This window comes from the organism of the source record quoted next, unplaced genomic scaffold (genome assembly GCF_019419815.1).
Source record: "Pyrus x bretschneideri cultivar Hongxiangsu unplaced genomic scaffold, Pyrus_bretschneideri_v1 Contig62, whole genome shotgun sequence".
NCBI classification, from domain to species: domain Eukaryota; kingdom Viridiplantae; phylum Streptophyta; class Magnoliopsida; order Rosales; family Rosaceae; genus Pyrus; species Pyrus x bretschneideri.
Genome location: NW_025999801.1, coordinates 1 through 72,089, shown reverse-complemented (window position 1 = coordinate 72,089; position 72,089 = coordinate 1). Strand labels below are relative to the sequence as shown.

At 38.3% G+C, this 72,089-nt stretch overlaps 3 protein-coding genes across 28 annotated transcripts; 2 read left to right on the top strand and 1 right to left on the bottom strand.

The window, feature by feature from the left end:
* The first annotated feature begins 42,045 nt into the window (after window positions 1–42,045).
* Window positions 42,046–48,877, top strand: LOC125471862 (rust resistance kinase Lr10-like). Its single transcript, XM_048572741.1, has 6 exons — window positions 42,046–42,838; window positions 46,580–46,609; window positions 46,744–46,764; window positions 46,878–46,910; window positions 47,438–47,467; window positions 47,612–48,877. Exons 1-6 carry the CDS (start codon window positions 42,082–42,084, stop codon window positions 48,742–48,744), a joined length of 2,004 nt encoding a protein of 667 aa, XP_048428698.1. The 5' UTR covers window positions 42,046–42,081; the 3' UTR covers window positions 48,745–48,877.
* Window positions 48,878–49,292: 415 nt separating this feature from the next.
* LOC125471864 lies at window positions 49,293–66,151 on the top strand. 26 transcript variants are annotated; one of them, XM_048572756.1, is made up of 15 exons: window positions 49,293–49,754; window positions 49,841–49,909; window positions 56,413–56,499; window positions 57,273–57,352; window positions 58,305–58,400; window positions 58,527–58,583; window positions 59,201–59,281; window positions 59,774–59,841; window positions 60,111–60,266; window positions 61,624–61,684; window positions 61,838–62,021; window positions 62,327–62,416; window positions 63,559–63,693; window positions 64,124–64,210; window positions 64,298–66,151. In XM_048572756.1, exons 6-14 carry the CDS (start codon window positions 58,543–58,545, stop codon window positions 64,169–64,171), a joined length of 864 nt encoding a protein of 287 aa, XP_048428713.1. In that variant the 5' UTR covers window positions 49,293–49,754; window positions 49,841–49,909; window positions 56,413–56,499; window positions 57,273–57,352; window positions 58,305–58,400; window positions 58,527–58,542; the 3' UTR covers window positions 64,172–64,210; window positions 64,298–66,151. The 26 variants fall into 26 exon arrangements, with proteins under 26 accessions (XP_048428713.1, XP_048428709.1, XP_048428725.1 ...); XM_048572761.1 differs by having other exon boundaries at window positions 49,294–49,754; window positions 60,121–60,266; window positions 61,858–62,021; XM_048572752.1 differs by lacking the exon at window positions 59,774–59,841 and having other exon boundaries at window positions 49,293–49,750; window positions 59,201–59,360.
* Window positions 66,152–70,465: 4,314 nt separating this feature from the next.
* On the bottom strand, window positions 70,466–72,083 carry LOC125471863 (rust resistance kinase Lr10-like). Its single transcript, XM_048572748.1, has 2 exons — window positions 71,853–72,083; window positions 70,466–71,709 (listed from the first exon to the last, which is right to left on the bottom strand). Exons 1-2 carry the CDS (start codon window positions 72,022–72,024, stop codon window positions 70,583–70,585), a joined length of 1,299 nt encoding a protein of 432 aa, XP_048428705.1. The 5' UTR covers window positions 72,025–72,083; the 3' UTR covers window positions 70,466–70,582.
* Between the last annotated feature and the right edge of the window lie 6 nt (window positions 72,084–72,089).

Here is a 72,089-nt window from a genome sequence, read left to right as displayed (position 1 = left end):
AAAAATGACAAATTAAGGTGTAGTGCATAATAGTCAAGAAAGGTAAAAATGTGGTTTTTCGTTAAAAGTAAACAGTACCAGAAATGTTTTGTTAAAACTTCATTTTTCTAAATCACTATAACCTTTTTTTTTTTTTAGCTTCTAATGAATGTCTCGTCTCCCTTCAAGGTCATTTTTTCCTATTCAAACGCATCAATCAACATCCACATCCTCTTCAATAAATAGTTGATTTTTTCAAAGAAAAATACTCTTTCTCTCTCCTTATGTAAAGTCATATTTAACAAACATGACTGCATAAGAGGAAGAAAAATGACGTGTCAAACTCACAATCCTTTTGCAGATTGTTCAAATTTCATTCGTTCAACTTTTGTGCCCCTGCTCATTTTCCATGGAAATTTAATAAAAGAAGAATAATCTTTTGGACAATCGTTGCAATACAGAGAAAATTGTTTTCACATCCCTAGATTTTCGAGTTTAAATGAAATTCCAAGTTTTTTTTTTTACCATAACCAAATAGATAAATTGCAAAGGGAAGTGTTATTGCCACTCCAAAAATCTCATTCTACACTTCTCACAAGTGTATTTTTCTTTCCAGATATAGAAAGTTTGGAGTGTAAAATGATATTTTTGGAATGCCAATAACAATTCCCATTGCAAATTCTAAAGGGATTTTGGCATATTGATGAAAAAATGGATCAGAAAAGGTTATATATAAGGGATTAGAACGGCACCGCATGAGCATTACAAAGAGCACGTGAGAGGGATTTGCAAATGACTACTTAAAAGGAGTTAATATTATGTGCATTGGTGTGTATGCATCTAGAAACATGCATATACATTTTACTTAATGACTATAAGATTATAAAGGAAATTAGCTTAAGATTTTATCCCACTGCATATGAAGTTCGTAAGACTTTCCCTTGGGTCTAGTTAGATAAATTTTGTCATGACACTGTTCATCTTCTCTAGTTATCAACAATCGTACCGCATGTCTTAGTTCACCAATCAGTTACATTTATTAGTAACAACTTGTTTTCTGGTAATACCATGTTAAAAGGCCTAAGGAGAATCAACTTGTTCTGTTGTTCACTAACTCACATCAACAACAATATTCATCTTCATCTTCATTTCTCAACAAACTCACATCAATTGGAAGCCCTTCCACTTAGAAACTTAGACTTCTTTCTTTTTCATATACAGTTATGTAGAAATTTCATATCATATTTCAATTGGAAACTTGCACTCTCGTTACCCCTCAAGACTTGAATTGTAGATACAATACTATGACTTTTCTTCTAATCAAGTATTGTTTCAATGACTACCATTTTGAAAATGTGGCTTTCTTGCTTTTTTCTAAAGGAAAACAAACGAAAAGTTCAAAAAAACTTTAGTTTTAATAAAAAATGATAAATAAAGGTGTAGTGCATAATAGCCAGGAAAGGTAAAAATGTGGTCTTTCGTTAAAAATGAAAAGTATCAAGAATGTTTCGTTAAAACTTTATTTTTCTAAATCAATATAACTTTTTTTTTTTTTAGATTCTAATGAATGTCTCGTCTCCCTTCAAAGTCGTTTTTTCCTATTCAAATGACCCATCAATCAACATCTACATCCTCTTCAATAAATAGTTGATTTTTTCAAAGAAAAATACTCTTTCTCTCTCCTTATGTAAAGTCATATTTATTTTTGTGTTTTAACAAACATGACTGCATAAGAGGAATAAAAATGGCATGTCAAACTCACAATCCTTTTGCAAATCGTTGAAATTTCATTCGTTCAACTTTTGTGCCCCTGCTCATTTTCCATGGAAATTTAATAAAAGAAGAATAATCTTTTGGACAATCGTTGCAATACAGAGAAAATTGTTTTCACATCCCTAGATTTTCGAGTTTAAATGAAATTCCAAGTTTTTTTTTTTTTACCATAACCAAATAGATAAATTGCAAAGGGAAGTGTTATTGTCACTCCAAAAATCTCATTCTACACTTCTCACAAGTGTATTTTTCTTTCCAGATATAGAAAGTTTGGAGTGTAAAATGATATTTTTGGAATGCCAATAACAATTCCCATTGCAAATTCTAAAGGGATTTTGGCATATTGATGAAAAAATGGATCAGAAAAGGTTATATATAAGGGATTAGAACTGCACCGCATGAGCATTACAAAGAGCACGTGAGAGGGATTTGCAAATGACTACTTAAAATGAGTTAATATTATGTGCATTGGTGTGTATGCATCTAGAAACATGCATATACATTTTACTTAATGACTATAAGATTATAAAGGAAATTAGCTTAAGATTTTATCCCACTGCATATGAAGTTCGTAAGGCTTTCCCTTGGGTCTAGTTAGATAAATTTTGTCATGACACTGTTCATCTTCTCTAGTTATCAACAATCGTACCGCATGTCTTAGTTCACCAATCAGTTACATTTATTAGTAACAACTTGTTTTCTGGTAATACCATGTTAAAAGGCCTAAGGAGTATCAACTTGTTCTGTTGTTCACTAACTCACATCAACAACAATATTCATCTTCATCTTCATTTCTCAACAAACTCACATCAATTGGAAGCCCTCCCACTTAGAAACTTAGACTTCTTTCTTTTTCATATACAGTTATGTAGAAATTTCATATCATATTTCAATTGGAAACTTGCACTCTCGTTACCCCTCAAGACTTGAATTGTAAATACAATACTATGACTTTTCTTCTAATCAAGTATTGTTTCAATGACTACCATTTTGAAAATGTGGCTTTCTTGCTTTTTTCTAAAGGAAAACAAACGAAAAGTTCAAAAAAACTTTAGTTTTAATAAAAAATGATAAATAAAGCTGTAGTGCATAATAGCCAGGAAAGGTAAAAATGTGGTCTTTCGTTAAAAATGAAAAGTATCAAGAATGTTTCGTTAAAACTTTATTTTTCTAAATCAATATAACTTTTTTTTTTTTTAGATTCTAATGAATGTCTCGTCTCCCTTCAAAGTCGTTTTTTCCTATTCAAATGACCCATCAATCAACATCTACATCCTCTTCAATAAATAGTTGATTTTTTCAAAGAAAAATACTCTTTCTCTCTCCTTATGTAAAGTCATATTTATTTTTGTGTTTTAACAAACATGACTGCATAAGAGGAATAAAAATGGCATGTCAAACTCACAATCCTTTTGCAAATCGTTGAAATTTCATTCGTTCAACTTTTGTGCCCCTGCTCATTTTCCATGGAAATTTAATAAAAGAAGAATAATCTTTTGGACAATCGTTGCAATACAGAGAAAATTGTTTTCACATCCCTAGATTTTCGAGTTTAAATGAAATTCCAAGTTTTTTTTTTTACCATAACCAAATAGATAAATTGCAAAGGGAAGTGTTATTGTCACTCCAAAAATCTCATTCTACACTTCTCACAAGTGTATTTTTCTTTCCAGATATAGAAAGTTTGGAGTGTAAAATGATATTTTTGGAATGCCAATAACAATTCCCATTGCAAATTCTAAAGGGATTTTGGCATATTGATGAAAAAATGGATCAGAAAAGGTTATATATAAGGGATTAGAACTGCACCGCATGAGCATTACAAAGAGCACGTGAGAGGGATTTGCAAATGACTACTTAAAAGGAGTTAATATTATGTGCATTGGTGTGTATGCATCTAGAAATATGCATATACATTTTACTTAATGACTATAAGATTATAAAGGAAATTAGCTTAGGATTTTATCCCACTGCATATGAAGTTCGTAAGGCTTTCCCTTGGGTCTAGTTAGATAAATTTTGTCATGACACTGTTCATCTTCTCTAGTTATCAACAATCGTACCGCATGTCTTAGTTCACCAATCAGTTACATTTATTAGTAACAACTTGTTTTCTGGTAATACCATGTTAAAAGGCCTCAGGAGAAGCAACTTGTTCTGTTGTTCACTAACTCACATCAACAACAATATTCATCTTCATCTTCATTTCTCAACAAACTCACATCAATTGGAAGCCCTTCCACTTAGAAACTTAGACTTCTTTCTTTTTCATATATAGTTATGTAGAAATTTCATATCATATTTCAATTGGAAACTTGCACTCTCGTTACCCCTCAAGACTTGAAATTGTAAATACAATACTATGACTTTTCTTCTAATCAAGTATTGTTTCAACGACTACCATTTTGAAAATGTGGCTTTCTTGCTTTTTTCTAAAGGAAAACAAACGAAAAGTTCAAAAAAACTTTAGTTTTAATAAAAAATGATAAATAAAGTTGTAGTGCATAATAGCCAGGAAAGGTAAAAATGTGGTCTTTCGTTAAAAATGAAAAGTATCAAGAATGTTTCGTTAAAACTTTATTTTTCTAAATCATTATAACTTTCTTTTTTTTTAGCTTCTAATGAAAGTCTCGTCTCCCTTCAAAGTCGTTTTTTCCTATTCAAATGACCCATCAATCAACATCTACATCCTCTTCAATAAATAGTTGATTTTTTCAAAGAACAATACTCTTTCTCCCTCCTTACTTAAAGTCATATTTATTTTTGTGTTTTAACAAACATGACGGCATAAGAGGAATAAAAATGGCATGTCGAACTCACAATGCTTTTGCAAATCGTTGAAATTTCATTCGTTCAACTTTTGTGCCCCTGCTCATTTTCCATGGAAATTTAATAAAAGAAGAATAATCTTTTGGACAATCGTTGCAATACAGAGAAAATTGTTTTCACATCCCTAGATTTTCGAGTTTAAATGAAATTCCAAGTTTTTTTTTTTTACCATAACCAAATAGATAAATTGCAAAGGGAAGTGTTATTGCCACTCCAAAAATCTCATTCTACACTTCTCACAAGTGTATTTTTCTTTCCAGATATAGAAAGTTTGGAGTGTAAAATGAGATTTTTGGAGTGCCAATAACAATTCCCATTGCAAATTCTAAAGGGATTTTGGCATATTGATGAAAAAATGGATCAGAAAAGGTTATATATATGGAATTAGAACGGCACCGCATGAGCATTACAAAGAGCACGTGAGAGGGATTTGCAAATGACTACTTAAAAGGAGTTAATAGTATGTGCATTGGTGTGTATGCATCTAGAAATATGCATATACATTTTACTTAATGACTATAAGATTATAAAGGAAATTAGCTTAGGATTTTATCCCACTGCATATGAAGTTCGTAAGGCTTTCCCTTGGGTCTAGTTAGATAAATTTTGTCATGACACTGTTCATCTTCTCTAGTTATCAACAATCGTACCGCATGTCTTAGTTCACCAATCAGTTACATTTATTAGTAACAACTTGTTTTCTGGTAATAACATGTTAAAAGGCCTAAGGAGAAGCAACTTGTTCTGTTGTTCACTAACTCACATCAACAACAATATTCATCTTCATCTTCATTTCTCAACAAACTCACATCAATTGGAAGCCCTTCCACTTAGAAACTTAGACTTCTTTCTTTTTCATATATAGTTATGTAGAAATTTCATATCATATTTCAATTGGAAACTTGCGCTCTCGTTACCCCTCAAGACTTGAAATTGTAAATACAATACTATGACTTTTCTTCTAATCAAGTATTGTTTCAATGACTACCATTTTGAAAATGTGGCTTTCTTGCTTTTTTCTAAAGGAAAACAAATGAAAAGTTCAAAAAAACTTTAGTTTTAATAAAAAATGATAAATAAAGCTGTAGTGCATAATAGCCAGGAAAGGTAAAAATGTGGTCTTTCGTTAAAAATGAAAAGTATCAAGAATGTTTCGTTAAAACTTTATTTTTCTAAATCATTATAACTTTCTTTTTTTTTAGCTTCTAAAGAAAGTCTCGTCTCCCTTCAAAGTCGTTTTTTCCTGTTCAAATGACCCATCAATCAACATCTACATCCTCTTCAATAAATAGTTGATTTTTTCAAAGAAAAATACTCTCTCTCTCCTTATGTAAAGTCATATTTATTTTTGTGTTTTAACAAACATGATTGCTTAAGAGGAATAAAAATGGCATGTCAAACTCACAATCCTTTTGCAAATCGTTGAAATTTCATTCGTTCAACTTTTGTGCCCCTGCTCATTTTCCATGGAAATTTAATAAAAGAAGAATAATCTTTTGGACAATCGTTGCAATACAGAGAAAATTGTTTTCACATCCCTAGATTTTCGAGTTTAAATGAAATTCCAAGTTTTTTTTTTTACCATAACCAAATAGATAAATTGCAAAGGGAAGTGTTATTGCCACTCCAAAAATCTCATTCTACACTTCTCACAAGTGTATTTTTCTTTCCAGATATAGAAAGTTTGGAGTGTAAAATGAGATTTTTGGAGTGCCAATAACAATTCCCATTGCAAATTCTAAAGGGATTTTGGCATATTGATGAAAAAATGGATCAGAAAAGGTTATATATAAGGGATTAGAACGGCACCGCATGAGCATTACAAAGAGCACGTGAGAGGGATTTGCTAATGACTACTTAAAAGGAGTTAATAGTATGTGCATTGGTGTGTATGCATCTAGAAATATGCATATACATTTTACTTAATGACTATAAGATTATAAAGGAAATTAGCTTAGGATTTTATCCCACTGCATATGAAGTTTGTAAGGCTTTCCCTTGGGTCTAGTTCGATAAACTTTGTCATGACACTGTTCATCTTCTCTAGTTATCAACAATCGTACCGCATGTCTTAGTTCACCAATCAGTTACATTTATTAGTAACAAGTTATTTTCTGGTAATACCATGTTAAAAGGCCTAAGGAGAAGCAACTTGTTCTGTTGTTCACTAACTCACATCAACAACAATATTCATCTTCATCTTCATTTCTCAACAAACTCACATCAATTGGAAGCCCTTCCACTTAGAAACTTAGACTTCTTTCTTTTTCATATATAGTTATGTAGAAATTTCATATCATATTTCAATTGGAAACTTGCACTCTCGTTACCCCTCAAGACTTGAAATTGTAAATACAATACTATGACTTTTCTTCTAATCAAGTATTGTTTCAATGACTACCATTTTGAAAATGTGGCTTTCTTGCTTTTTTCTAAAGGAAAACTAACGAAAAGTTCAAAAAAACTTTAGTTTTAATAAAAAATGATAAATAAAGGTGTAGTGCATAATAGCCAGGAAAGGTAAAAATGTGGTTTTTCGTTAAAAATGAAAAGTATCAAGAATGTTTCGTTAAAACTTTATTTTTCTAAATCATTATAACTTTCCTTTTTTTTAGCTTCTAATGAATGTCTCGTCTCCCTTCAAAGTCGTTTTTTCCTATTCAAATGACCCATCAATCAACATCTACATCCTCTTCAATAAATAGTTGATTTTTTCAAAGAAAAATACTCTTTCTCTCTCCTTATGTAAAGTCATATTTATTTTTGTGTTTTAACAAACATGACTGCATAAGAGGAATAAAAATGGCATGTCAAACTCACAATCCTTTTGCAAATCGTTGAAATTTCATTCGTTCAACTTTTGTGCCCCTGCTCATTTTCCATGGAAATTTAATGAAAGAAGAATAATCTTTTGGACAATCGTTGCAATACAGAGAAAATTGTTTTCACATCCCTAGATTTTCGAGTTTAAATGAAATTCCAAGTTTTTTTTTTACCATAACCAAATAGATAAATTGCAAAGGGAAGTGTTATTGCCACTCCAAAAATCTCATTCTACACTTCTCACAAGTGTATTTTTCTTTCCAGATATAGAAAGTTTGGAGTGTAAAATGATATTTTTGGAATGCCAATAACAATTCCCATTGCAAATTGTAAAGGGATTTTGGCAGATTGATGAAAAAATGGATCAGAAAAGGTTATATATAAGGGATTAGAACGGCACCGCATGAGCATTACAAAGAGCACGTGAGAGGGATTTGCAAATGACTACTTAAAAGGAGTTAATATTATGTGCATTGGTGTGTATGCATCTAGAAATATGCATATACATTTTACTTAATGACTATAAGATTATAAAGGAAATTAGCTTAAGATTTTATCCCACTGCATATGAAGTTCGTAAGGCTTTCTCTTGGGTCTAGTTAGATAAATTTTGTCATTACACTGTTCATCTTCTCTAGTTATCAACAATCGTACCGCATGTCTTAGTTCACCAATCAGTTACATTTATTAGTAACAACTTATTTTCTGGTAATACCATGTTAAAAGGCCTAAGGAGAAGCAACTTGTTCTGTTGTTCACTGACTCACATCAACAACAATATTCATCTTCATCTTCATTTCTCAACAAACTCACATCAATTGGAAGCCCTTCCACTTAGAAACTTAGACTTCTTTCTTTTTCATATATAGTTATGTAGAAATTTCATATCATATTTCAATTGGAAACTTGCACTTTCGTTACCCCTCAAGACTTGAAATTGTAAATACAATACTATGACTTTTCTTCTAGTCAAGTATTGTTTCAATGACTACCATTTTGAAAATGTGGCTTTCTTGCTTTTTTCTAAAGGAAAACTAACGAAAAGTTCAAAAAACTTTAGTTTTAATAAAAAATTATAAATAAAGGTGTAGTGCATAATAGCCAGGAAAGGTAAAAATGTGGTTTTTCGTTAAAAATGAAAAGTATCAAGAATGTTTTGTTAAAACTTTATTTTTCTAAATCATTATAACTTTCTTTTTTTTTAGCTTCTAATGAATGTCTCGTCTCCCTTCAAAGTCGTTTTTTCCTATTCAAATGACCCATCAATCAACATCTACATCCTCTTCAATAAATAGTTGATTTTTTCAAAGAAAAATACTCTTTCTCTCTCTTTATGTAAAGTCATATTTATTTTTGTGTTTTAACGAACATGACTGCATAAGAGGAATAAAAATGGCATGTCAAACTCACAATCCTTTTGCAAATCGTTGAAATTTCATTCGTTCAACTTTTGTTCCCCATGCTCATTTTCGATGGAAATTTAATAAATGAAGAATAATCCTTCGGACAATCGTTGCAATGCACACATAATTCCAAAATTTTGGATAAAAATTGGTATGAGAGCTTTCATTCTTGGACTGTTGAGTACCCAACATCCACGTCCACTTCAATGATTCAATCTCTCAGTATTGAATTTTGTTTTGCTTTGTTCAAGATTCATTGTTTCATCTAATTAAAATCCCATAAAAATTTGGCCGAATGTGAAAAGATTCAACGAATGTGAAAAGATTCAATCTCTCAGTATTACGAATTCTTATCCATCTCCCTTGGAACTGTTGAGGACTTTTGACAGCAATAAGGAATTTAGAAGAGAGCATTCTTTGGAATACAGTTCCATATTCTCTTGGCCCAACTTGTCCTGTAATTGATTTGTAATCCTCTTAATATTCGCGTACGAGTACATGCTTGGTTTGAGTACTTTGTAATCATCCAAAAATCTTTCAATTCTTAATCGATTCTCTTTTTCCTTTCTATCAGCACTATACACCCAATATGGTGCAATCTTGAGTAGTGAAAGATGGAAAGAAACATTTGTGAAATTAATGTCCATTCACACCTTCGACAAGTCCTACCTTGCTAATCGTGTTAATTTTATGAATTTTTGTTTTTCAAAAATTATTTATATTTACGGTTTGGTTTGGTTATGAGCGGTTCTGTCAAGATGAAAACCGGGACCTGAACGAGTCTGATTCTTGAACCAAAGTTGATTTTTTTTATTTTGTCAGCATGGTTTTCTGCACAACTGTAGATGGTGGAGGCACAAATCCGAGTAACCTGTAAAGCAGCAAACAATCATGAGCGAGCCTCGGATCCCCCGGGGGGGTGTTTGCCTGCCAAAAGCTCTTGGATGTTCAGGTTAGTAAGCAAGTATAAGACTCAAGTAGTGGCCAAGAGAATCAGAGTGCGATGATTACGTTACCAGAGACGAACCTAGAAGGGGTGTATTTATACCAGTCAGAAGAGAGACATTTTTAGAATAGAGTCATTTTGCTAAGACTTGAGAATCCAAGAATATATCTAGAAGTAGATATTGCATTATCTTTAGAAGTGTGATTACTTGCAGCGCACTCTAATTCCTGGATTGTAGGAACTCTTAAGACATATATAGGATGTCTGACAACTTTCCTACGGATCAGATCCCTGTGTCTTGCAGAACAAACATGGTTATTCTCAGCGAAGTTACTTGGACTTTGCCCACTGCTCCGGAACAAGATGATGGTGGCACCATTTCTCCGTTAATCTAGTTTCGATTGGAGTTGTTTAGTTCATGGTTAGACTTCTGAGGTAACTCTATTTCGATCAGCTTTACTCTGGCCCTGGAAAATCATGGTCTCACAATTGCCCCTAACTACATATTTAAAAGGAACTTGTTCCCCTTGAGGATGGATTGTCACATCCCGGCTCGGGGTGAATCACTTCCCGGGCCCGCTCCACCACCGTAGCACGATATTGTCCACTTTGGGCTTACCATTCCCTCACGGTTTTGTTTTTGGGAACTCACGAGCAACTTCCCAGTGGGTCACCCATCATGGGATTGCTCTAGCCCCCTTCTCGCTTAACTTCAAAGTTCCTACGGAACTCGAAGCCAGTGAGCTCCCAAAAGGCCTCGTGCTAAGTAGGAATGGGAATATACATATAAGGATCACTCCCCTAGGCGATGTGGGATGTCACAATCCACCCCCCCTTAGGGGCCCGACGTCCTCGTCGGCACACACGCGACCAGGGTTAGGCTCTGATACCAAATTATCACATCCCTCGTGCTAAGTAGGAATGGGAATATACATATAAGGATCACTCCCCTAGGCGATGTGGGATGTCACAATCCACCCCCCTTAGGGGCCCGGCGTCCTCGTCGGCACACACGCGACCAGGGTTAGGCTCTGATACCAAATTGTCATATCCCTGCCCAGGGGGAGAGACCACTTCCCAGGCCCGCTCCACCACCGTAGCACGATATTGTCCGCTTTGGGCTTACCATTCCCTCACGGTTTTGTTTTTGGGAACTCACGAGCAACTTCCCAGTGGGTCACCCATCATGGGATTGCTCTAGCCCCCTTCTCGCTTAACTTCGGAGTTCCTACAGAACTCGAAGCCAGTGAGCTCCCAAAAGGCCTCGTGCTAGGTAGAGATGAGAATATACATTTAAGGATCACTCCCCTAGGCGATGTGGGATGTCACATGGATAGTTATCCAAAGACCATGATTTCCGTTGTATGCTAGAATATGTACCGTTTAGTCTTCAATCTTCATTAGGTGATTCGTTTTTGTAGAGTAGACGAGACATTCCAGATTCAGACGTGCTGTCTCAAGTATCGTCATAAAGGTCATAATGATGAAGTTTGCCTTTGTTGCATTCATGATAAATGAGAAATTTTTGTCAATTTTAACCATTGGATTTAATAATCCTAAGAAAGGTCGGTGTGCATTCAACAGATGGATGACCCCGCAACGTTTCACCTATAAAACCTCATACTTTTCCTTTCATTTTACAAAAATTCCCAAATCATTCATGGAAAAAGACTCCAGCATTTTCACCAAAACATTCAAAATACTTTAAATCCCTTCAGTCTTCTCTAATGCATGCGTCTTCAAGCAGAACTTCTAAATTTATGAAAATAGCCTTGCATTTACGGACTGAAAAAAGTTGTGTTTTTATGTCTAAATCTCGTTCTACTTACGTCCACACGTTCTTACTAATGAGTATTACAAGAATTACTAATAGGATAATTTTATACATGTCATGACAAGGTAAACAATAGAAGTCAACATTTCCCCTTCTATGGATATTTTGGTCATTTCACACATTTGAGAATAAAAATAGCAAACTTACCCGGACGGGTCTTAACATTTGTGACTTTCTGTTTTAATCAAAAGTTATATATATATATATACACACACATGTAGAGATGTATAAACAAAAAAAAAAAAAATATATATATATATATATATACACACACATGTAGAGATGCACAATGTTTTTTAGGCGATGCAACCAAAAACAAATGAGGCAAAAGTGAATAGAAAAAATGAGAGGAACGTAATCAAGTTTTGGTGCTTAAAATTGCATTCCACTTTTAACTACCAACCTCGTTAAACTCAATCCCTAGAAATCATTCACAATAGATGCACAGTGTTATCGTTCACGTTTTCTCTTCTAAATGTTTCTTTTGGCTCAACAAACTAATTGATACACTAAATCAAAAAAGATATCCTAATACTACATTTCTACAATCAATAGTCGGTTATATGACAGAGAAAATTGGAGGAATGGTTCCTTAACATTAATCCAATTAGAGTAATGGTCATTCAACTAAAAATGCATGATCATTGATCCCTTAACTCATCAAAACATGCAGGTATGGTCATTTTTGTCAACTTCATTAGAATTCCATCAGAATGACTCAAGTTAGAAAGACTATTGCTACAATTGGGTTAATGTTGATGGTCCATTGCTTCAACTGGGTTAAAGTGGATGGATCATTTCTCTAATTGGGTTAAAGTTGAAGGGGCATTGCTACATTTTTTTTCATCTAGTTTTCTATATTTTCCCCTTGATTCAACCACACATATGTGGCACATGCCTCATTTTGACAGAAGTTTTAACAGAGTTGACGAAAAGGATCATAGCTACATTTTTTGATGAGTTTAGGGACCAATGCTCATGGATTTTTAGATGAGGGACCACTACTATAATTTACTCTGTACGTAATGCAAGAAGAGAACAATTTGGCATTAGTAGCATGAGAAAGTAATTAACACCAAAATCATCATATTCAATCTTGGCTATTGTTAACCTTTAAGAGGACAACATCTGTGGATGCAAATTTCCACCATCTTTTTTTTTTTTACGAAAATGCACCTGTAAAATAATAACACCAAAGGTTACGGGTCCGCGATGAATAGGGGGAGTTTTGGCCGAAGAATCTCCGATGCCAAAGTTAGAATTTTGAAAAGAATGTGTTTAGGAGTTTGTGGGTAGCTAATGACTTCCTTTTTAATGGGATAATATGGCTATTTATAGGGAGTGACCGGCCATATATGGTGGTAATTGAAGAATAATTACAAGATATTATGTAAAATAATATCATGCAATTAACATGTCAATTATTCCTAAATTAAATAGGAAGTTTTGGGAGTTACATTTTGAATAAAATCAATGAGGGATAGATGAGCAGTGATGAGATGTATTTGAATATGAGATGTATTTGAATAAATACCATATTAATCACCTTTGACTCTTCCTTGATTGAGCCGTTATTGTCTGTTGCAGGCGCGTGGGAATCCATGTGTGCCTCGAGGGTAATTTTGTCCTTCTTGTCCAAAAATTCACATGTCATCTGCACGATTTTTTGGATTATTTTAAGTTCCACAAATGCCCCTACACCTGCTAGGTTGCTCGCAGGAAATGGCAGTATGTGTAGAGATCTCTAACTTTGATGCAGCTTCCCACTGGGACTTAGAATTAGATTCTTCTAGGAAAGGGAAATAAATCACCTCCAAAGCCTATTTTAGCCTACCTTAAGTAGGGGATTAAATCAACTTTGGAGGGTACATTTTTATCCCTACAAGAAAGAGAGAAAACTAGAGGATATTTGTTCCCCCTCCCCTAGTATTCTTTTTCGCTTGCCCGTGCAAAGAACCATCTTCCATTGATTTCTTTGTCTTCTCCGCGCCGCACCAAGGTAAGAAAAACTTAATTTTCTTTGTCTTTTTCTTGAGTGCTGTTGCTGCGGGGCAACCGTTGGGGTGGTGCGGCACGTCAATTGGTAAGGGCCATGGCTTGGGCTACCACATCTTTGGAAGGAGGAAATTGCTTAAGTTTGATTTCTCAACTACCATAAATGGATCAATCGAGGATGGTGCTGCCAAGATCGAAGCTGGTGAAGATGAAGTGGCTGTTAAAGGAAAACTACTGAGTGCGAAGTGGCTGATGAAGGTAGGACGGCTGCTAGAGAGCCTAAGGTCATCCAAGTTGTTAAATGAGTAGTCTGCTTTGTTTATCTTGTGTCAGTTTTTGGCGACCTTCGTATAAGTTTATCGATTTGCTAGAAATTTAATAAACTGCTTTAGCTTTACTCCATCTTTATTTTTCTTGAAACTTTGTTTGCTTGAAGCATCTTGCAATACTTTTAGACATGGAATCATCGATTGGACACGTTGCTTCAAAAAATGTTGACAATCCCACAAAGTCACTATAGCCATGAGTTTTAGTTTCTTGGGGCATCGAACTGTTAAGTTCGTCATTGGCTACTGCACTTTGAAAGTGATTCAATAAAGACAAAAGTATTTTATCTCTTAAGGTGCATTATAAATACTAGCCTAATCTAACTTTGGAGATGTCTTCAACCTAAGACCTAAGAGATCATTTGGATGTGCTTTTAATATGTCTGAAAGCGCTTTTGGCTGACAATCCCTTGGAGTCACTATGGCAGTGAGTTTTGGTTTCTTGGGGTGTGGAGTTGTTGAGTTCGTTGTCGGCTATTGCCCCTTGACCATATGCTGCTTAGCTGGTATTCGAGTATTCGATCTTTTGAGCTGTGTGGCTTGCATCACAACATGATAAAGATATGTGGACTATGAAAATCATTAACTAATCATATCAAAATGAGTAGTTGTGTGGAAATTCATAGGTAGTTTGCCTCTTTCGTTGAAGAGTAAAGCCAGATGGGTGTTGGGGAATTGGTTTACTTTCTCGCACTGGAGAGCTTATTCGGGGAATTGGTTTACCCTCCCGTATTGGAGAGCAATTAGCTTACGCTTTCGCACTATAGAGCTTACCTAGATGGGTGTTGGGGGATTAGTTTACCCTCTTTCATTAGAAAGCATACCCAGATGGGTGTTAGGGAAATTGGTTTACCCAGTCGCATATGAGAGCAATTAGTTTACCCTATCGAACTAAAGAACTTACCTAGATGGGTGTCAGGGGATTGGTTTACCCTCTCACATAGGAGAGCTTACCTAGATAGGTGTTGACACGCCCAACCCTGATATCCTCCAAATACCAGGGTAGGCATATACTGGCCAACACCCGAAGTTGAAGAAGCCATAACAACATGCATGAGAAATAATAAATATAAATAAAAGTTATAAATTAAAATATAATTAATATGCAAACTCAATAGCATAATATGTAATAGGTTTTCCGAAAACCCTAGCATGCCATAAAACCTTTCAATAAACATGTATCATATATAGTGTGCTAAATTTGCCCGAAGGCTTATAGAACTCCTCTAGCCGAAGCCATCTACACATGCCCAGCCGAAGCTAATATAAATATCTTCCACCCGTAGGCACCTACACACACCCGGCCGAAGCTAATATAAGTATCATCGCCCGTAGGCAGAACAATGACCACTAGATACAGACAAAACATTGAATATAATATTTCCAACATAAGTACATATATCTCAAAAAATATTTTCATAACATTTCGTCATCCATCATATATTCTCAGTAAAGCACGATAATCATAAAGTGTAAATCTAATTTACTCATAAAACATAACCATTAAATCATGTTTTTCATGTGTGCATTTCTACTATTAAAACATTTATTTTAAAGGGGTCCACTCACAGATACTCCGTCGTCGAAGAACCGTACGAAAAAGGAAGAACGGAATCGCTGTTAATAATCGTACCTAAGCACATAAAGGGTGCAATTAATAAAACTCTACTCAAAGGACTAAATTTCAGAAAACGGACATTACCAAGGCGTCGAAATTAGCCTAGGAGGGGTCCCGATCGAAACCCGAAAAAGTCAACAAAAGTCAACGTTGATGGGTCAAAGTAAACGGTTAACGGTCAGCATTGACCGAAAGTCAACGGTCAACGGGTCTGAATCAGCTGGTCGGGTCAACCGTGTCAGGTCATGGGCCAAGTCAACTGGCCAGTTAATAGACCGTTAGGTTATCGGGCCTAGGGTTTGGTTTGGGGTAGGGCCGAGGGTCAGTGGGTTGGTTCTGTGGCCCAAAGGCCTGGGGTCCAATAGGGTGTTGGGTTGGGGTTTCAATGGGTTTGGGTTCAGATGCAACGGCCCGAAGGCCCAATAGTACACAGCCCCAATGGCTTAGTTCGAAAGGGTTGAGTTTAAAGTTTAGCAGGCCAAAGGCCCGATGTTGGTAACGGCCCGAAGGGCCTGGGTTTAGTGGGTTATGGGGTCCATGTTTGGGTCTACAAATGGGTTGTGCTTGAAGGCCCGGCCCAAAGCTCTGGGCTAAATGGCTTGGGCTCCAGGTCTGGGTTGAATAACTCGTTTCTCGTTGAGAACTAAGGCCGGAGCCTCCCAAGTTCCGGTCGGTGGTGATTTGATGATTTAACATATGAACTAAGTACCAAAATGAACTAGAGATGAGAATGAGTGATTTATTGCCTTCGCTTTATCGTGGAATGACGAAAGATGGCCGGACTTTGAGCTCGAACACCATTGCTCACCAGAGGAGTTTTGGATGGACTATGGGTGTCTCGTGTTTCACAGAGATGAGGGAGGAAGAGGGTTGACACCGATGGTGATGGTGACACCGTCATCGCTGTTCATTTTTCAACTTGGGTGTGTGGGTGGTTGAGTGTAATCGGGGAGAGAGAGAGAGGGTTCTGTGAGAGTGAGAGAGATCCGAGAGTAAGAGTTGATAAAGAGAGAGAGAGAGAGAGAGAGAGAGAGAAGGTTACAGGGAGAGAAGAGAGAAAAGAAAAGAGAGACCGGGGGACAAAAGCTTCAGGGTGGGCCCTACATGGCTCACCAATCAATCCCAAAAAGCAATTTTCAAAATAAAATATCCCAATTTTTGTGAAATTATATAAATGCCATCCTGATTCAAAATCCGTAAAAATAATAGGGACGGGTTGTTGCAGGTGTCGGGGATTGGTTTACTGAGTGCAATTAGATTACCCTATCACACTAGAGAGTTTACCCAGATGGGTGTCGGGGGATTGGTTTACCCTCTCCACTGGAAAGCTTGAAAGTCATTGTTATGAAACTGGACTGCTAGACCACTGAAACAATCCTCAGCCTGTGAAGTCTTGTCCAACAATCTACATGAGACTTCGAACAGCTTATGGAACCCGCGTAAGGGTATAAGTAAGAAACGCAGTGAGCTGCTCCCAGACCTTCTCCAAGTATTATTCCATCCTTAGATGTTTCATCGTGTGTTCATTTGAGGCTTGGTTGGTGGTCAGCTTAGAATTTGAATGGATTGGAAGCCTATTTATAGCTAAGTCTTTCGCTAGCAAGGGCTACTAGTAGAGCCTTGTGTTCTACTTCGTCGTTGAATGCTTTGAAGTATGAAGTATCGTGGGCTTGGTTAGCATAGTTAGGAGCCGCATGGCAAGATCGGCACGGCTAGAAGCCGTGGTGTAAGACTGGCATAGTTATGAGCCATGGTGACAAATCAAGGGTGGCCGAGTGTCGTGAAGCAGGTAAGCACAACTGTAAGCGTGAAGCCGGGGTGAACTTGTGTGCATCAGGAGGAATTGGACCATTAGGTCTGTGGTCTTCAGCTACTGGTGATGTGATGCTTCAGTATTGAATCGTGTAGAGTGATGAAAATAAGATATGTCCCTGGTTCTTTGTGGTTGAACTAGTGTGTCCTTCTGGTATCCATTTGCCCCCCGGGCTGCGATTAGGCTGAGTTACTGCATATGTTAAAGCATAAATAATCTTTGTATCCGCCAGTGTATGTGGGATGGTTCTGTCTGCTCGATCTTATCAATAAAAGGTGACCCATTTATGTTAGTCAAGTATCATTGGAACGCTTCGTCAGTAGCTTTGTTAAGTTGGAAATCGCACAATCGTTCAGTCAAGAGTCTTTCAACTTCTTTCTAAATTTACCTCTGTCGGGGTAGCAGAGCTTCTGGTTGCTCCTAGTCGTGACCTGTTAGTCTAGGCTGCTCATCGCTATGCTCAACTCGTTTATGTCGTGGTTACGGTGCATGTGGTATGTTCATGGCAAGGAGCCGATTACTTGCAGGCTGCCGATTGAACTTAAGCTGGATTGAGTGACTATTTCTATCCGTCCTCTGTGCTGCTTACTCCTATGTGAGGTGGAATATGCTCTTTGTGGGCCTAGTCGCGAATGAACACTTCGTCTGGAAGGTTGTCCATGTTGATTATCAGAATGTGGTCTCAACTGTGAGCGTATGCTCGTCCAGGGGCCTAACTGGGAGTGCATGCTTATTCGCATGCTATGGCGAGAGTATACATTTTCTCGAGGGCCCAGACAGGAGTGTACACTACTAGAACTTTCGGTTCGTGGCTGGTCGAGAGGCTGCTTGTTGGGATGCTGCTGGAAAGGATCTTCGTTTGCACATGTCTTGCTTCGGGACACCTCGTCTGGGGCACGCTGAATCTTTGTGCACTGCAAGAGCTGATTCACTAAGGTTGTCTAATGCGCGAGGGCGCTTGTCAACTTTATGACTTGTTGAGACAAGTGTTGTTCGCCATTTGAGATGGAAAAGCTTAGACGATATGCGTCTCCTTGAGTAGTGGAAGTGCAATGGACTCCAAGTGCGAGATTTGAGTTGAGATATGTCAAATCTGTAGAAAATCAGGGTGAAAATACCTCTGGTTCAATCATCGATCCAGAAATCTGAAGCTGGGATGATTGAACTGGCCTTGGATCGATTGGGATCACTAGGTGGACCATGCAAGCTGGTTGAGCCACGGAAATGGGGCCAAGTCATGTGCGGGGTGTGTGGGTGTGGTGTGATTTGGCCTGTTTGGCATTAGGCAGAGGGTGCATTGGGCCCTCTAGTGTTGGGCTGCTCCATTTGCCGTTACCACAGCTGTTTGGGCCGTGCTTTGGAACTCAACTGCTATGGCAACGTCTTGGGCCTACTGTATCTAGGCTGCCTTATGGCACAGGTCTGGGCTCGTTACTATAAAGTGGCAGCTTGTAAGATCCTACATCGCCCAGGGGAATGGATCATGTAAGCCTTATATGTATATTCCTATCTCTACCTAGCACGAGGCCTTTTGGGAGCTCACTGGCTTCGGGTTCCATGAGAACTCTGAAGTTAAGCGAGTTCGCGCGAGAGCAATCCCAGGATGAGTGACTCATTGGGAAGTTCTCGTGTGAGTTCCCAAAAAGAAAATTGTGTGGGTGTGGTCGGGGCCCAAAGCGGACAATATCGTGCTACAGTGGAGTCGAGCCAGGAATGTGGTGGGGGCTTGGGCCGAGATATGACAATTTGGTGTCAGAGCCTAACCCTGGCCGTGGTGTACCGACGAGGACGTCGAGCCCCTAAGGGGGGTGGATTGTAAGATCCCACATCGCCTAGGGGAGTGGATCTTGTAAGCCTTATATTTATATTTCCATCTCTACCTAGCACGAGGCCTTTTGGGAGCTCACTGGCTTCGGGTTCTATGGGAACTCTGAATTTAAGTGAGTTCATGCGAGAGCAATCCCAAGATAGGTGACCCATCGGGAAGTTCTTGTGTGAGTTCCCAGAAACAAAACCTTGAGGGCATGGTCGGGGCCCAAAACTAACAATATCGTGCTACGGTGGAGTTGAGCCCGGGATGTGGTGGGGGCCCAGGCCGGGATGTGACATAGCTAATGTTGCTTCGTGGCATTGCTGTCATGGAGTTGTCTCATTCCCTACTGCAACAGGGGTTACCTTGGTTATCGTGGTGGTATTCCGTGGTGGTAAAGTTACTCTTTTGCCGCCGCGTTAAGCTTCGTGGATCATCGTGGTAGGGCTACATCGTAATTTCCATCATTTGATCTGGATCTTTGAACGTAAGAAGTTTCGTTCGTCGTGGTTTCCAAATTTCTCACCATTGTATTTTTCTCTTATGTCTATTCAAAGAATTAAAAAATTCTAGGAGTAAGAACGTATGAAAAATTTACTTATGAATGTGAAACGTGAAACTTTGAATGCGAGAGTCTTCTTTGAGCATGTGAATCAAACTCTCAATGAAAGCACCAATTTGTGGATGCAAATTTCAACCATCTTCTTCTTTGACGAAAATGCACCTGCAAAATAATAACACCTAAGACTAAGGCCAAAAGCCTCATGCACCCACGATGAATAGGGGGATTTAACTAAAGAATCTCCAATGCCAAAGTTAGAATTATGAAAGAATGTGTTTAGGAGTTTGTGGGTAGTAAATGACTTCCTTTTTAGTGGGATAATAAGACTATTTATAGGGAGTGGCCGACCCATAGGGTGAGGAGTGACCGGCCCATAGTGTGAGGAGTGGCTAGCCATATATGGTGGTAATTGAAGAATAATTACAAGATATTTTGTGAAATAATATCTTGCAATTAACATGACAATTATCCCTAAATTAAATAGGAAGTTTTGAGAGTTACCTTTAGAATAAAATCAATAAGGGATTGATGAGGAGTGATGAGAAGGATTTGAATAAATACCATATTGATCACCTTTGACTCTTCCATGATTGAGCCACTATTGTCCGTTGCATGTGTGTGGGAATCCCAATGTGCCTCGAGGATAATTTTGTCCTTCTTCTCCAAAAATCCGTGTGTCACCTCCACAATTTTTGGGATTGTTTTTTGCTCCACGACATCTATAACAAGGAACTAACACCAAAATCCATAAAAAAAAAAAATGTTACAGATCCAACCAATACACAACTCAATTGGAAGAAGAAAAAAAAACAAACAAACAAACATATGGCCATCAGAAAATAAAAATAACTAGCAAAATTCACAATTGACCTAAAGAGTATACCCGCAAAGCTAAAATAATTCAAGAAAGGAAAGAGTAGGCTTTGGCCTAGAACAAAGCAAAAAGATGATGCACGAGTTGAAAATCCCGTCGAAGATTAAAGAGTTAACAGAGTGAACGATGCAAACCCTTATTACGTTTAATCATGAAATTTGGCGTTCTAATCGTAACGTTTGGTGGTCGCAAGATTTCCCCGCAATGCATTGACGAAATTAAAATAAGATCTTCATCACCAATTTCCACTTTTTTCCTGTGCAATTTTCCTTTGCTATCGCTACAAGTTGCCTAACAAGAGAAAATTGCTTTCCGAATTCTAGATTTTCGAGTTTAAATGAAACTCTAAGTTTTTTTTTACCCTAACCAAATAGATAAATTGCAAATTCTAAAGAGATTTTGGCATAGTGATGAAAAAATGGATCACAAAAAGTTATATATATATATATATATATATATATAAGAGATTAGATATGCACTAATAAGCATTACAACGAGCATGCAAGAGAGATTTGCGTTTCTGCAAATGGGTATTTGAAAGGAGTTAATATTAAGTAAATTGGTGTGTCAGCATCTAGAAATATGCATACATATTTTACTTAATGACTATAAGATAGGTAAGGAAATTCGCTTAAGATTTTATCCCACTGCATATGAAGTTCCTAAGTCTTTCCTTTGGGTCTACTTTGGATAAATTTTGTCATGACACTGTTCATCTTCTCTAGTTATCAAAAATGGTACCGTGCACGTCTAAGTCCACCAGTCAGATACATTTATTAGTAACAACTTGTTTTCCGTGATATCATGTTAGAGGGCCAAAGGAGAAGCAACTTGTTCTATTGTTCACTAACTCATATCAACATCAATATTCATCTTCCTCTTCATTTCTCCACAAACTCACATCAATTGGAAGCCCTACCACTTAGAAACTTAGACTTTTTTCTTTGTCACTGTTGACCCTAAAAATTACAAAGCCTACATGGCGTGCAAGCCTAGTAACTAATAAGCTAACTACGTCATTCGGTTGAATGCGGGGTGTGCCAACTCGTCGGTCGAGCTCGGCCGAGGAGTAAAATTTGTCGATGTTGCGTTGAGCGCGTTGCTGACTTCTTTATTTTGCGACTGCGGCTGAGGAATGAACAAATCTCGGCCTTTGGATTCTCGAGCCTAAAGACAAGGCTACTAGTTATGCGAAGTTCACAAATTGTTGGCGCCCGATTCGGTCACAGTGATTATATTCATAAGAGTATAAGCACGTCGAATCGACATCAGACCGTACGGACACAAGTATTCAAATGTGATGTATGTCTTGATGGTGAAAGTGGTTCGGCCGTCAAAATGCCGAACTCTAAAACTCACTTGTGAGTATCCAATCATAAAATCACTCGGCGTCCAGTACGCCGAATTCGTAACTCGTAACACCTTACTTCGCCGAGAAGGCTAATAAGATGACCTCTGCCAATAAGGATTCGAAAACCCTTCTCGATCGAGACTGGGATAGGTAACCAGTCAGCTTTGACGCATTGTTGTTTATCCAAACTGAAGGTGCTCATCGGTCGGCTGATTCTACGGCAACAGTGCTGTTTATCCAAACTGAAGATGTTAGCCAATTGCCTCCACAATGCTGTTTATCCAAACTGAAGATGTCTCGGCGGGAAAAAGAAAATAAAAAGTCTCAAGATGTTTGAGAGGTTTTACGCAGGGCATTTGTGTGTTGAATTGAAGGTCCTCAATTGTTGCATGATGTCTTGTATTTATAGCACCAACTCCTTCTTGAGATCGAATTAAAATCATATATGCATTGGGATTTCTTGTTCCGTTCCAACTTTGCTCCGAACAAACCTACCCCCATTAAGACTTTGAACTCACCCCTTTTTGAGGCTTTATTCATTGTTGGTCGAGAATCCTAATTGCACTAGGACTTTCTCGACCCTTTTGCTTATCTGAACTACTTCTTCTTGTGATAGGACTCAACCATCCCTGCTGAATGGCCTGGGATCATTGGACAGCCCATAGTATTCTTGAAATGGCTTTGGGTCGAGCACAAACCTACACTCAACCCAACAATATTATTTTGGGCCCAAACATTGCCCCTTCGCTTCTGAAGTCGTCGACTGCTAACCTTCGGTCTAATCTCGACCTCGAAGAAGCGAAAACATCTTTTGCTTTTAGACTTAACTGTTCTCGATAACCATCACCATGCACATTTATGGAATATGATTGCACGATCTTTGTTATTCTCAACGTCCTGCCACATGTTGATTCTCCGATAAACCTAACAACTCTCAATCATGGCCCTCGAAAACGTGCGCCCGTCGAAACGTCTCTTCCTTATCAATGCATTAAATCCGCCGCCGCAAGCAATCGTGCGTCCCAAATCCCCGAAAACCTCGATCTTATCCTTGGAGATTCCCGAGATATCCAAAATGATTGGCCATTTCCCGGTCGATTTTTCCCTCAAATTCAAAAATCTAGCGCCTCTAAATACCAAACATTTGATCTTTTTTCTGAAATGCCTATAAATACCTGAATTTCCTTCATTTGCATTCACGTTTCCAGAAACCTTCGAAGACTCTCTCAGCCATTTTGCTTCCTAAATCCCAGAAAACAAATTCTTACCCCAGAAATCCTCCCAAGCATTCTTCCAAACCCTTCCAGGCACTCTAAAATGACTTCCAGCACCTTCGTTTCCAAGCTCAGCGACGAATGCAGCAAATGCAAGAGCTTCATCGATCGGAGCGCCATCAAAACTCTGCGTTTCGAGGGTGACCTGAGCATTACCCACCAAATCTTGGGGCCACTCCATAAGGATGTAGTTCCTTCGTCTATCACCACCCTCTTCAAAGTTCACTGCTTAACACCCTTGCTGCAAGGGTTTGACTGGTCAAAATGGGACCTATCGAGGCCCCAAGGACTTGCCCACGACCAATGCCAACTGGGTGGCTTGGGTCGTTCGAATGGAAAACTTCTTCGGCCAAGAGTGGAAGACTTTTGGTATCTATGATGCCATCAAGCTTTCGCCCATGGAGCTAACCATGGATAAAGAACTCCTCATGGCAACGCTGAGTCTCTAGTGCTCGGCCACCAACACTATGGTCCTTCCTTTTGGCCCTCTCAGCCCTACCATTCTTGACGGCTTGGCCATTCTTGGGACTCCTCTATCTGGCATCCCGATAGATGCCGTTCTCTTTGGGCACCTGTCGAATCTCGACCTTAAGGCGCTTTTAGAAGATCGAACCGTCGAAACACTGAGTTGAGATGGTCGAAAGCCTTCGAAAGAAGAGGTTCAGAAGCTACACAAGAACTTCTTCAACTACAACACCCACATCCTCCACTTCGCTGGCCAAGGCAAGGAAAGTCTTAGGAAGGGAGAACATGAAGCCTTCTTACTCTATTGGTACAACAAATTCATTTGTTGTACCCGGTCGAACAATTGTTTGGTCGAGAACATGCCGGTGGCCGAGGCCCTGACTAGTGGTCACACCCTGGCGCTTAGCTCGGTCGTTCTCGCCAATCTTCTCCACTGCTTGGCCGAGGCGACTATTGGAAAAGTTGACCCAAACCAGAATGGTCCCCTCTAGGTCTTCCAACTCTAGTTGCAAGTCTATTTTACCACACTTCGGCCAGATATCTCTACCTTTCACCTTATTACCTCTTTCGGCCACCGACCCCTCACCAAGTCGAAGAAATCTTTAAGTACCTCTTCGGCCTAGAAGTCTTCTCCGACGACGTATTTTTAGTGTGTCATCATCGAGAGCACCCTTGCTCTATCAGGCTTCCATCATCAGCCTGGGATGAAAGTAAAGATGCTGCCCTCCGCCAGAATTGAGGGTCGATCGTGCTAGCACGCAACCTTCCCCTGGGTTGTGATCCTCGCCGAACGAGTTGGGAAGTCTACAACTTGGATACCTTCAAGGTTCTCCAGTCTCTCTACTCAATTCTCGTTCCCTCCTCAGCCGAGAACGTCTTTCTGGCTCATCAAAGAGGGAATCAGAGACTCCGAGAAATAGTTTCAGGATCGGTGCAAAACATTTCGTCTCCGACTAACTTTCCCCGAATCTCTCGGCACAGACACTTTCGGTGACTGGTGGGTAGAATACACTGGAGCTTTCTTTAGGGTTGCGGTTGAAAATATCACTGACAAAATTTTCGATGATCAACCAAGGAGAATCTCTGCCTCCTAATCCAAAGAGCCGACCCAAGGTAGACAGCTACCTTTTTTTCTATTTCTCTTTTCAATTGTCACTACCTCTTTCTAATGCGATCTTATTTTCTCAGATGGTCGGTCGTTGAAGAAAGCGGACGTGATCGCCGCGGTTGCGGCCAAGATGAAATCTGCTCTCTCTAAGAGGAGTAAAACCGCCGTGCAACCTTCATAAGGCAAATGGCTTCGCCCGGAAGCTGAAGTGGTCCGCGAAGCTCCCTGACGCTCAAAAGGCATCAAGAGCTTGGCGAAAAAAGGCGAATAGGAGATCCACTTGATTTCCAATCATACTACTAGGATAAACGCAACAAGCAACTCTCCCCCTGCCCTGGTCGTCTCGGCCACAACAAAAGAACGACCAACGGCATCTTGCCAAGCAACCCGATTTGTCCCTAGGGTCGTGGCTGATCTAGGGACAACTCCGCTGGTCAAGGGGCCTGTAGTCCTGGGGCCAACGGCTGCACCTGTCCTGGAGAAGATAACCTCACCCGTCGAGACGAATTCTCCGAAGAAACAGGCGACGGTAATCTTGGAAGAGGTATAACTATGTCGCTAACGATCCTTCTTCATTTTACCAAGTTTGCAATCCTAACGGCTTTTATTTTAGGATGATGAAAGAGACAAGGGTGACAAAATCCCGCTATCGAGTCGCCCTTGACCAACCAGACATATTTCCGCCAATCTTCCTCCTGTGGTCGAGATGGCTACTCAACCAAATCCTCCAATGGCCGATCGTGGGAAGAGGCCCCTGGTCGAGCTTGAGGCGACGGCAGAAACGCCACTTCACCCCCAATATGAAAACCTCAACATTCCTCCACAAGAAGTTACCTCGGCTTTTGTACGGCTCACTCCCCTTTCTTTATTAATTTTACTATGACGCATCTGAACCCAGGAAAATATTAAATGTCAGATGCCCGAACGTTCATTTCATCGACAATTTTATGCGCCGAAGGATGTTGTCTATATTTCCTGGCCACCTCAGTGGCCATCAAATGTAGATAACCTCCATCGGTCGCCTGAATTGAGAAACGGTTTTAGGCACTGGGCTCGGCCATTAAGTTCTCTAGGTTCAAGCAATGAACCAGATTGACATGGTCGAAGTCTCCTCTCGGCAAGTCTATAAACACATTCCCTCTGTTATGCATTCTTTGTAATTTTCCTTTTGCTTACAAATTTTTCTTTTTTGTGCAGCCTTCGTGGGAGGTCGAGCTCGATGCTCTTCTTCAGAGCACCACGGGCGCGGCTGGTTCCTCTGCTGCCCTTGCCGAACCAATGGAAGCCGTGGCCAAGGTCCAAGCTTTTGTTAGGCTATAGGAACTTCTATCCCTCTCTGCCTCTCAGGTCCTCCAATGCAAGGGTCTTGACTTCGTTGGGAAGTGCCTGAACGACCTTGCAAATGGCAGTTTCCTGAGCACGGAGAATATCGTTTATCTATCTGACCTTCTGGAGCGGACTCGGCAACACTTCACCATTTTCGAACAAGCTTTACGGGCCGAGGACGACCTGAAGACGACCAAGCTTACGCATGAAGCCAGTTGGTCAGAAGTGGAGGCCATAAAAACGAAGAAGGCGCAGCTGACTGAGTTTGATCGCCAAATTTCTGAGCTTCAGCGTCAAATCGCTGAGCTTCAACAACAAAGGTCAGTTGCTGCTTCAGAGCTTGAGAGGGACTTTGAGGCGAATAAGGCTCGGCTTATGACCTTCGCTGCTGGCGTCAAGCACATCCAGCAACTGCAACTCAATAAGAAGACGAGGCACGCTGAATTAATTTTGAGCGAAGTAAGGTGGCTGGAGTTGAAGGCTGTTCTCGAGACTTTCCTCCCTTCGACCCCTTAGAATTTTTAGGAGCCTTTTAAATGTATCTGTTCATCTTTTTTATGAATTTAATACAATGATATTCATTCTTGCATTTCCCACGTGACCTTCTTTAAAAATTTCCCATTGATTGGCAATTTGTGAATTAAACCGGTCCGGTCTCTAAGATGATATGCCCCATTGCCGAACCTGGGGTCTTTAATCCATACAGGCAACACAGTTTGCCAAACCAATTCTCCTTCGCCGAATGTTTTTTATTTGACACGTTGATTATAAGCTCGCTCGACAATTTTCTTCTGTGCTACTAATAAATTACACACGTCAATCTGAATTTCTTCTAAGTCTTCTAACTCTTGTTGCATGGCTTGACTGTATTCGGCACTAAACAAACTACTCTGCTCGATCACTCGTAATGAGTTTATACTTAGTTCGACTGGTAACATAGGATCGTGTCCGTAAGTTAACGCGTAAGGAGTTTTTCTGGTGGCCGACCGGGATGAAGTTTGGTAGGCCCATAATGCTTCATTTAACTTTAAATGCCACATCCCATGCCTCTCTCTTACCGTTTTTTCAAGAATGCCGATTAATACCTTATTGCTTGCTTCGGTTTGCCCGTTCGCTTTTGGGTAATACGACGTAGACTACTCAAGTCGGATATTCAAACTCGCCGTGTATTCCCTAAACCTATCGACTGTGAAGATTGTGCCATTGTCGGTTATGATCGTTTCTGGCATGCCGAATCTGGTCACAATATTTTCCTCTACAAAACTGCACACTTCTTTGGCTGTTAATTCAGCGTATGATTTTACCTCGACCCACTTAGTGAAGTAGTCAGTTGCCACTATTATCCATGCGTGTTTTGCCGCTCCAGAAGACGGTGTGATTTTGTCGATTACGTCCATTGCCCATCCCCTGAACGACCATGATTTAGTAACTAAGTGGAGTAATTTGGTCGGGGCTCTCTGCACTGGTCCATGAATCTGGCACGGTATGCATTCCCGTGCGTATTCGATGCAATCCTTTAATATACTTGGCCAAAAGTAGCCGTGTCGTCGGAGCAACCAGCGTATTTTGCGTCCTGATTGGTGAGCTCCATAAATTCCTTCATGTACTTCGGCCATTGCTTGGACAGCCTCATGTGGGTCGAGGCATAGTAATAGTAACCCATCCTCACCCTTTCGGTATAATTCATTCTGGTATGACACGTAATTCGTGGCGTGGACCTTCGTTTTCCAGTCGTGTTTCCTGTTGGGGTTATCGAGATATCGTAGAATCGTCTTTCTCCAATCGTCTGGTAGTGTCTCGACGGCACATACTTCTAAGGGGTCTCCCCGCTTTAGTAACGATGGTAACGACATCACCCTCGTACGTATCACGTGATTGCGCTGGAGAGTTTACTGATTGACTAAGGCTGGGTACGATCGCAGGACTATGGGTGTTACCCGGCCTAGCTTGCCCCCCGTGAGTTGTGCTTCAGAGGTGATTTGGGCGAGTTCGTTGGTGTCAGTGTTCCGAATACGCGAAATGTGCTTAAATGTAATTCATTCAAACGACTCGGCCAAATAAGTGATGACCATGTGATAGGGCGCCAGAGTACAACTCATGCAACAGAAAACGTCGTTGAATTGGTTAATCACCAGTTCAGAATCATCAAGGACGAGGACATGGGTTGCTCTTAAATCGTGCAAAACGTGAAGGCCGATGATAAGGGCTTCATACTCGGCTTGATTGTTCGTACAACCGAAATCTAACTTGAGAGAAAAATACCAGCGGTAGTGGTCGGGGGATTGAATGGCAATACCAACACCAGCCGAGGTCAAAATGCTGGAACCATCAAAATGCATCGTCCAGTGGTTGTCGGGTGTTGTTATTAAGTCGATGTCAACGTCGCTGCCCGCAAAGCCATAAGGAGACGGGTGTTGGGCCAAAAAATCGGCTAGGGCTTGGCCTTTGACGGCCTTTTAGGGTACGTACTGCAAACTGAACTCTGATAAAGCCATTATCCATTTCCCAATTCGACCTTTGACGATAAGCAGAGTGAGCATGTAAAGAATAACATCTGTTTGGGCAATGACCTGCGTAACTGATGGGAGCATGTAGTGCCGAAGTTTTGATGCGGCAAAAAACAGAGCTAAGCAAAGTTTCTCGACGGGTGAATAATTGAGCTCCGGCGAATTCAGATTGCGGTTGAGATAAAAGATAGCTTGTTCATGCCCACCATCGTTATCTTACGCGAGAAGACAACCGATGGATTCAGCGGCTGCTGAAATGTATAATTTGAAAGGCTTACCGCTACAAGGTGGAATTAGTACTGGTGGTGTGGTAAGGGAAACCTTGATTTGCATAAAAGCCGTTTGGTGTTCTTCGTGCCACTCAAACTTGTCAGAGTCCTTAAGTTTAAGGAGCGTAGAGCATGCTTTCATTTTGCCTGCCGAATTAGTGATGAAACGGCGAAGAAAATTTATTTTCCCGAGCAATGATTGGAGTTGCTTCTTGGTCGTCGGGGGCAAAGCGCTAATGATTGTGTGAGCTGTATTTTCGTCAACCTTAATGCCACTATGGTGCACCAAAAAACCCAAAAAATTACCAGTCGATACACCGAAGGCACATTTGGCCGGGTTCATTTTGAGATTATGTTGTCGCATGCGAAGGAATGTTTGCCGAATATCATCCAGGTGTGTTCGGCGACTTTTCGATTTCACCACCACATCATCGATATAAACTTCTACGACCATACCGATCAAGTCATGGAATATTGTATTCATGGCTCGCTGGTATGTGGCGCTGGCGTTCTTGAGGCCGAATGGCATGACAACCCATTCGTAGGTACCAAGTGCCCTCGGGCAACGGAAGACCGTCTTGTGGATGTCAGCCTCAGCGATAAAGATCTGGTTGTAAACGGCATGGCTGTCCATGAAGGACAACATTTCATGATTGGCTGCGGCATCAATTAGTAAATCCGAGATTAGCATTGTGTATTTATCCTTGGGAGTGGCCAGATTTAAGTTACGAAAATCGATGCAAATGCGGAGGGCTCCATTTTTCTTTAACACTGGGACGATATTGGCCAACCATTTGACGTACCGAGCGGTCCAAATAAACCCAGCTTTCAAAAGCTAAACTAATTCGTCCTTTATGCCGAGTTGTACTTCGATCGAGAACCGACGTGGGGGTTGTCGGAAAGGCTTACATCCCTATTTGATGCGTAACTCATGTTTGACGAGGTTTCGGTTAAGGCCTGGTATCTCATGATAATTTCACACGAAACAATCTTTAAATTCATGAAGCAATTTACAAAGCTCGACTTTCATAGAAGGTGGTAATAACACACTGATAAACAATGGTCAAGGCTCATCGGTTATGCCAACATTGATTTCTTCCAATGGGTCCTTAACCTGGGGCCGATTGTCTTCGAGTTCGGCCGGTGTAGCTTGAACTTTGTCGAATGATAGAACGGGGCCGTTATCTGTTTCGGCCAAAAATTCGATTAAGTTTATGCCTGAATGTGGTTGCTTGGCAATAGCGTACCAATGGGCCAGCAGACGTTCCATGGTCGACGAAACCGCGGCCTGACGCCTTTCTTATTTGGCAGCGTCAGTCATCGGCATTGGCAATTAGATCTGCCAAGCCGAGTCTCGTCGAATCCTATTGTACAGTCTCGGCGCCTACCTCGATAGTTTTCTGAATCGAAATTCTGGTCGACCGTCCATCCTCGTTAAAGCCTTGGAGGGTGATATAGCTAACATGATCGTCATAATAGCGAGCTTGACTTCTAACGGTCTCAAATGGCTGATTATCGGCTGGGTGCACTACGACCGATTTGCTGTCCTAAAAGATGAGAACTTGGTATAGTGCTGAAGGAATGCAACTTGTTTGATGGATCCAATCGCAGCCGAGCAATGCATTATAGTCAATCTTTAAGTCAATTATAAAGAATGTCATTATGTGGTTACGACTGGCAACGCTGACTTCTAACGGGAGCACTCCTTTGGTTTGAGACTTGTCGCCGATGAAGCTGCTCATCAATATCCCTGACGGGATAAGCTCGTCATTGGAACGGTGTAATGCCTTCATGATGGAAATCGGCATGATGTTGACTGTGGCTCCACAGTCGACAAACACTTTGGAATGGGATATCCTTTAATATGAGCCATGATGATGCTGACTAAGTAAGCACACAAATTAAAACCCTCTTGTGACAATTGTAGTAAAGATGCAAGTAGGGATCGTTCTAGACCGGGGATTAGGAGGGATTACTAAATCACTTGGACACTGACTCAACAACGTAAAACAAACGTTAAAAACACTAAACTAGACTCAAAGAATGCAAAACTAGACAATAAACACTAAAACAAATCAAAAGACTCAAAGAATACAAAACACTTATAAACACAAACTAAGACACTTTCTAACTAAATTAGACACTAAGGTAAAGGGGGATTGTGGTTTTGACGAAATTAAATTAAATGCACAAATTGTAATTTAAAGGCAGAATTTAAATATGAATGTGATGAAATATGGAATGAATGCTAGCTAGAAGGTTCTTCTCCACACATGTCACACTTGCATACACTTTGATTTTCAGTTGGTCTTTCGATGAATTATGGAACTCGACACTCCAAGTTAATTAGGTCCGCTTAAATTAACCTTCAAATTTCCCTAGAATCATTGAATTGGATGAATATGCATCGCAAACAAATTATTCCTAACAAGTTCTCTATATGAACAGCATGATAAAGATACAAGTTAGAATCATTACGTTCTTTGGAAATTATAAGCATCGACAAGGCATTTGTAACTATGAAAAGCATGATACTCTTGCCAGGAATTCAATTAACGCGATTGTTTATAAGCAACCTCCACTACTTGTGAATATAAGTTCGTAACTATTAGGTGAAACTCACTTATATTCTAGCGTCAAATTTATGCATGAACATTAAGCGTGCACTCTCAATAAACATACACAAACAAGTTATCAATCAAACAGTTAAATGAATTGAATCCAACATTCATGAAATTCCAACCAACAGTAATCAATTCATATTGCAAGCATAAACATGGTTTCGAATCACCCCCTAGCTAACTAGGGGGATTTAGCCTCTCATGTTCGCAAAAAGAGAAATACAATTGAATTTAAACATAAAGCACAAAGGATTGATTACACCTAAAACGCCCAACGAATCCACTTGAATTTCTGCGCGTCGAAGCTCCTCTTTCCTCTTCTCCTTGCTGCAGCAGTGAGGTTTTTGGGAATTTCTGGATGTTGTTTTGGGTTGGGGATGGATTTAGGGAGGTTTGGTGGTGCGGCAAGGTTATGGGAAGGTGGAGGAAGGTTTGTAATGGAGGGAGAATGGATGGTGGTGATGCGGCAGGCTGGAAAAAGTGTGGAATGGCTGCGGCTGTTAGGCTTTTTGTGATGGGATGCACGGCTGGTTGCTGTGTGTGATTGGGTTTTTAATGGGAAGAAAAATGGCTGTGTGAAGATGGATGAATGATGCGGCTGTTGATAAAAATGGGATGGATGTCTTGCGGCTGTTTTGGAATGTTAGGTTTAGAGTAATGGAATGGTGGCTGAATAAAAAATAAAAATGCATGAATGGGAATTGCGGCTAGAGAATAATGGAATCTGGTTTAGGTTATTAGGGTGAATGATAAATGTGGGGGGGGGGGGGGGGGGGGGGCCACGGCTTGTAGGGAATTTGGGTGCATTTTCATGGAATGCACGGCAAAGGTCAGAAAACTAAAATGGGATGGTCCTACGGATTAAAACTGTTTTGGTTTATTAGGGTTATATGGTAGGTGTGGACGGATTGATAATTAAAATGGGAAAAGTGATGAATAAAATATGGAATGAATGGGATATTGCGGATGGAATGGAATTAGGGTGATAATTAAATGGGGGCCACGGCTGAAATGGAATGGATTAAGGGAGAATGGTCCAAAATTGCGGCTGAATGAATTATGGGATATATGAAGAATAATGTGCGGCTAGGGGAGTAAAAATGTGTAGGGTTTTAGAAAATAAACCCTAGCTTATTAAAATTAAATTAAAGTTAATTCAAAGGCTGCTAGAATTAGGGAATTAAATCAGAAATTAAAGGGGGAAAGATTAAAGGGTGCGGCTAGGGCCTTGGTTTTGTGTCCTAAAGCGCCTACAAGGACTTCAAAGTGGCTAGAAAATGCGGACGTTTAAGATTAGGAAAGGTTACCAAAACGGGAAACTTAGGGTCAACTTTCCTAAAATAGGAAGCCTTGTTTGAGTAGGATTCTTCGTTTTGGTAAGAATTCATCGTTGGCGTAGGAATTCGTCGTTTCTTCAAGTCTTCAACTCATTCATTCCTCTTTCGCTCCAAAAGACTCCAATTTGCATCTTCTTGCACACTTTGGCCTTATAATCTGAAAATACACAAAAGTGGCCTTAAACACTGAAATAGATAAGTAAACACAACATAAATGCACGAGAACAAGCTAATTAAGTCGCATGAATATGCGCCTATCACATGACGTATAACGGCTTCAGATGTTGGAGATTAACAAAGGGGGAGCGGGGAAATAATTCGGCCAAGGCTGCCTGAAGATTGTCGTCTTTACTGACTTCCCCATCTTCGTCAGTAGCGACGAAATCCACTTATGTTGCTTCTTTGGCAACCACGTCCCTATCCAAAAAATTTGACTGATGGGTGTTTGGTTGAAACTCAGCTAGTATGACATGGACCATATTGATCTCCATATGCTCAATGACTGAGGGACCCATCGGGTCTTGGTCGTGGTCTTCCAAAGTAGTAGATGTAGTATCAGTCGTTGGAATGTCTTCAATTGGACTATTTAGCGCTTCGGCATGAACCTGCTTCTTAGGCGTATAGACTGAATCTATTCTATTCTGGTTATCTTCCTAGAGCACATTCACTGCCGAAGATTGATTTCGTTCTTGTAGTACTTTACAAGCTCGTTCTTCGTAGGCGGTGTGGGCGTTCCTTATGTCCAGGTATGCGTCTAAATGTGCCACATAATTTTCCTCATCTGCCGTAAGGCCGAAAAAAGATACGGCCGAGAAAACTTCGAAATGATATCGTAAATGCTAAAGGTCTTCGAGTGAAAAGGGTAATTCGACGGCGTCTATATCTGTGTATGGGTCGACCTCAAAGCCAAGGACATGAACCTTACGTATATACTGGAACCTAGCTTTTATTGCTGGATCGAAAGTTTTTTGGATAATTTGCTCGACATCAGGGCAAGTTAGTGATAGGTCGAGGGCTTCCTGACATGCCTTGGGTAGTCCGTATAAGTCATTGGCGGAATATTTCTTATGAAATTCCCGCATGTACTCCAAGGATTCACCGAGGAATGGAGGGTGCAGATTACGTTGTACTTTGACTAACGGTTCCTGCTGTGGTAGCGGGAAAAGTTTCCTTTCGGTTTCTTGTCTAAAATGCTCGAGACGAGCTCTCATTTCCCCAGGCCGAAGAAGGAGCTTGATGCATTTCTCGGACTCTTCAATGGTGGTCTTAAAGTCGCGAGCAACTACCTTTTTTCCCTCAAGTAATTCGGTCATGATAGTCGGGGTAGGGTGATCATCACCACTTCCTACTGCCTCTTTTGGTTACCACCGGGTAGTCGAATTGTCCTGCGCTTCTTGTCATCGAGCCATGCAATCTATCCGCTAGCGACGACGTTTTTGAGACTTAGATAACGCCATATATAGGCCAGTTGGAGAATTGTAACTGTACCAACATTGGTCTCGTGGCCTAGGCGGTTTGAAGTTTTTTCGATCGACTTACGAACCCAAACTCCTTGAGTTGCGCGAGTAAAAATCCTCATTATAGAATGGTGCGTCAAAGTCAAGACGCCGTCTGACTGGGGTTGGGTCTTTTACTTGTACCTATGGATCGAGTCTCTCAAACACTTGGCGTCGTAGGCCGGCGCTGAGTTCCTTTGGCGGTTTTGTAGCGGTCGTGGATGGTGGGCTGGAAGTTGGTGTCGGAGATGCCCTTTTTTTAGGTTCAACTCGTGTTTTACAGTGGTCGCATAAAACCATTGATTCATGAGTTTCTTCGGAACTAAAACCTGACATGGGTTCATCGATGGCCGGCCCTGAAGGCTCTGTGGGTGGTGCATTTGAAAATAAATCAATCTTCAGTCTTAGTTGACCTCTGCTTACGGACATGTTGCACAGGGATGAATTCAGCCTTTCCTTTTCCTTTGTTTTTAGGGAGATGAGCATCCACCATACCAATTGTTGTTGAGGGGAAGGGATTGATGTCGACTGCCATCTGTTTTTCTGGGAATTTTAGCTTACCCTTCTCGATCCAATTTTGAATCGCGTCACAGAACACAACGCAATTATTGGTAGCATGCTTGTTTGAATTATGGTACTTGCAATATGTTTTGCCCCTCAATTCTTCGACCTTAGGGATACTATGTCCTGGCCGAAGTTTAATGATCTTTGCTACAAATAACTAGTCGAAAATTGCATCGGTTTTGGTGATATCGAAAGTGTAAACTTTCGATGTTTTACTCATCTCCTCAGCGGTCGAGCGGGTCTTGGCATCTTTGGGACTTACCTGAGCTAATGCCTTGCAAACGTATGGTTTATCTATCATTATTTCAGCCGCGTCCACACTGGCATACTGGGGGTTCTCACTTTTGGCCAATGCGTAGCTGACCGTGGGATTCTTGTATAGTGGTCCCTGGGATGAGGACTTCGATATTTTTTCCTCTCGGAGCAAATAATCATACTGCTCAACTTGTTGAGCAAGTTCTTACATATCTCGAATATTTGCCCACAGGAATTTCTTTTTGTATTCCACGTCCAGGCTGTTTAGGGCAATTCTGACGAATTCAACTTCAGGAAGAGGTACTCGACACCAATTCCTGGCCGACTTGAATCTTGTTAAGTATTCCATCGGTGATTCGTCTGAAACTTAAGCCATCCTAACCAACGATGAAACGGACATTTCCATCCCTGGTCGATAGAATTGTTCATGGAATTTCTCGACCAATTTTTCCCAACTCTGGACGAAGTTTGGTGGGAGATTAATGTACAAGCAAAAGCTGACCCTGTCAGTGAAAAGTTGAATAGCCGTAGTTTATGGAAGTCACTATTGACGTCCCCAGATTGCGTTGTGAACCGAGCGAAATGTTCTAAAGAGGATAAGGATGATTCCCCAGCGAACAGACTGAAATCTGGGATCTTGAAGCCTCTAGGGTATTCGAACCTTTCTACATAAGCCGGGTACGGGTGGATGAATTTTGGGAACTTCGGCCACTTTTTTAGGGCCGAGTTGATCATTCTTTGGATCTCGGTCATATTGACGGATACTGTTTCTACTCCCTAGTCAGGTCCGTCAGATCTACTGCTTGATCCGCCTCTTTTCTCTAAGTCAATTGGTTGTAGCCGAGCGGATCCTTTCTCGGCTTGTAATGGAACATTCGTAAAAGAAGGCTGCCGAGGTTGGCCGACGTGGCTATCTTCGAAGGCTTTACTAACCAACAGTTCAAGCATCTTAGTCTGTGTATCATTGTTGCTTCGTATTTCGTCTAATAAATCATTCATTTTCTGGCCAATCGACTGCTCGACCTGTCGATATTGTTCATAAAGTCGTCTTCGAAGAAACGACCTAGTTGGCGGATCAGAACCCTCTCCACCATCTTTGTCGCAATCTTCCACTATTCCTTCAACAAAAATGCCTGCCGTTTGGTTGGGAATTTCTGGGTTGCGAGGCTGTCCGCCGAGACAAATTTCCTTATCTCGGCGTGTCGCACTTATAGCCTCGAGTGACGCAATAATGATCGAATTTTGTGCCTGACACAAATCTTGCCCAGGGCCTTGCACTGGTAAGTCAGTTGTTTACTTTCCCATGATTGTTTCTTCTTTACGGACCATGTCTCAATGGTCATGAGCTCCGAAAGTCCAGCACAAGGTTCAACCGGGCGTGCTAAAATGTTGACCCTAAAAATTACAAAGCCTACGTGGCGCGCAGGCCAAGTAACTAATAAGCTAACTACATCATTCGGTTGAATGCAGGGCATGCCAACTCTTCGGTCGAGCTCGGCCGAGGAGTAAAATTTGTTGATGTTGCGTTGAGCGCGTTGCTGACTTCTTTATCTTGCGACTGCGGCCGAGGAAAGAACAAATCTCGGCCTTTGGATTCTCAAGCCGGAAGACAAGGTTGCTAGTTCTGCGAAGTTCACAAATCGTCGGCGCCCGGTTCAGTCACAGTGATTATATTCGTAAGAGTATAAGCACGTCGAATCGACACCAAACTGTACGAACACAAGTATTCAAAGGTGATGTATGTCTTGATGGTGAAAGTGGGTCGGCCGTCAGAATGCCGAATTCTGAAACTCACTTGTGAATATCCAATCATAAAATCACTCGGCGTCCAGTACGCCAAATGTCGTAACTCGTAACACCTTACTTCGCCGAGAAGGCTAATAAGATGACCTCTGCCAATAAGGATTCGAAAACCCTTCTCGACCGAGACTTGGATAGGTAACCAGTCGGCCTCGACGTAGTGCTGTTTATCCAAACTGAAAGTGCTCCTTGGTCGGCTGATTCTATGGCAACAGTGCTGTTTATCCAAACTGAAGATGTGTCGACGGGAAAAAGAAAATAAAAAGTCTCAAGATGTTTGAGAGGTTTTGCGCAGGGCAGTTATGTGTTGAATTGAAGGTCTTTAATTGTTGCATGATGTCTTGTATTTATAGCACCAACTCCTTCTTGAGATTGAATTAAAATCATATCTGGATTGTGATTTCTTGTTCCGTTCCAACTTTGCTCCGAACAACCCTACCCCCATTAGGACTTTGAACTCACCCCTTTTTTAGGCTTTATTCATTGTTGGTCGAGAATCCTAATTGCACTAGGACTTCCTCGACCCGTTTGCTTATCTGAACTACTCCTTCTTATGATAGGACTCGACCATCCCTGCTGAATGGCCCGGGATCACCAGACAGCCCATAGTATTCTTGAAACGGCTTTGGGCCGAGCACAAACTTACACTCGGCCCAACAATATTATTTTGGGCCCAAACAGTCACATAAAGTTATGTAGAAATTTCATATCATATTCCAATTGGAAATTTGCACTCTCGTTACCCTTCAAGACTTGAAATTGTAAATACAATACTATGACTTTTCTTGTAATCAAGTATTGTGCAATGACTACCACTTTGAAAATGAGGCTTTCTTGCTTTTCTCTAAATCACTGTAAATTTTTTTTTTTCTAGCTTCTAATGAATGTCTCGTCTCCCTTCAAGGTCCTTTTTTCGTATTCACACGATGCATCAATCAACATCCACATCCTCTTCAATAAATAGTTGATTTTTTCAAAGATAAATACTCTTTCTCTCTCCTTATGTAAAGTCATATTTATTTTTGTCTTTTAATAAACATGATTGCATAAGAGGAAGAAAAATGATGTGTCAAACTCATAATCCCTTTTCAGATCGTTGAAATTTCATTCGTTCAACTTTTGTGCCCTATGCTCATGTTCCATGGAAATTTAATAAAAGAAGAATAATCCTTTAGACAATCGTTGCAACACACACATAATTCCAAAATTTTGGATAGAAACTGATATGAGAGTTTTCATTCTTGGACTATTGAGTACCCAGCAATGCATCCACGTCCACTTCAATGATTGAATCTCTTAGTATTACGTTTTACTTTGCTTTGTTCAAGATTCATTGTTTCATCTAATTAAAATTCCAAGAATATTTGGCTGAGTGTGAAAAGATTCAATCTCTCAATATTATGAAAAGTTTAGGTTTTTAGTATTTTTGAGTTTTAAATTTTAAATTTTTGAATTTTTTTAATGTTCACATGTGTGCCGTATCATGGGTTAACGGAGATTCTCATAGAAAATTTAATAGATGTATAAAAGTGCCCCACAATTCACAGAAAATCTAACGGATGTATAAAAGTGTTTCACAATTCTCACCTTAGGTATGACACTGAATGAGAAAAACTTGATGTATGAAATGTTGAAAAGTAAGAAATTTCAGAGTGGTAAACTTAGTCCTGTTTTTGGTTTAGCTTAACTTTTAACAAAAAGTGGGTATGAATTTTAAGCGTTTGGTAACCACTTCAAATCAGTTTTTTTTTTTAAATTATAGGTAAAAAAAAGATGAAAACCCATAGCTAGAAAAAGCAACTTCATAAAAATAGTTTATTTCAAAGAAATTCGGGTAAACAGTAACCAATAAATGAACTTTTCAATTTTCCAATCCTGCCTTCCTTTCTCTTTGTCATCAGGCTCACCACTCTCTAGCATAAACCAATCTCAGATGAGAATTTATCAAATATAGCCAAAAATTAACTCTTAATTCTAAAAATGTCACTTTTTATAAAAACTTTCAAATATATACAAAATTTTACTTAAATAGACAAAAATACCCTCAAATTTAATAATTAAATAAATTAAAGACTTTTTAGCTACCGTCGCCTTAAGCTCCGATCCAACTTCACCTTCGCTTCTACACTCCACCACCACAACCCTATCCCCTTCGACCCCTCATCACCGACATTGAGCACCATTGCGGTTACTGCAAGTGGGAGTAGCAGAATTTCAATCATGCCTTCAACACCTTTTTTCTTACTAATATCATTTTTAGTTTTAAATATAAAATAGTTTTTAAAGTTAATTCACATGTCGTTATATGATTGTATTTGTGAGACCCACGTGGCGCTACATCATCACACTAACAGAGCAATTGACAAATTTTTCATGAAAAAACTAAAATGATCACGATGGACAAATTCAAAGAAAGACTAAAATGATTCATGATAGACAAATTCAAGAACACTACTATTGATTATCATTAATTGTTAAGGACTAGATTAAAGAGTTATGTCAATATCACGAATCATTTTGGCTAAAAAGTCTTTAATTTATTTTATTGTTAAATTTAAGGGTATTTGTGTTTATTTAGATGAAATTTTGAATATATTTGAAATATTTTATAAAAAGTGGCATTTTTGAAATTAAGAGTTAATTTTTGGCTATATGTGATAAATACTCGTCTCAGACCAGATCTGAAAGAAGGTCTGTTTCCTCCAGCAGATTTCGAAGGAGAGTGGGATCGTTTTCATCGACAATTAATTTTGCGTGGTGATTGATGTTGGAAGAAATTTGCCACAACTATTCATTAAAGGGTTTGCTATTGTCGGAACCTTGGATGAAATGGCAGAGTATGTGATGGTTTTTCCGTTAGATTTCGCAGTAGCCGCCATGGCTGAGCTTGCAACAGGTTATCACGCCTCAATAGTATTTGAAAAATCAAAGCAAAATTAGTAATTTAGTGTTGATTTTACACTGTAAACAAAAACCCAGAAGAGAATTGATAAAAAATAAAAAACCCAAAAAGAGGAAGAGAGAAAATATTACATCTTTGAAGTGGGTTTTTAGTTTTTGGAATTGTGAGGTTCTTGAAATGATATAATCAGCCATTTTTTATATTATTGTATTCTGGGGTGGGTTAGGAGAGGGTTTGATTTTGGACTGGGATTAAATGGGTTGGTGGCTGCATCTGTTCGAGTGGTGAGGTGGGGGTGGCTCTCGTGTTTTGGATTGATGGAATGAATAATGGCAGTGGCTTGGGTAAGAGAGAGAGAGAGAGAGAGAGAGAGAGAGAGAGGTAGGTGAGTGGGTGAAAAATGGCGGTTTCGGAAGCTTGAGAGTGGGTTGTCGGGATGAGATGTAGTAGTGGCTGGGTTCAAGTTGGTTGGAGAAGATGGAGGTGGGTGGGTTCTTCGGTTTAATGGCACATCTAGTATTATACCTCAAGTTATTTTACATGGAAAAGGATCCTCTAAAGATATGGAGGATCTCGTGATCGTGATCGTTCATCGTATATTGTGCGATCAATTTTTGTTGGGTACTATTTATATTTAATTTTAAATTTTGAAATGATTTCTGACCGCACGATGTACAATGAACGAATACGATCACGGGATTCCCCGGATTCCCAGGAAATCCTTTTCCATTTTGCATAGTCATAACTGTTTTACATAAAAATTCACCAACACTATAACACTGTTTTTTTTTTTATTATTAAAAACACTTTTTTAAAAATAAAAAAAAAATTACTAAATACTCTACAGTTTTATTTCACAGCTGCTTATTCTCACAGTATAACAAAAGTGATATTTTTTCAAAACACATCAATACCAAACTAATCCTTAAAATTATCCTTATTTAATATTACTAATTTTTTTTTTTGGTCAATTAATTTAAACGTAGGTAAATTAGTATAATATTTTATATCAGTAGGTCAATTAATTTATATGCATGTATTTACATGATTCAAACAATATTTTTTTGATTAAAAAAATAATTATTGTATGAAGGAATTTATTTCATACGAAATATGGCTATTAAATTTTTGAATATGGGTAAATTAATTTATATATGTTACTAATATTTATGATACAAGAAAGGTTAAAATGCCATATGGGTTTAATTGTTTATCATAACTAGGGTGAGTAATAGCATCTTGGCAAAATTGTAAATATGTTGTCATAGTTGGTTATATATTTGTTTACATGGCAGTCTATTTTAAATTTGGGCTTTTTTTAAAAAAAAAAAATTTATGAGCAAATGGATACTAAGGGGTAAATGGTGTCTCATAATGAGTTAGTAATAATGTGGTTCAAATTTCTTGAATCTAAAAACTCTTACTTAAGCTAGTAATAATATGGTTCAAATTTGTTGAATCTAAAAACCCTTACTTACAAGTAAAAAGGAATACCGCTAGACTGTAGTATTGAATGTGAATTTGAATGATTAATATTAGGTGCTTTTCTTTAGACTATCTCCAATGGTTGGGCTAAAAGTCAAATTTTTTAGCCCGAAAAATTTAGCTTTTAGCCCAAAAACAGTTTTTCTACTCCAACCATTCTACCCTAAAATTTTAGCCCGGGATTATTAAAGAATGAATTTAGGTTATTTTTTTTGTTAAATTAATGTTTTTTAAAAGATAAATATGTAGACTATCGTAAATTAATTTTATGAACATTTTAGGGTTTAGGGTTTAGTAATAATGTGGTTCAAATTTGTTGAATCTAAAAACTCTTACTTACAAGTAAAAAGGAATATCGCTAGACTGTACTATTGAATGTGAATTTGAATGATTAATATTAGGTGCTTTTCTTTATAAAATAAGAATTTCAAGGAAACACTTATTTTTTATTTTTTCCAATTAAAGTGTCTCCATTATTGAAAGAGACATACCAGAGAGAGAGAGAGAGAGAGAGCGCGCATTATTATTACACAAGTCTGTCTTTGCCGTTGACTGACTGTGTCAAACACCATGCCCGACTTTTCTCTAGGACACCATTGACCGACTTTTCCCTAGGATATTTGACGGGCTTACTGCAACTTTACGCAAGGTGCTTTAAGCCCTCCTATATTATATAACTACTTGGCGTTTAAGCTATTGTACCCTCTCTTCCCCTCTCTCTCTCTCTCTCTCTGCAATGGAAATTAGTGGAACCAGGTCCTTCACCTTAAGTTTAGCCTTTCTTCTTCTTTGCTTATGCAGTGAAACTTGTAACGCTAAGGACAACACTAGTGCCAAGTCCTGCACTTCATCCTGCGGCCATATCCACAACATAAGCCATCCTTTTCGACTGAACGATGATCCAAAGTACTGTGGCAACATATCGTATACTCTGTACTGTGATAGCAACATTACAGTACTAGACCTACCTTCCGGAAAATACCATGTCCAGGCAATCGACTACAATAACAAAACAATTCGACTCCGAGATTTTAGCCTTCAGAGCAACAACTGCTCTTCCATGTCTCAAAATATTCTGGTCACCTATGACATCTTTTCTCTATATTGGCAAAACCCTTTTGATTATATATATTACTTGAAGTGTTCGAATCCATCGAATTCTTCTCGATACGTGGACACTGCTCCATGCTTGAATAATACAAGTTCTTCTTCTTCGAGTCAACCAAAAACGTACAGCTATGTCACCTGGGGCGAATTCGCGTACTTCCGAGTATGGGATTTGGATGAGGGTTGCAGTGTAGAGTGGATGAGCAATGTAGAAATGAGTTGGGCTGCCGGCTACGTTGAGGACTACAGCAACTTGTCTTATAAAGACATACACCATGCCCTCATGTATGGCTTTGAGCTTTATTTCGAGTCGCCTTATAGAGAAAGCAGATGCCCAGGATGGAATGTGAATTATGTGTCTACATGTTTTCCTCACACCATTTCAGGTGCGCCAATTCTCGACTAAATTAATAACTTTGGTAGTCGGAAATATAATTGCGTTGTCAAACTATGAACACATAACAAACATTCAAGCAAGAATAAAGCCCTGCTTAATTGTTCAGGTTCAATCACTGACTAAATTAGTTTAGGTATATCCTAATTCTGCAATCCATTATATGGAAAATGAGATTTAATGGTATCAACATGCCACTTGTGGTATTCCACTAAACTAGTAGGTAGGTGGTCTCATGTTTGACTCGCATAAATGAAGAGTTCATGATTATTGATGACTCAGTATGATTTAACTTAAATTAGAAAATGTACCCGCACTTCGTTGCAGGAGGTGAATGTATCATTCACAAGAAGCATGAATAATTTCCATAGAAAGTGGGCAAAATGGTGGTAGGAACATAATCACATTCTCAAATGTAGCGATTCATATAACATATATTTGAGCTGAGTGAATCCAACAAAATCACCAATCAACATACGCATCTTCAAATAATTTAAATAAGCAAGAGATAAGTGATATGGGCTGGGAAGATCAACAGCTTGGTTTTCATTTAGATTCAATTCAGCCGACATCAAGAGCCATATACAATTTTACAGGATGAAGACATACAGTCGCCTTCCTAGTAGAGCTATATATAATAGGGAATTGTTATTAGCACTTTAAAAATCTCATTTGGCACTCTAAACTTTTTATAATTAGAAAGAAAAATACACTTATCGCGAGTGTAGAATGAGATTTTTAGAGTATTAACAACAATTCCCTATGTAATATCTTATTAATAAATGAATCACAAATGATACTATAGCTGTTAAAAAAACCCAGAATTCAAAAACTACAAGTCCCTCAGAACCCATTACTGAAAGCACCAATTCCATCAAAACCGAGATGGTAAAAGTACAAACTGGTTACAAAAATATGTTGTCTCATCCAATTGACGATAAGCAAAACAGATTACGAAAAGCAAAGTAATCAAACAGGCAAAAAATGAGAATAAAATCCTAAAACATTCTCATATTTGATAAAGTCAGCATCCACCTCATGTTCAGCTAGCCCGTTAAGAAAAACGATAAAGAAGGCCATTGGGAATGAAAGTTCATTTCATTTATAATTGATCAGACCTTATAAATCTGATTTGGCAAACGGCTCCTCAGCTCTTCATGGTTGTAAATCTCTCCATTCACCTAATGATTTTCAAAACAAACATCGTATCAGTTATTGTAAATTGAAAATTTTATCTATTTTTTCAAATATTCAATAAATTAAACCACACAAAATTAAAAAATATATGCCGGGACCTTGTAAGCAACAGAAGAGATGAAGCCGTGAGTGAGAGAAAAGTGGTAAGCGAGAGAAGCGGTGAGAGTGTATCCAGGAAGAGAGTAAACAGCAGGCAAAAAATGAAGGCAACACTGAATTCTTCTTGACTACCTATTTAGTGAGTTCTTGGCCCTATTTAGAGAGTTACTGGAATGAAATGAAGCCAATTCTGCAACAGAGAAACAAACGAAAATGTCAAAATGTAGAAATCCAAGTTTAACTTAATCAAATATAATAACCAATGAAATTTGCAAACTGCAAATTCTCGCAATGTAGACAAAGAAACTTGTTTCTTAAAGATATAATTGGTCTCTCTCTGTGAATACAACATTTGAAAAACCAAACAATAATTAATAAAATAGAAAATTGAAGTACCTGGCAAGTTTTTCTTTTTATACAAACCGTCATCTCCACTTGCTCTAAGGAAGGAGGAAGTGTCTGAACCACCCTTCATCACCCTTCATTCAAAACATCACAACACCTGCACTTATATGAAGGAAAAAAAGAAACGAACCAAAATAAAATTCTACTATAATCCAATTATATGAAGGCCAAACTCTTGAGTTGTGGCTGGTGGCCGTCGACCACATCATCGCCTCCATTTGAGAGAAAAGGGTTTGTTTGGCTCTTTTGTCCAATTATTTACACTAACCATATCTAAATGAATAGGGAAAACACCTATGTTGCTCCCTTCTTGTGATCCAAATTTGAAGACGGCCGATGGAGAGGGGCAGTTATAAGTGTCATCCTCTTTGCTTCTCCTATCCCTGCATTGTCAACCAAAACAACATCAAACCAAATGCAATACAATCCAATGTAATGCTCACAAAATTTGAGCTCCAAACAAAGTCATAGGTTAGCAATCACCTAATCGATCATAACACCATTCGCAACTTTCATTATTTACACAGATTGCCATCCCTTTCATGCAAACACGGACAGCAATTCATATATGTCACATTATTTACAAACAGTTACAAATCAAGAAACAATTAAATCATCATCATGAATACAGTGTAATATCAACACCATCAATTAGAAAAGATAGAGCTACATGGCAATAAACATACAGAGAGGAAATGCTTCAGATCCTTCCCAAAAGCAATCTTGTGCAGGATAACAAAAGAGCAGTTGATCTCTGATCTAATTGCAGACGTAATCTGCAAAACTGGGGAATTTGAACTTGTGAGATGTGGGGTGGAGACCTGAATGTAACAAATTGGTGTTAAGTGAATAATTCCAAACATATGAAATTTAGATCATCACACCTGAATGCGTACAGAAAAATTAAATAAAGAATCGAATGCATACACAATCTAATTAGACAAATAAGTGAACTTTCCCTTTTGGTATGTTTCAATTTCAAATGTACCAAAAAACCAAATGTACAAAAAATCCCAAATGTCTCTATCAGATAACCCTTTTGTACGTTTACGTTCTAAATGTACGGAGAAATACAAAAAAACAAATCTACTATAAAACTAAATGTGTCCATATTATAGGTAATTAGATGTAGCTATATAATCAAACAAATCTTTATTATGTATTGGGTCTTTTCAAATCATCAAATATGATAATTTTTTTATTTATAAATATTCTACTATATTCACAAAAAAAGTAAAAATTATAACAATAAATAAAAAAAAAAAAGCATAGATATAGAGGTAAAAGAAAAAAAAAAATGAAATGGCCAGAGAAGTCGTGAAAAGGAGTGTTTGAGAACTAGAGTTTATGTTTAGGAAAGTGTTTGAGAACTAGAGAAGTCGTACATAGTCTTAATAACCAAAATTTTAGGAAAGTGTTTGATCAACTTTTTAAAGGGAGTGTATGTTTAGTCTAAAAATTTCAAAGACGAGGAGGTGTCTATGTCAAAAAGCCCTTTTTTTTTCTTTTTTTTTTTTGTGAATTTTTTCTTTTGAAATCATAATGGAAGAAGGCAATTTTGAAATTACCTTTATACATATAAATGATGAAAAACTTGCCTTATTCTCTCTTCGAGTCATGCTTGCTCTATTAAGTTTCTTCTTCTGAAGTTAATTATACAAAATGAAGAAATGAATGACAGGTTAGACCTAATCCTGCATACCAACGTGTTGTGAGGCAAGGCTCTCCAAAACATAAGTTTTTTTTTTTGTTTGTTTGTTTTGTTTTGAGAAACTCCAAAACATAAGTTAGACTTGGTAGATGAATAAGAATTCAAGAACTAGAGTTTTTTGATAGAGAAACGGTTACCCGTATCCGTAGGTAACTTTTTCATCGTTCCAAATCCCCCTCTCCTCCTCTGTAGAAAAAAAATAATACATATATATATTATCAATGTATTGACAGCACTAGAATTTTTAATTTATTTTGTAACGACTTATACACCTCACACTCGTTATGCTAATATGGTCTTGTTCTTTCTTTGTTCTTGTAGGTTTCTTTCAATATCTATGGTATCAAATCAGTAAGCGGTCTTCTTTTAGTTTTATTTATGCAATGTTTACATGTTTTCGGTCGACAGCCTTAATTTTTTAAATTCTGAAGACTGGGTGAGCTATTGCTAATTTTGTGTACTCTTCTTCACATTTTTCACTGCAGGTCGTGAAAGGATCTGGTTATGTAAGAAGTTTCTCCCCAAAAGCTTCTTTTATTTCTTTGGCCTCTATCTGTACTTCTTAAACCTTGTAAGTGTATGACTTTGCTCACTTTTCTATGGTATGTATCTTTTGCAGTTGGCAAGTCGAGTTCAAGGCACAACTACATCGGTAAGAGCTTCAGTTAATTAGTCCATACGCTCAAGTCTTTTGATTTTGGGTGTCTTTATTGGCACCCAAATTTTAGTTAAGTTCACCTAACTAAAACATTTTGTCACTTATAAACTACAAAGTCTGCCCTCATTTGTAAGTTCACCCAAAATCAAATTGTTCGAGAGTGTCGGTTTCAAGTGTCCGGAAGGGAAAGGAAATGAAATGACTGGCAGACTTCCTGCAAGATGTTATTTCCATTAAGGACCAACGTAGGAGGTGGAGGAGGCTGGTGTGGTAATGTATGCGGTGGTGTGTGTGTTCGTTCTCTTTCTTTTGGTGAGTGGTGCTTGCTGCTTGGTGGGTTGGGTGAACTCAAAATCAAGGGCAAATTAGGAAGCTTGATGACAAAATTTTTTAGTTGAGTGAAACTTAACTAAAATTTGGGTGTCAATAAAGACACCCTATGAATTTTTTATTTATTATTATTATTTTTTTGTTTTACTTTATGCACTTTTCAAACTCATGGTCGATTGATTGTGTTACAGAACGTGGATGGGGTATACTCATATTGATCGGTAAGAACTAAGGCCATCTTGTATTATTAGCATAGATTTCCCATTCTCTCTCTTTAATCACATCAAAGACAAAGTAATTTGAAAAAAAAAGGGAAGAAAAAGTAGTACGCAGTGGATCTAACATATTAATGTCAATGCATGCAGGGTTATTTTTCCTAGCCAAATTTGTTTTTGGAGGTCTAGTTGTGACTGCATTTTTAATCTACACATGGCGCAGAAGACATTTATCAATGTATAGCACAATAGAAGATTTTCTGCAATGCAATAACAACTTCATGCCTATAAGGTACTCTTACTCGGACATCAAGAAAATGACTCGCAGGTTCAAGGACAAGTTGGGCGAAGGTGGCTTTGCCTTTGTATTTAAAGGAAAGCTGCGCAGTGGCCGTTTTGTAGCAGTTAAAGTCTTGGGCAAGCCCAAAGCTAATGGCCAAGATTTTATTAGCGAAATAGCTACGATCGGAAGGATTCACCATGCTAATGTGGTGCGACTTGTTGGATACTGTGTCGAGGGATCAAAGCGCGCTCTAGTGTATGACTTCATGCCTAATGGCTCCCTTGATAAATACATTTATTCCAAAGAAGGAAGTCTTCCCTTAACTATCAAGACTATGTACGAGATTTCTCTTGGAGTGGCGCAAGGGATCGAATATCTACATCAAGGTTGCGAAATGCAAATTCTACATTTCGACATCAAGCCTCATAACATCCTTCTTGATGAGAACTTTAAAGCAAAGGTTTCTGACTTTGGGCTTGCAAAATTGTATCCTGTAGATAATAGCATTGTCTCTTTGACGGCAGCACGGGGTACAATGGGATATATTGCTCCCGAGTTGTTCTACAAAAATATTGGAGGTGTCTCATACAAGGCCGATGTCTATAGTTTTGGAATGTTGTTGATGGAAATGGCAAGCAGAAGGAAGAATTTGAATGTAACGGTAGAGCATTCAAGCCAAATCTACTTCCCAATGTGGGTATACGATCAGTATATTGTGGGAAATGACTTGGAAATGGACAATGTTACAGAGGAGGAAAAGAAGGTAATAAGAAAGATGGTTATAACCGCCTTGTGGTGTATTCAAATGAAACCAAGTGATCGCCCTTCGATGTCCAAAGTTGTCGAAATGCTTGGAGGAGATGTTGAATGTCTGCAAATGCCTCTTAGGCCTTCTCTATGCCCACAAGAGACGCCTATGAATGTGGGTGATATTCAAGACAATGAATTGAACCCAATATGTTCTAACGCGGAGCTAACGTGTTCATTGTCAGCTAGGTGATAATCACATGGTTAAGGAAGTGCAGTAATGTATTATTAATTAAATTCTTGCTTTAAAGTGATTTAGTGAATAATTGTCGTCTGTAATTGTTTGGCTTGGATTCATCTAAGAACGACTTGTGTTGGTGCGTATACATATACATTCTTACTTTAGTCTAAAGAAAGGTTTGGAATTGGCACTGTAGAAATGAATAGTGTTTCAATCTGAATTTCATATTAATTTCAACCATGCCATTGATCTTTCTGTTGGTTTTGTTGATCTTTCTGTTGGTTTTGGGTCAGCAGCCCGGCCCTCAGCGAGGCCCAAATGTGTTGGTTTTGGCTGGGAAGCCCGGCCCACAATGAGGCCCAAATTATTTAACTACATTTTTGCCCATCTAAGATTACAATCCAATGGTGGGGATGGTCTATTACGAAGGGTAATTTTGTCCTCTCCATTTTGGGCAAGATAGGGGGTCACCGGGTAGGTATCATTTGCTGTCGTTCAATTAGGGTTTCGGGGAGGGTCTGCGAGAGAGAGAGAGAGAGAGAGATGGCGATGGAAGGAGAGCGAGGGGGAGGGGTAGGGGGTCTCGGCACTGTTGCTGCAGATGGTAGGGGTCATCAACAAACCCTACTGAGGTTGGGGTGTGCCGGATCTTGCGCTGCATGCCTCAAATCCAAAGACAAGTTCCTTTTTTAAATTGTTTTCTTTATGGTGACTTAGATTTTCTAATTGTTTAGTATGTTAGGTTCGGTTTTGGGGGATTTGTGATTTTATAGAGAGAGATGGATAGGGAGATAAAGATTGACAGACGGAGGAGAAAGCATGGCTGTGTGCATTTTTTTTGGGGTTAATTAATGGGTTAGTGCGCAGGGTCAGTGAGGAGAGTGACAGAGGGGTGTATGGGAGAGTGACAGAGGGGTGCATTTTTAAATTGTTAAAACCATATTTCGAATTTTTTGGTTTCACTGTGCTCATTTTTGTGCTTCTTGATAATTTCCTGGTGTTTGCTTCTCATCGCTCTGTTGGTAGATTTTTTTCCCCATTTCTTGGTTCCTTATGTATTCCTTGTTACAAATCTGTCTAATTTTTGGCTGTGTGATGATCCTTGTAGGTGAGCTATATGAACGTTGTTTTGAAACACAGAGCTTCATCCCCTCGAATCTGCAATTCATAGCAGCAGGTTCATCCTCACCCCTTCACTATTATCTGCTTAAAGCGAAACATTTTTATTATGGCCTTGGTTGCTTGACATTTTTAGGCATATAATTTGCTATACTTTTGTTTTGGTTTCTTCAGTTAGATGTAATGTCACCCAACATAGTATAATAGACGGAATCACCATCTCTGTTCTCTTCAAGATAATTTTATTTCGTAACCCAACTTGGCAAATGATATAGTTTGTTGAAGAGAGAAAGCAAGCTTTGTTTGCAGTAGTATTAATAAGTCAGATCTCTTATTTTCCTGCAAATGAATAGACTTAATGCAATCCTCGGTCAAATCATTTATCACATTCAGACAAGTTCCCAATTATTTTTGCATATGAAGAAGACCATCTTCACTTACACCGGATTTATCTGCAAACTGAATTTTGATTACCCCAAACTTATTAATAAAGAAGCCACTGTTTTAATCAAATTTGGCATAATCTTTAACATGAATATAGAAGGAAAGAAGCAAAATAGGCCTCGAATGGATGTATATGTGTAGAAATTATGTTGGAAGGTTAGTTATGTTGAAAAAACCCGCACACTGGACCTTGTTCTTTGATGTAACCAACGGCAATAGACTAAACTAGCAAATATAGAAAACTTAGAAACACACAAGAATTATACTGGTTCGGCAGAACTTATGCCTACGTCCAGTTGTGATTTCCCTAGGTAGAGAAATCACCACTTCTTTGATTAATAATAGAGATTACAGAACTTATGCAAACCCTAGAACTAATCTCAAAACTCTCTGCTGTTTGGCTGTTTTCTCTCTGCTGAAATCAGTCTTGCCGCACCCTATTTATAGATATAGGGTTGGCTTACATGTCCTTTACAGATTATAATTCCTATTCTAAGTGGAATAGGAAATTAGACTTCCTTTCCAATTCCAAATAGACTTCTAGGATTTCTAATCTAAATTGAATCAGGAAACTAAGATTCTTTCCTAGCCCTTTTAGGAGAAGAATTGGTGCACCCTTTCCCTAAAACAATCCTAAACAGAAAAGGACACAAATTGACGAGCCAAAAACTAACAATCTCCACCTTGGTGAGTCAAACCAAGTCTTGATCGTTTGCACCCCAGAGTATCTTTGAACCTTCTTGAAGTAGCTCTGGAAAACTTCAAGAGTCTTCACCTTGGCAACCTCCTTCTTGCCTCATTGCACCTCAGGTGAGGAGGTGCTCCACTTTAATCAATCAACGAGATTGATCAAGTTCAAACAATGCTTGAACTTCTTGGCCGGCACTATCTTTGTAAGGAAATCTGCGGCATTGTCATCCGTATGAACCTTTTCAATCCAAATTTCCTTAGACTCCACCCAATCTCTGATTCTATGATACCTTGCTTCAATGTGCTTTGATCTTCCAGAAAAAACCTGATTCTTTGCCAAGTGAATGGCACTTTGACTATCACACTTAAGCTTCACACAATCTTGAGTGATTCCCATTTGACTTACCAAGCCACTAAGCCAAATTGCTTCCTTTCCAGCTTCGGCCAATGCAATATACTCTGCCTCTGTGGTCGATAAAGCTGTAATTGGTTGCAGTAGTGCCCTCCAACTGATTGGTCCTCCTGCGCATGTAAACACATAACCCGAAGTTGACCTTCTCTTGTCCAAGTCCCCTGCATAATCGGCATCCACATATCCTAACACCCCTGCATTTTCCTTTTGCTTCTCAAACATAATCCTTTGTCGCCAAGAACCTTTCAAATAACGCAAAATCCACTTGACTACATCCCAATGTTGCTTTCCTGGATTTGCCATGTATCTGGAAACGACACTGATTGCTTGAGCTATGTCAGGACGTGTGCATACCATTGCATACATGAGGCAGCCCACGGCATTAGCATAAGGCACCTTCTTCATTTCTTGTTGCTCTTCCTCGGACGTAGGACACTGTTGTCCACTTAACCTGAAGTGAGCTGCCAACGGAGTCGAAACTACCTTTGCTTCTTGCATGTTGAACTTCTCAAAAACCTTCTGAATATACTTGGCTTGTGATATCCAGATCCTTCCAGCGGTCCTATCTCTCTGAATTTCCATGCCAAGGATCTTCTGTGCGGCACCTAGATCCTTCATGTCGAACTCCTCGCTCAACATCCTTTTCAAGTCTTGAATTCTAGACTTGTCTTGACAAGCAATTAACATGTCATCCACATATAGCAATAGCAATATGATCATCCCATCTTGGAACACATGATAGTACACACAACAGTCATACAAACACCTTCTAAAATTAATTTTCAGCATGAATGAATCAAACCTCTTGTACCACTGTCTTGGAGACTGTTTCAGGCCATACAGGGACTTCCTTAGCTGACATACTAGGTTTTCTTTCCCATATTCAACAAACCCTTCTGGTTGAGCCATGAATATCGTCTCCTCTAAATCCCCATGAAGAAACGCTGTCTTCACATCCATCTGCTCAATCTCCATGTCATGCTGAGCTGCCATTGCTAAAAGCAATCGGATAGAAGTATGCTTGACTACAGGTGAAAAGATCTCATCATAATCCACCCCTTCCTTTTGTGAGTACCCCTTAGCCACGAGCCTTGCTTTGAATCTCACGGCATCTTGTTCATGTAGTCCTTCCTTTTTCCTAAATACCCACTTGCATCCAACTAGCTTTCTGTCTTTGGGTTTAGGAACCAACTCCCAAACAGAGTTCTTGTAAAGAGACTCCATTTCCTCTGTCATAGCACTCATCCAACTATCTCGCTCATCACTTGCTATAGCTTCTCGATAAGTAGTCGGATCTCCTTGACTAATGTTAAGAGCATAATTAACTTCGTTTTGGTCAAACCCAAACCTGTCAAGTTTCTTCTTGTTCCGCTTAGGTTTGTCCAGTGCTATGCATCTTTGGAATGCAGGTGGATTGTTGGGTGGAGTTTGACTCCTTTGGGATATCTGGCGGATTGGAGTACCTTCAATCTGTCCTGTTTCTTGCTCCACCTGATTCCTAACTGGTGAATGATGCTGATGCTCTTCTTCTTCCTCAAAACCATCAGATTCGGCCTCTTGCTCAATTTGCTCCACCTGAGCTTCTTCTTCATCTGAACTGATTAACGGAATCTTTGTTGCTTCAATTTCAGCATCATCCTTCTTCTCCCTACTGCTCTCGACTTTATTTAGAGGCATGGTTGTCTCATCAAAGACAACATCTCGACTGACAACCTTTTTTCTGTTGTTGAAATCCCAAAGCTTGAAACCCTTCACTCCTTTCTCAAAACCTAGGAATATGCAATGTATAGACTTCGGTTTGAGCTTGGACCTTTCATCACTTGGAATATGTGCATAAGCACTACAGCCGAACACCCTGAGCTTGGAATAATCCACCGGCTTCTCAGACCATACCTCTTCTGCACTCTTAAAACCGAGAACTGTAGATGGTGATCTGTTAATCAAATAACTTGCATGATTAACAGCCTCTGCCCAAAAACTATCAGGCAATCCTGCATGAAATCGCATGCTCCTTTCTCTCTCCATGAGAGTTCGGTTCATCCTCTCAGCAGCTCCATTTTGTTGGGGATTCTTCTTTACTGTGAAGTGCCTTATGATGCCTTCCTGCTTGCAGTAATCGGTGAACTCCTTACTTGCATATTCACCTCCATTGTCACTTCTCAGATACTTGATCTTTCTTCCAGTTTGATTCTCGGTTTCTGTTTTCCATTCCTTGAACTTTGCAAAAACCTCGGATTTCTGCTTCATGAAATAAATCCAAACCTTCCTAGAAAAATCATCCATGAAAGTAACAAAATACCTGGCTCCACCATTTGATTTAGTTGGAGCAGGACCCCAAACATCTGAGTGAATATAGCTGAGTTGCTCCTTACTTCGGCTATCTGCACTGCTACTTGCGAATGATACCTTTCTTTGCTTCCCAAGAACACAGTATTCACAAAAATCTAGTTTGCAAGCTGACACGCCTTCCAACAGGCCTTGCTTGTGTAATTCTTGCAATCCCTTCTGGCTTATGTGCCCGAGCCTATGATGCCATAGTTCAGTCTTGTCTTCTATACTTTGATTTACAGAAACAGCTGCTCCCCCGACTATAGTGGTCCCAATTAACTTATACAACTTATTGGGTTGTAGGTCACCCCGCATTACCACTAGCGATCCTTTGGTTACCCTGAGTCTTCCTTTTTTAGACTTGTACCCATAACCGGCCTCATCTAAAGTACCCAAGGAAATCAAATTCTTTCTTAGTCTAGGGACATACCTGACGTTCCCCAAAGCTTGTATCATCCCATCGAACATTCTGATTCGAACAGTGCCGATTCCTCTTACAGGACATGAAGAATCATCCCCCATTAAGACTTCCCCGCTGCTGACTTCTTTGTAAGTATCGAACCATTCTTTTACTGCACACATGAAACGTGCATCCAGTATCCAAAATCCAATTGGAAGCCTTGGAGCCCGATGTTACCGAAAGAAGTTCCCCGTCACTCTCATGTTCGGTGACTGCACTAGCGGAACCTGAGCTTCCTTCCATCTTGGCTTTCTTTTCTTTCCAAATCTTGCAGTTCCTCTTCCAATGATCGGCTGAACCACATTCGAAGCAACCTTCCTTCTTTTCCTTTTTCTTCTTGGATTTTGACCTACCTCTGTTGCCAGTTTTCTCTTCCCTTGTCTTTTCCCGCCCCCTCTCCTTGCCTTTGGCATAAAGGCCTTGAGAGCTTTCAGTTATATCATCTAGTTTAGCATATGACTGAAGAGCTTGAATTACGTCTTCAAGCTTCAAGGACTCTTTTCCAAACATTAGAGTTGTTCGAAAGTGCTTGAAAGACGAAGGTAGAGACCTTAGCAGGATGATAGCCATATCATCATCTTTGTAAGTTTCTTCGACTTTCTGAAGATTAGCTATGCAATTCTGGAACCTGCATACGTGATCTTCAATATCACCTCCTTCTTCTAGTCGAAGCCCGAATAGTTCATCCTTTAGAAAAAGTTTATTGGACACGGTTTTGCCCATATAAACATTCTCTAATTTTTCCCATGCTTCCTGGGCAGACATTTTTCGGTGATGTGTGACCGAACTGATCTTGTGAGATGGATCTCGATGGAACTCTTGGCCTTCTTAAGAACCTTATTCCATGCTGCTTCTGTCATGCTTTCCGGCTTCTTACCATCAAGTGCATCATCCAAATCCTGCTGTATCAGTACGTTCTTCATCATCCTTTGCCAGTCCGTGAAGTCATCCTTGCCGTCAAAGGGTTTTAACGCAGGTCCTTGATCCGCATTCATCTTCCCCTTTAACATCGTAGAACACCTTGATCCTAGCTCTGATACCAATTGTTGAAAAAACCCGCACACTGGACCTTGTTCTTTGATGTAACCAACGGCAATAGACTAAACTAGCAAATATAGAAAACTTAGAAACACACAAGAATTATACTGGTTCGGCAGAACTTATGCCTACGTCCAGTTGTGATTTCCCTAGGTAGAGAAATCACCACTTCTTTGATTAATAATAGAGATTACAGAACTTATGCAAACCCTAGAACTAATCTCAAAACTCTCTGCTGTTTGGCTGTTTTCTCTCTGCTGAAATCAGTCTTGCCGCACCCTATTTATAGATATAGGGTTGGCTTACATGTCCTTTACAGATTATAATTCCTATTCTAAGTGGAATAGGAAATTAGACTTCCTTTCCAATTCCAAATAGACTTCTAGGATTTCTAATCTAAATTGAATCAGGAAACTAAGATTCTTTCCTAGCCCTTTTAGGAGAAGAATTGGTGCACCCTTTCCCTAAAACAATCCTAAACAGAAAAGGACACAAATTGACGAGCCAAAAACTAACAAGTTAAACTTAGGCTTATTCTCAAGTATAGTATAAATCCTTGGGTTATTTGGATTTCAGTGTTTATCAAACTTTGCCGTGCTTATGTATTGATCTCATAACTGTCGCTTTCGTACAACAATCCAAATATGGAATCTGCCATCTGGATTCTATATGGAAGTTGTGAAGCTTTTTTCCCCCAAAATTTTGGTCTTTTTGTTTTTGTATGTTGGTTTAAAACAAATAAGAAGTTTTCATATTGGTATTTTGCTTTTGTTCCTAAACAATGACAATTTTTTACTTCTGAAATGGTTGTCACCTTATTATTTGTTCATGTGCCAGTGCCCTGTTATGATGGTGCTCATTGCTCTAGGAAAATTGGGAGGGGAAATTTTCATATGCTTTGTGGAATCTTTGATGCAATTAGCATTTTAAATTTGACTCCTCCCATTAGTTTTTTTCTTTCTGATAAATTCTGTTGTGATCTATGTGTGTTGCTGATGAAAGAAGATAAAGGTTTAGCCATGTTCCTTAATGGTCCCTGAAACTCATGGGTGCTTTCACTTGCTATGCATACGGTGATAATTGTGGCTGATGCTGTTATGATTCATAACTAGGCAATTTCCACTCATATTTCCTTTGGTTGTGTAATGATTTTCTTTTGTCCTAACTTCACTTGCCATCATATGTTCAGGCTTGGGTTACCCTTGGTAGAGCACAGTTAAACTTTGGGGAGGCTGATAGTGCCATTCAAAGCTTCAACAGAGCATTAGCCATCAAGGTATTGTTTCACCTTTCAAGAAATTATAATCTGTACTTCTCAAAGCTTCTTACGCTGTTTTCTGATGCGTCTTTGAGCCACTGACCTTAGATGGAGTCTGATACTGCAATATTATGTGCTAATCTAATAAACCCTGCAGCTTATTCGTCTTCGTCATGAGTAAAATAACATGACAGAAAGGAGCGGTAACCGGCTCGCACATTCCCTTGATGATCGTTATAATCTTCGTTTTCTTAGTCTCCTCTATGCCCTCATCGAGAAAGTTCTCAAACCTGTTCCCATATGTGTATTGTTAAGTTGCTAATTTATAGATTAACCTGCTGTGATTCTGTGCTTGAAGTCAGGCATATGTTTAGACTTCCAAATTTGATGCCTTAGTAGCTTCAGTGCTTGCCTTAAAATTACTATAGGCATAACTGTTACAGTTCAAGTGTATGAAGGTTTTTTCCAAGGCATTTGTGATAGACCGGTGTACTTTAATCTTCTCCTAGGTCCCCAATTACAACAAAAATCAAAATTGCATAAATATTAAGAACACAATGAAACTGAAAAAATTATATGGTTCTAAAGTGATATAAACTGTAAATGAAGAAAATACAGGTGCATGTATTGGTGCATCAGATGTACAGATTAGGACCAATTCTCTGTGATTAAAGTCTGGAAAAATACAGTGAAAAAGATGCAACTTTTTTATGGGATTGACAATTTTCGGCTTAGTTTTGGCTAAGAAATAATTAGAGTGTACTTATTAAGTTGAGTTAACAAATTTGCAGGATGCAACAGAACACATGGGAGAAGTTTTGAAACGAGTTAAGAAGATCCGGCTGAAAAGAGCCTACAAGATAGGGAATTGGTATGCTGCTTTGTCTCTGTGTTGGATTTTTATGTTTAGGTTCTGCTGCTAAGTAGATTTTATAGTGTTCTAAATCTGTTTTGAAAATGTGCTTAAAGATTGGACATGTTATTGTATATTAGCCATGTAGTTTATAATTACCTGTGGACTTGAATACTATTATCTGATTATAGTTTATAATTACCTGTGGACTTGAATAGTATTATCTAAAGCTCTCTCACTACTCGGTTGTATCTATATAGCAAGAAATTGTTGTGTAGGTGAACTACAAACCTCAAATTCCCTTCTGTATATTTGCAGTTGCTTTTCCATATAAATCTTCTCTTGCAAAGAAATTCAAAGGCCTCTAATTGTATTCATGGACTATAACTGTAATTATATAATGTACATTATTATTTAAATATAAAAAGGTATAATTTATATATAAAGTCAATTTAAACTCTTTTTGCTTTGAGAAAGGGAACTGGTAAGGGAGGTATGGGTATGGGTTTTTAGGGCTGGTTTCTAGGGAGGTGGTCTGGTGTCAGTGCCTTCACATGGTGAGGGGTGTGATATGGGGGAGAGAGGAGAGGGGGTTGGTTGCAGAGAATGGGGGTGTGATTTGGGGGAGATAGGAGCGGGGGTTGGTTGCAGAGAGAAGGTGACGGCGGGTGCACGATTAGGGGGACAGAAAGAGAGTTGATTGGGTACAAGATTTGAGGGTAGGGTTGAGGGAATGAGTGTGTTGGCTGCAGAGAGATGGTGGGGTTGAGTTAGTATCTCTCCCTTTCTGTCGCTTCTCTCTTCCTCCATCTATGACAACTTTGTTTTGGGGTCAAAATATGTTCGCCTTTACATAGAAATTTGAGTGTTTTATTTATTTATTTGGGTTTTTATAGCTGATGCATATTATGTTTTGTGTTTCTGGGTTTTATCACTAATTGTCAATTGGATTTTCTGGTTTCAAAAATAGGTGGAGGCATCGACTAATCTGCTGGCTGATCAGCAGATGCCAGTGTATAATCTTGCATCGAAGATTCTTTGTCGGGTTATCAATGTATCATTGAAGGTAGTGTGGTGGCTGCTCTTATAAAGAATTCTAAGAATTCTGGATTTAATTGTTTAGCTGCTTCTTTTGTACTCAAGTTATTGGGCTTTGCGAGGGAATACTATGTTTCTTTCTGCTGAATTATAGGCTGAACCAGACACTGATGAAGTATTTGCACAAGTCACTTTACTTCCCGAATCAAATGTAAGTTGTTGGCTTGAGGATTCTGATTTATTGTGGGTGGGTAAAACTGATTATGGGTTGAGATTCGGATGGTTTGATGTTATAAATTTTAGCAAGATGAGAATGCAGTGGAGAAGGAAATAACATAGGGCGCGCGTCCTTAAATGGGAAAACACTTTGGTTAGGCAAAGCCAAATTAAGGAAGAGAATAGGTAGAGGCTAAAACATAATCAAGTGGAAATTTTAGGTACAAAATGTGTAGTGAGTCAAGAAATTATACAATGGTGTCCAACTGCTTTCCACCACGGCCACTTTAAAAGGCTTAGTTCTTTTTCCAAGTGAAGAAATAAAATGGCACTTGAATCATAGAAATATTAACATCTATCCTCAAATTAAAAAAACTTCATATTTGAAAGGAAAAACACACACCAGCGCACACTTGGAAATAGTTGGAAATATTCGCAAACCTCACAATATATATGCATGCTTTAGCGATATTTATAATGAGGATATTTATATAAGCAAACCTCACTTATGCCCTGTACACATTCTACTGTTTAAGTAATGAAGAAAACTATTGTCAATGTCTCTAGCTATTCATTTATTATCTTCAATGATTTGGAAACCTGCTACTATAGTTTTCAGAATGGTTATGTCACACTCTGCTATTCTTCCTGCCAAAAAGGGGAAGGTTTGCATGGCTGTCACTCTTCCAACAGGTTAGTGGGTTTCTCTGGTTAGAACTTCAGTCTACAAGCTTTGTGGCTGATCAGAAGCTACCTTATTTGGATTTTGCTGGTAAGCATGAATTTATATATATATATATATATATATAAATATATATATATATTCATTAAGTTTATATAATTACATGGGTGTTCTTTGAGTGCTATGTACATATATTTCCTAAAAGAAACTGATTTCTCACACTATTTTCTTATTCTGCACCTTTGTTGAATTTTTGTCCTTTGATTTCATTTTTTTTTTATTCAATTCAAATGACCAAAATAAACACGAGTGTATAATGAGTATGCGGAAATCAGTATCATTTGCTAAAATGTTTATCTTTATAGCTCATGGTATATATGAGTTTTGTTGTTGTTGCTTTTCTTGCCTTTGCACATTCTGCTCTGAAATTTATAAATACATAGAATATTGTAATTGAAAGAAAAAAGAACTTTGGACCAAATTCTACATACTCAATTTGACAGGAAGAAGGTTTTGAATGGGATGATTGGAAGACAAAAAGGTTATAATTCTTATGACTGGATTGAGCATGGTATGTTTAATTATGCAGATGACCATCTGTTTTACTTTGATTAATTTCTTTGGTCAGTGCATATCATAGATAATGTATTTAATAAATGATGTAGAAACAGTGTCCAGCTTCAATACTACAAGTGTATTATCCGTTAGATTCGACTTTCACAATTATTAAATTTTTTAGTGTAAATCTGAACCGTTTATTTCCCGTATCATTCAATATTATGGAAGTATTTTCTGTAGAAACCTGCTGGAAAAAAAATTGATGTAGAAACCTTTGAAAAGCTCAATGCAGGCATCTCAACTCAATTACTACAAACCCTATTCAAGGTGAAGGGTGTCGTACACTATGGAATTGCAGGAAATGCAGATCCCCAACTCGAAATTGGAGATGTCACCATCCCTCAATTTTGGGCTCATTCAGGCCTTTGGAATTGGCAGGTATAAAACACTAATTTTCTTTAGAAAATTGGCTTTTGTTTGGTAATCTTTTTTTTAATCCCAGTTAATTGAATATCCAATTATGGAAAAATGTATTCGTACCAAACCAAATTCCAATTGAACGGTTGGTGTATTTGTTCCATACAACATTCGAATTGGATGATTGGTTTATTTGTTCCAAACCCCAATATCATATTATTTGTATTTCTGCCCATTTATGGATGATTGGTGTAGCTGCTATGATTGTCAGATTGTGTATGTTGGTTATTTCTTAAATGAGCAAATAAAGTCAGCAAAAAAGTAGATGCTATGTCAGTGTATGTCAATGGGGAAGTGTAGCTATGAAATATATGATTACATTGATCATGGATGATGCGTATAACAGAGTCCTAACTGAGCAATTTATGTTAGTGACTCAGTGTAGATGCTAAATACTAATGGGTGAATAATGAATGTTTCGCTGAGTAGCATGTTATTACCAATCTTGGTAGATTTACAAAGCATATGAGAGAATTGGTATGAATTTTGCACTGGTGGCTGAAGAAAAATCAACAAGCTAGATTACTCATTTAACCATTTACATGCATTTGATCACAGATATTGAGAAACCTTAGAGTTAATTATCTGTAACAATAAATGTTAATTATTCAAACTTGATTTCTTGGCAATGGCTTCCTTCGTTAACCTCTACAACTACGTCTCTCTTCACTTTCCCACTTCCTCTGGTCTCTCTTTCTCTTTCTAATCTCTACTGAGTTTCTTTCAATCTGTCAATTTATATAATTTATACTTTGATGTGATATTTGGTGCATTTGATTTGGTTTTGTGAATGTCTTCCTGACTTTTCCGCATTGGATTAAAATAATAAGTTCAATGGTTGTATACATAACAGAATACTGATTTGCGAACAAGGCAATTCAAAGCTTGAAAATTTGTATATTATGCTAAGCTGACTACCTTTTTTCCCCGCTTTTTCGACTTTGAGCAATTGCAGTATTTTAGCCCAACTTGCTAAAATTTTTGTTTATATGAATTTGGTATAAACTTGAATAGAACTTATATCTGCAGGTTGAATGTGTCCTTTGCCAAGTATTTTTTGGTACAAGAAAAAGATTACATTATATGCACACGATACTGTTTCAATATTCTACTTTTGCTTGCAATTTTGTTCTCTCTAGGACATTAAAGAGCAGTGTTGGTTTTTAAGTTTCACCACCAAATACCAACTGTTTGATTGTGATCTCTCTGTGAGATTGGTTATATGATTTAAAAATTCTGTTAATAAATGTTAATTGTGATTCAAAAAATAGACTATGCTTTACCTGATAAAAAAACAGAAACTGCATGTGTATGATAGGAAGTGGAGAGCAATCTGTCTCGGTTTTGGAATGTACTGGAATCAAAGAAGCTAACTCAAGGTGCTAACTTTGAATTTTCCTGAAATATCTCCTTTTGTTTTTGGATTAATTATTTTAGACGTAGGAAATCTCTATGTTTTATCTGGTAGTTGAAAATATAAATTTGGGACTTGTTCCATTTAGTTATTTGGGAGTTTGAATTTATAAATGTAGATTTGTGTTTGTTTGCCCTGCTGTTGTTTCAAAGCTGGAGGAGGCATTGTGGATTAATAATAGGAAATATGATGCTCTGTGGTGCTGGGAAATGCTTAAACTGCTTGTGCATTTTGCACTCCGGACCAGAATGAGGCAAGGGTTCCAAAAGGTGTTGCAGTGCTTCCTAAAGGCTTTCAATGAGGTACTTCCACTTACAAATCTCAAAGAAACTACATTGTTTTTTAACTTTCGATGTGTAATAAGGAGGGTTGTGAGATTGACTGCATAATTTGTAATTTGGGTTTAGTGACTTATAAAATTGCAATTTCAAAGATCTTAAATTACAGTTTAGTTATCCATTTTTGAAATTCCTGTGCACAGTAATTGATAAATGTAATGCTATTAGAAAATTGTTATTACTGTGATTGTGCAGTGCTTACTATGTATTTGCTTAGCTTAATTATTTTAAATTAGGGGTGGTTGAAAGTTGGAATTTTATTCATGCAGTTTGTGCAGAGAAGAGTATCTCATTACAAGGAACTCAATCCAACAGAAAATTTACTACTCTTAAAAGCATTTTGTGAACTCCAAGCTCAAGTCAATCCTTAATTTTCATCTACTTTTTATTTCTCCATGTCTAGGTGATTTACATGGTTTGTAACCATTAAATCACCCAACTTTATATTTACAATTGTGTTTCTGATTGTTGATGTCAATTAAAATACTATTATTCAGGTTATTAGATTTTATGCTATATGTTAACATATTCATTTTAATAATTACCACTTGCTTTAATGCATAGAAAATGCTGATTCTGTGGCAAGAAAATAGTCTTATTTCCTGTTTAATAAAACTCATAATTAGAGAAACTGTTTGAAGAGAATGATACATAATTATTCATGCAATTTGTAATCCCGCAGCAACACGCAGGCGTTACTAGCTAGTCATATATACTAAAACTCAGTTGAGTTTTAGCACTGTTCAGCAATAGTAAAAAGGCGGAAATGCCCTTGATTTGTTTGGGGTTTAGGTGCTGCTGAATTGCTTTGTATAGTTAAATGTCATTTGGTGTCTTCAGCTGCCCGAAAAGTCCTACGCCTTTTTTATCTCGCCTGTTGCAGGGATAAGGTGAGAATTGACTGTGCCACGTGTTGGGTACTTTTTGGGGTTTATTTTGCTTCCTTTTCCTTTTGGTTTATTTCTCTCGCCGTTCTCATCAATTTTCTACCTATCTCAAACTGCTCTCTCATCTTTTCATCTCTCTCCCAAATTATCTGTGCGAAATCAGTGAGCCTGTTTTTGGTTGCTGGAAAAAAGTTTGGTTGTTACAAATTTCTTGCGTTCAAAATCCCTCAATCGCTACGAATTTTGTTCCTTTTTTTGGATTTGTCAGAATCAATGTTTTGGGTCAGAGGTCTACAGTTACTGGGTGAGTTTTTTTTACTTTTTGGGTATCGTTGTTTTAAATTTTTCTTGGTGGTTTTCGATACTCAGATGTTTTTGCATATGAATTTTGGATGGTTTTTGTATATGAATTTTGTTTTTATAATATTAGGTATTTTGTTTCTATGCTAAGATTTTAATTTTTTTTGGGGTCAAATATTTAATTACATCATGTCATGGGTTTTGTATGGGTTCAATTGGCAGTTTTGATTTTCTTTCTATTTTGTTTCCATTCCACTGCTGTCTCTCAATTTGTGTTGCCTCTTTGATTCTGGCTTTGTCCGCGTGTGTCAAAGGATAGAAACCGGCTGAAGTCAAATTTCTGCGGCTTGGTTCTGCTACTTGGGTCGTTGCCCTGGAGATTAAATTATCAAAATTTGGTGTTTCCACATTGCCGATTCCAAGTGGTCGTTGCTGAGAGGATCAAATTGGTGAGTTTCGAAATAAAAACCTTTTTTCCTAATTGATTTCCTTGCTTTTGCTGATTATTGTTGGCTTTAATGCATGTTGATTTTTTATTTTCAATAATTTTGCTTATGTGGTTTGCGATTTTTGTTCTTCATTTTGTTCAGATTTTGAGGTTTTGATTTTGTTGTTTTTAGGTTTTTTGGCTTTCCTATTTTTGAGTGAGTTATTTGTGATCATTTTGCATTTATCAAAATTCAACTAGGGGAAATTGGTCTCTGTGTTGTGCCAAATCTTTACAGATTACATTTGGCTTAGTTTTGTGGATTTTATTTGGTCTGTGTAGCTATTTTTTGCCTGATTTTTCTTAATCTTATATGCTTGGGTTGTAAATTGTGGCTTTCCAGTATTTTGATTTTGTGGTCTTTAACTAATACACAATTTGCTCTGAGGTAGAAGGAAAAGAAAATCAAGTATACGAATGAGTTAGAAAGTAAGGTGTGACTATTTTGAAGCACCTGTGATGCTGCTGTTATATTTTGGGTACGTTTTCTGTCCTTCTGCTTTTTTTCCAGTTTGGAGATGCACTGATAATTGTTGGATTAATATGGACTTGTATTTTTTGGGAAGAAATGAGAGGAGTCGTTGGAATTTTAGAAAGCTTTGTGTTTCTGCCTTTTATGTGACAGGGAATACGGACAGGGAGTGGAAGACAGAAAACATTAGTTTAGATTGCAATTTTAAAAGTTTTTATGCATCCGAGCCCTAAAATTGCAAGTTGCCTTGGAATCTTACCATCCTCTTCTTCCTCAATATGGATTCGCTGGTCATCTCCTTCCTCTATCAGATTATAAATCCATTTTGGATGGTTGATTTCATTTGTCAGCGATATAGGCATGATATGCCGCAATGATCAGCAGTAACAAAACAAATGAACGCAGGGTTGCTCCTGCAAATGGATAGATACTATCCACGAGTAAACATTTATTCTCGAGTGTCCTTTGGACATGAAACAAAGCTAAACACCAGTCCTACACTACTCACCCTTGGAAACGTCTTTGTTTTGCCTGCAAAGGACTGTTGCGAAAATTAAACTGTCATTTCTCAAAACTAATCAATATCGTTACCACAAATCTAAGCCGCTAATTACATGAAAGCAGAAAAATCACAGCATGTAGCAGAGTTGCTGATCATCATCATTAAAAACATCATGAGCAGAATAGATGCGAAATAAGATTTAGACGCGTTATCCTGACTTGGTTTCCTCCTGTCAACAAATTCAATTTCGCTCTTGGTGCCATTGTTCTTCAATCCACACCTCTTGCCCTCTGCTTCGCATTTGATACAATTTGGTTTAGACCATTTGAAATGCATAGTTTTAATTGCATTTATTTTTCCAGAGGCAATGAGCAATGGAATAAGGTAACGTTTTATTTACCAAAATGCCTCTTCTTTTTCCAATGACATTTTTGGGCCGGGGGTCTGGGTTAGGCCCTTTAGGCCGTGTGTTTGTTTGGGTTGTGTACATTTGGGCTGTTAAATAGTGGGTTTTAGTCTGAAAAGGACTTTATTACCCATTTTAATTTGAGATCTAAAGGCAGAAAATAAAAGTTGGATGGCCATTATTGTCAGTTTTCGTTTAGGAGGGTTGGGTGTGGCTATCGAAGGAAATTGGTTGGATTCGGTGAGGGAGGCGTACAGAGAGTTGGTTGCATTGTGTGATTCGGTCAGGGGAAATTACAGAGAGGGAAATATAAAGGGAGGAAGGGGTATGATGAGTAGATTTTATATTATATATTTATCTCTGTTCTTAGTATATTTTGATCATTATTTTTGAAGAATTTTGATACTTTAAATTGTATTTTTAATATAGGACTTTCTATTTCCTTTGGAACAAAACATGATCAAATGGATGAATTTTGGAGTAATTCCAGTTGGAGGGCGTTCGTGAGTCATTTGGCTTGATCGTGTCAAAATTTGGAATTTTTCTACCAATTGGTGATTTTCTGGCGATAGAATAAAGGAGCAGTGCACTGGAAAAGTGACGTTTTGGGCTTGAATTGCGTTTTTGGAGCCCAAAATGACCTTTGATGGGTTCGTGGCCCTCTGGAGATGTGTTCAGAACATCCTGATCTTCAAAACAAGCTATTATGGGCTGGATTTGGAGGATATTTGAGGGTAAAATGTGGTTGGACAGTTACTTGGTAGATTCTCCTAACTTAATTAGGACTTTATTTTTTAAGATATTTTATTATTATTTAGTTTCCTGGTGAGAATAAAAAATTTAGTTTTCTACGGATTGTGCGATGGTTTTTGGGGGATATTTAAGGTTTTCCGCCGGCCCTAGTCTATTTATCTTCTCTTTTATGCGACTTTGGAGACAGAGAGAAATTGGCTAGGGTTCTTGAAGATTTTCAGATTTTTATTTTAAAGTGTTTTCATTTTTTTTCTTCATAATAATAATATTTTCTATGATTTTAATTATGAATATGCGTAACTAATTTGTTTGCTAGGGCGAAGCCTTAAGCCTTAGCATAAATATGTAATTTTTATTTAATTGCTTATGATTGATTGCATGCACGCTTTGAATTATTGATCACCGTTTTAAATTGCCTAATTGTCTTAATGCTTGATCACATTAGGATATTTAGAAAAGTAATTTGATGCAATTTTGGTCGGAAGGTTCCTTGAAATTGGCCCTGGCTTCCTGTGGTTAATAATTGTAATTTCACTTAGAATGAACACCACATCTTAAGGGTTGCATAGTTTTTCAAAGGGTTTTTATAAAACATAATGAGTCTCTCATGTTCATATTTGATCCGGACGTCCAAACAGATTGCATGTTAGATATACGTTCTATGTTGGAGGTTCCAAGTAGAATCTCCACTAATTAATGAAACCTTCTTTGTCAACCAAAAGAGGGTAAAAAGACAACTTAGTTTTCTATCACATAAAAAAAATGATGGGCAATAATGTCATTTCACAGGTTCAAATTTTATTGTTTTTTATCGAAGCCTTACCTATAGATAATGTTAAAATACCTTCAATATTATAAATTTAAAAAAAAAAAAAAAACCTCCCACTCCCTCCCCCCACGTTCTCTCTCTCCCTCTCTCCTTCTCATTTTCTAAAAAAATGTGTTCATACATACAAAGTGTGTAGGCAAATGCTTGTATATATTAGGAAAACCTGACTTTCAAAGTGGCATGGGTAGATCATAAGTAATTGATAAAAATACATAGAATTGTTAGGTGATTGTGGAACCATAGTGCTTTTATAAATTGGTATTTACAACTCTTTTCTTTTATCGCATTAGTTTTGGGGAATTTACTATAATTTTTAATTAAAATTCGTTTTTAATATTACCCAAATTCAAAATCTCCTTTCTCAATTTTTAAATTTAAGTAATTAAATATGAATTGTTTTTACATAAATTATTAAAATAGTTCATGTGAGGAATGACCTTGTATGAGCATCTATACTACAACATCCTTGTACTCTTGCAAGTTTTTTGTGTGATTTTAATCCTGTTTGTGTAGGTTCTAAAAATCCTATCAAGGCATTTGGTGGATGGTTACAAAGAGAGAATCGGTGAGGGCTTTACTGTATTCAAATTAGCCTTATTCCTTCGCTAGAAAATTATGATCTCACAAACGCCTCTAATCATTCATCTGAGAGGCAAGCTGTTCCCCTTAAGGATGAATTGTTATCCAAAGAACTATTTGGTGAACCGTCCGTTGGGAAAGAAGATCTACATTACGACTAGCTTATTCGTCAGTTAAAACACTTCCATCTTTGCTCCAAATGTTTGCCCGACGACTGATGTATTAACCTACAAACTCTAGCCGTCCTGTAAATCAATTCAGTCAACCCAGTTTGTTGACTAATTTTGCCCTACTAAACTTGTATTCTGTCTGTTAAAAAAGGTGAAACCGACGAAATCTTCTCTGTCGAGCAACACTTGACAGGGCAAGCCATAAATTCTAGTAGTGCAAGTTTAGATGAATCCAAGAACTAAAGGATTTAGCAAGTTTGGATGCATATTTCCTGTCTTTGGGGTTTCTAATAAATGATTGTACTTTACAGATGAATTGTACGTCTCATCTGTGTTGATTAAGATCTCCCCCTGTTTTTCGTGGCATTGAACTGCTAATCCTTTTCTGTGGTGGTTTCTGTATACTCCAGTACAATTCGTTTCTTTTAGGACTGATTTGAATGCGATTGATTTTGTTCAGTACCTTTCAAATTTCATGTGTTTTGTTCATTTCATTTAACTTTTTAAGATTTTATTTTTTGTAAATGCTAGTCTTATCATATTTTTCGTACCATAATTGTATCACTTTTTTAATAGAGATGGAACATACATGTGTTGATGAGCCTTACTTTTATAAACTGATGGTACAAATATGGTAAGTGCAATATTACTCTTTAGTAGAGTAATGTTGGAGATACCGCATATTTATACCACATTGATGTATCATATAATGTGACAAGTAATAAATATAACCAACAATCTAACATTTAATGAGATAAACTCATTACAAGACGTGGTATGTACACAGCCATATCACAATATGGTACAACAATGTAATATAAACATGTAATCTCTCTAGTATTTTGCTTATTTTTTATTTATATTTGTTAATAGAAACAATATTGTTGAACCTTAAGAAGGATTACACTCAACATCATGCGGGTGAACATATTGAACGCTGAGCAGGCTCCTCGTATAATGCTACATAACTACCACATATGGGTAAATTCCAACTCCTGCCCATGGAAGCCCATACTTTGCTTGCACATGAGCTACTTAATGAATTGGAATTAATTGTGGGTTCCTCTAGGTCTTCTAATATTGTTTACTAATTGTTGCGGCATATCAAGTGACTTTGCATAAAAACTTTCATAACATTGACACGGTTATAACACTGTGTGTCGTTAATTGTCAATCATGCAACGCAATATGTAAATTCTTTTTACATAATGTTTGTGTGATTGGCATGAGAAACTACATGTGCCATAGAAGTTGGTCTTGAAGGAAACATTTGATAAGCTAAGTTCATTAGAGCAACACTCATACATGTAATTAACAATTAAGGGTTCTAGCATGCTTATATACACTCAAAAATAAAACTTAACTCATGAAATTCAGAGCCTAGTAATTGTTAGTCAAATACTCAACTCAAATTCAAAACAAAAAGAATTGACTTTATACTTTTCTAGATCCTCAAGGATAATCACATAAAGTGAGGTTCTCATTCCTTTTGCTCATAGGTTCTTTTATCCATTAATATGGATAAACTCTTGCTTCTTGGCTCCATAGATCCATGTTTTGGATGGTTGAAAGGATTCTCCAAAGCAACTAAAGTAGGAGGCTTTTATTTTTCGGAGTAAATTGTAGCACTAGTCTCTTAACTTTAATCCAATTGGAGCAATGGTCTCTCACTTAAAAATTCATTATCATTGGCCCCTCAACTCATCAAAACGTGCAGCTATAGTCATTTTGGTCAACTCTATTAGAACTTCTGTTAAAATGAGTCACATGTCATGCACGTGAGGCTAAATCAAGGGCCAAATAAGAAAAATTGTATTAATGATCCCTCAACTTTAATCCAACTGGAGAAATTATTCCTCAACTTTAACCTAATTGGAACAATGGTCCCTATCTTTAACCCAATCGTGACAATGATCATTCTAACATAACTTATTTTAACAGAATTCTGAGAGAATTGACGAAAATGATCATAACTATATATTTTGATGAATTGATGAACTAATGAAAATACTTAGTTAAAAAATTATTATTTCAATTTAATTAAAATTAAAAAAACATTGCTACAATTTATTATATTTTTCAACGCCAAAAATGAATGACAAAGAAGATGAGCGTCCATCCCGCTCACAAATTTGATTCCCGTGCAATATGTTGCATATTTGTTGGCTACCCTCTTGGTAAAAAAGTCTATGCGCTTTATAATTTGGTCAAAAACGCTAGCCTGCCAGCCTATTGGATCAACCACAGCAGCCCACACGGTCTGCCACGTCCCTTGCCCTCACGTCACCCTCACGCCCGCCTCTACCTTCCACGCAATCTCTTGCGTCCCCAATCCCATTTCCTTCCAACTGCCCGCCAATTCCTTCCGCGTCACCTCTACACCCCCACCCAATATTGTGATTACCCGTTATCCATGAAGTTTCTTCCATCCTCAGAGTAATACTTTTTGTTTTATGTGATTTATTGTTGTGGTAGAATGCAATAATGCTTATATACTTTTGCATGAATTCAATATCTACTAATATTTATCGATCTTTTTACTTTTAATAACTAACAATTTAATTCTCTTATTTTATAGTTTTCAAATCAAACAAAAAAAATTCATATTGTTTCTTTTAATTAAAATTTTAAATAATATTTAGTCGTATAATTAGCTTCGGTTACTAATCAATCCACTTTGTTTGGCAAGTTTTCGTATCCCAAACTCAACGCGAAGGGAAAAACTTGGGTGGGGATGGCATGCTTTATGGCAAGATAAGTCTATATGAAATTAATTTTCTAATTAGAAGTTAAAACATACAAAATGCTAACTAGTTGAAGCTCACGACAAATGGTAGTGCTCTAATTATTGTCACGGCTTAGAGCTTAAATAGTATAAATAAGAACCGAAATCAAGCTCTTGGTGTGTAGAAATGAGTTAGAATTTGGTAAGTCCAGTGCTCGATTTCCTTCTAGGCTTCTACAGTAACCAAAAATAAATTAAAAAAATGATAAACAATAATTGGCATCTAATGCTTAAACAATGAGTGGAAACAAACTTCTTTTGTTTGGTACCAACACGAAATGGTTATCAAAATATCCCCTAGGTTTGAATCATCACACATTCAATGCGAATGTTACTATACATTTGCGTATACATTTTACTCTAATTCAGCAACTGCTTCTAGCTCTAGGCGTCTTGCATTTCTAGTTGTAGGACCTGTAGGCATGAAGGGATTAGGCGGCACGGTCAAGCTATCTCCTCCTCCTTCTAACATCTGAACAGCTGTTTTCATGGAAGGACGATTCGACGGGTGCCACTGGATACACCATAGCCCTATAATTGCAAGTTTCTTTGGAATTTTACCATCTTCTTCTTGCCCAATACGGATTCGCAGGTCGTCCCCATCCTCTAGAAGATTATAAATCCACTGTGGATAGTAGATTTCACTTGAAGTGTTCTCCGTGGTTGAACCAATATTCTTCCTTCCTCCTACCATCTCAAGCAGCAGCATTCCAAAGCTATAGACATCTGCCTTGTAAGACACATTTCCAAAATTCCTGGAGAACACTTCGGGTGCAATGTAGCCCATGGTCCCCCTAGCTGTAGTCATGGACACCAAGCTTTGATCCTTGGAACATAACTTGGCCAAACCAAAATCAGAAATTTTTGGAGTGAAGTTTTGGTCCAGCAACACATTATGGGGTTTGATATCGAAATGCAGGATTCGTAGATCGCATCCTTGGTGAAGATATTCAATTCCTTTGGCTATGCCTAGGGCAATATCTTGCAGCTTATCCCAACCAAGAGAGGAATTCTTACTATCTGCAGATGAAATGAAATCTTGCAGGGAACCGTTGGGGAAGAACTCGTAAACAAGAGCTCGTATAAATCCATCAGCACAAAATCCAACCAAGCGAGCCACGTTGACGTGGTGGATAAGACCCATCGTTCGCACTTCATTTACGAACTCTTCCCCATCTCCCTTAGAAGTGTTGAGGACTTTAACAGCAATAAAGAATTCAGAAGAAAGCATTCCTTTGAAGACAGTTCCATAGGCTCCTTGGCCCAACTTGTCCTTGAATTGATTTGTAATCCTCTTAATATCTGCGTACGAATACCTGCTTGGTTTGAGTGCTTTGTAATCCTCCAAGAATCTTTCAATTCTTAATTGACTCTCTTTTTCCTTTCTATCAGCTCTATATACCCGATATGCTGCAATCATCGGTAGAACAAGAAGCAAAGAACCCAGGATTCCACCTGTAAGCACTTTTTTCCACGTGTTGCCTGTAGAAGAATTGCAAATTAAATTGAGACTGACAATTAATATCCGCAGAAAAATGGATCGGACAACATCCTTCAAATAATAATTACTGTGACATAAATATAACGTTGTTTAAAACTAGCAATGAATATAATGTTCTCCTTACTTGGTTTGCTCACGTGTTGACATTCAATTTCACCGTTGGTGCCATTGTTCTTCCATGTACACCTCTTTCCCTCTGCTTCACATTCTGTACAATTTGGTTTCGACCATTTGAATTGAAGAACACGGCCATTACCCACCCAATCGCCAAATGGAACTGATAAAACATCATACATCTTTGAACAAAATTGTAGATTCTGGAAGAAACGTTCTATTTCATATGTAGAATCAATGGCATAAA

Bases quoted from the DNA above. Each gene is read 5' to 3' on its own strand.
- LOC125471863 (XM_048572748.1), bottom strand. From the start codon at position 72,024: ATGTATGATGTTTTATCAGTTCCATTTGGCGATTGGGTGGGTAATGGC. The intron at 71,710-71,852 runs GTAAGGAGAACA...ATTCTTCTACAG, and splicing joins TCAACACGTGAGCAAACCAA to GCAACACGTGGAAAAAAGTG.
- LOC125471862 (XM_048572741.1), top strand. From the start codon at position 42,082: ATGGAAATTAGTGGAACCAGGTCCTTCACCTTAAGTTTAGCCTTTCTT. The intron at 46,610-46,743 runs GTAAGCGGTCTT...TTTTCACTGCAG, and splicing joins ATATCTATGGTATCAAATCA to GTCGTGAAAGGATCTGGTTA. The intron at 46,765-46,877 runs GTAAGAAGTTTC...TATCTTTTGCAG, and splicing joins TCGTGAAAGGATCTGGTTAT to TTGGCAAGTCGAGTTCAAGG.
- LOC125471864 (XM_048572752.1), top strand. From the start codon at position 58,341: ATGCCAGTGTATAATCTTGCATCGAAGATTCTTTGTCGGGTTATCAAT. The intron at 58,584-59,200 runs GTAAGTTGTTGG...CTGCTACTATAG, and splicing joins CTTTACTTCCCGAATCAAAT to TTTTCAGAATGGTTATGTCA. The intron at 60,267-61,623 runs GTATAAAACACT...TGTGTATGATAG, and splicing joins CAGGCCTTTGGAATTGGCAG to GAAGTGGAGAGCAATCTGTC.